The sequence below is a fragment of the Puma concolor genome, chromosome A1 (genome assembly GCF_028749965.1).
Source record: "Puma concolor isolate L17-30 chromosome A1, mPumCon1.1.hap2, whole genome shotgun sequence".
Lineage (NCBI taxonomy): Eukaryota > Metazoa > Chordata > Mammalia > Carnivora > Felidae > Puma > Puma concolor.
The window spans coordinates 214,145,966-214,217,816 of NC_141667.1; the positions used below are offsets into that span (position 1 = coordinate 214,145,966).

At 43.1% G+C, this 71,851-nt stretch overlaps 1 protein-coding gene and 1 long non-coding RNA gene across 2 annotated transcripts; one reads left to right on the top strand and one right to left on the bottom strand.

Annotated features, from left to right (window-relative positions):
• The first annotated feature begins 16,273 nt into the window (after positions 1 to 16,273).
• Positions 16,274 to 54,690, top strand: TNFSF11 (TNF superfamily member 11). The gene is made up of 5 exons (XM_086711499.1): positions 16,274 to 16,695; positions 23,569 to 23,736; positions 48,982 to 49,027; positions 49,108 to 49,206; positions 53,153 to 54,690. The coding sequence occupies exons 1-5, from the start codon at positions 16,465 to 16,467 to the stop codon at positions 53,572 to 53,574; spliced, it is 966 nt and encodes a 321-aa protein (XP_086567625.1). The 5' UTR covers positions 16,274 to 16,464; the 3' UTR covers positions 53,575 to 54,690.
• Positions 54,691 to 55,492: 802 nt separating this feature from the next.
• LOC147584749 (uncharacterized) lies at positions 55,493 to 59,787 on the bottom strand. The gene is made up of 3 exons (XR_015255955.1): positions 59,415 to 59,787; positions 57,540 to 57,609; positions 55,493 to 56,466 (listed from the first exon to the last, which is right to left on the bottom strand). It is a non-coding gene; the product is annotated as an uncharacterized LOC147584749 (long non-coding RNA).
• Positions 59,788 to 71,851: the final 12,064 nt, after the last annotated feature.

Genomic DNA, 71,851 nt, shown 5'->3' on the forward strand with positions numbered 1-71,851 from the left:
CAGTTGCTCTGCAGATAAAACCTGCCCTAGACACACAGCAAGGAGGCTTTATTTGCATAGGAAACCTGCCAGTCTGGCCTTGCAGATAGTAGGTCAGGGTGGTAATGAGTTTTCCTGTTTACCTCTACCTTCATGGAAGCATTGAATGCAGGGCTGAAAGGGGCTGGGGAGGGCCATCTCCTCTCCAATTCCCAGATTGGGTGTCTCAGTTAAATCTAGGGCTTTGCCTAGATTTAGGGCTTTGCCTAGAGGCTTTGCCTCTCTTATTACTCTCTGTAGCAAGCAAAGCATAGAGACGTAAGATAAACTTACAAGGACTTCTGAGTGTGTGGGAGGGCTTGAGAGTGAGGCTGGTTGGGCCGGCAATAGAAACATCAGGTTGCGTTGTGTTATCCACAGGCTTCCCCATCTGGCTTCATTATGGTGCGTCCTACACATACTTATCCACATCAACTAAACTCCACGTGGTTAGAAGCCGTGTCTATGATGTTTGCCATTGTATGCCCAACATCTACCGCAGTGCCTGGCACATAGCAGACTCTCAGTGCGTACTTGTGGAATAATAAATAAATGTCTATTAATAGATGTAAATACGTATGAGTTGGTATGGTCTGGTTTTAAAATATTCAGTCCCACTGTCTTCATACGTATATTTGTGTACAATCATGCCAGTATTTTGTTCAGTCTACTTTTCTTCCTTCCTTCCTCCCTCCCTCCCTTCCTTCCTTCCTTCCTTTCCTCCCTCCCTCCTTCCTTTCTTCCTTCCCTTCCCTTCCCTTCCCTTCCCTTCCCTTCCCTTCCTTTCCCTGCCCTTTCCTTTCCTTTCCTTTCCTTTCTTATTGAAATAGGGACAGCAGCCTTCCAAGGTCTCAAATACATTTGAGAACAGCCTCTAAAGTCTGTGTGTGTTTCCTTGGAGAATAGACTCCAAAGGCTCTTCCATTGTATTTGAAGAGACTTGTAGTATGCAAGCCTCTCCATCAAGACAGATTATACATTCCTTGAGTGTCTAGGATTTTATCACTCTTTTGAGAGAAGCTCAAAGAAACTGAAGTTACTGAATTTGGTTAGGAGGAAGTTGAATGGCACACTTTAAGATTATGAAAGGTTATGCTCTTTGAAGATGGTGTTGGCTGAAGGATTATAAATTATAGCTTAATATATGAATCAAGAGCCTTAAAAATCTACCTTTTCATCTGGTAGTTCTTCTAGGAATATAGCTGAATGATATAACACGGAAATCAGCAAAAGTTCCATAGCCAGTAAAGTTCATCATATTATTGTATATGAGAGCCAAAAGTTGGAAACAATTTTAATGTCTAGCAATGGGTACTGGCTAAGTAAATTATGGGGTACATCCATTAAAGTGGAAAGTAGGACACTTTGTTGTGGCTTTTTTGAGACCATGCTATTCTATGTCCCTAAAGAACAAACCACTAAATTCATAAGTTAAAGAAAAAATTGATATATTTAACACAGGCTTCATCTCTGGAACCCTACTTCTTTCTACCTTTGAACTTCACCCCAGGAACTTTAGCAACTGGGTGGGTTTTAAGGATAGGACAAAGCTATCTGAGGCACAAATAATTTGTAATTTAAAATCAAAGCTTAATGATTTATTTTCAGTGTTACCAAATAACTGTGCATGTTAAAATAAACATGATAACTAAAAAAATAGTCAAACCTTTACTTGTAAGGTTGATGAGGAGGAATATTAGAACAATATCAAGTAGAAAAAAAGGACAAAATGTGCATGTACAGTGCAATATAAATAATATAAACATGTTTACATAAATATATACAGGGAGTCATATGCTATTGTTTACAGTGATTTTCATCATATTGTAATATTTTAATATATAAAATTTAATCTTTATTTAATATTCATTTTAATATTTTATGTTTTAATACATTTTATATAGACACACATTGATTGTATATTAAATTAAAATATAATTAAAAATATTGAAAATTAATTAAAGTTACAGTGGACGGATTGGGTTAATTATAAAAAATAACTTTTTATGGCAAATAGACTTTATTTTTAGAACAGTTTTAAATTTACAGAAAAATTGAGGCGTGCTTAGGTGGCTCAGCCAGTTAAGCATCCGACTCTTGATTTCAGCTCAGGTCATGATCTCACTGTTCATGAGTTTGAGCCCCATATCAGACTCTGTGTTGACAGTGGGGAGCCTGCTTGGGATTCTCTTTTGTCCTCTCTTCTGTCTGCCCCTCCCCCACTCCTGCTCACTTTCTCTCTCTCTCTCTCTCTCTCAAAATAAATAAATTAATTAATTAATTAAATTTACAGAAAAATTGAGAAGATAGTAGGGAGTTCCCACAAGCCTCTTGGCTCAATTTCCCCTATTATTAACATCTTATATTAGTCTGATACATCTGTTATAATTAATGAATCAACATCGGTACAATATTATTCATCAGAGTCCACAGTTTATTCAGCTTTCCTTAGTTTTAACTAAGTTAAATGGCTCCAACCAGGGGCAGAGAAGTGCCATTATGTTTCTTTCCACTCTATGTTCTAGATGGTAAAAGAAGACACCAGGCAAAGACATCATACTCTTTCTAAGAAGTCTGGCCCTACAGAGAAGGAGCTGGAAGAAACCTATATTAGTTTGCCAAGGCTGCGATAGCAAAGTACCATAGACTGGGTGGCTTAAAAGGCAGGCATTTGTTTTCTCACATCTGGAGGCTGGAAGTCCAAGATCAAGATATTGGGAGGGTTGGTTCCTTCTGGAGGCCCTGGGGGAAGACTTCTTTCCAGGCTTCTTTCCTTCTCTTGTAGGTGGTAGTCTTCCCCTTGTGTCTTCACATTGTCTTCTCTTTGTATGTGTTTGGGTCCACATTTCCTCTTGTAAGAACCCTAGTAATATCAGATTAGGGTCCATGTGAATGACCTTGTTCTAACTTAATTACCTCTGTAAAGACCCTAACTCCAAATACAGTCAGATTCTGAGATTCTGGGGGTTGAGACTTCAAAAAATATGAGTTTTGGGGGGTACACAATTCAACTATAACAAAGTCTACTTATTTCTGACTGTGGCAGATTCTGGCACAGGCGTATTCTCTAATCTTTATGTCTGCAGCTCTGGGGTCCTCACTCTTTACACCAGTGAGAGAGGGTGGAAATAATCGATGAGCAAACATTGCATGCAAGTCTCTGCTCCTACAGAAGGCACTGAAGGAGCCATGTCCTCAATCCCAACCCAGATCGGACCTTGTTCTCTTTCTAAACGGAGCAGTTGCCGAAAAAGCAAACTTTTATGGCGAATCCAAAATAGTTTGAAACTATGAAGCTGGGCAGTTTGGCTGTGTGGTGGAACCCATTAATTATAGTATGTCCTGATCATGTTTATTTGTCTAAACTCTTCTTGGTATTGCACAGCGGCCCCCCTTGGACATTAAACAACAACAAAAAAGTGAGAGCCCATACAGCCGTAGTCATCTCCCCTGTGGCTCAGGTCTTGTCTCCCTGGGAGGGGCCCTGCACGACGTGAGCTCACCTGAGTCCCATAGAGAGAGATGTCCCTGAGCATAGTTGTGGGTCTCCAGGACCAGATGCCATCTCACTTATCATCAACCAAATGCTCTGCAGATTAAACTGATGGGTTGGGAATGAGGGGGATGGGTGATGAGGCAAGAGCCACACTCACAAGTCCTCTCCTAAATGTCTTTTGTCCCTGCCCCCAGACTGTGGTAAAATAGAGCAGGGACCAGCTGGCCAGCCTTGTTTGTTTAAGCTGTTGACTAATCTCTGAGTTCATGTGCTGAGCTGGTTCATGAAGTTCTTGAACTTTTATTATCCTCGGACTTCTGGCACAGTGAAGATGAAATAAAAAACTGCCACTATTTTTAAAAGAAGCCTGTGAGATTGAGTGAAGTGAATGACTTCGAATTAAGAGATTCAAGGAATTCAAACAAATTTGCATACTATTTGTTGACAGCTACTCTGGGCCAGGCACTGAGCTAGGCTCTGGGATCGGAGTGAAACTGAAATTTCTTCTCAGCTCTATCAAGAGCTCTACTCACTTAGGCTACCTCTGAAGTCTGCAACACTAGGCAACATTGATCCTGTTTCTGTGAAACAATGTTTTAAATGGAAAACACTAATAAGCAGATATAAATTGGGAATAAAGAAAAGTGCATATAGATGGGTGCTTTCCAGTATGGGAGTCACCAACCTCAGTCACTGATGGACTGAGGAAATTTAGTTCTCTAGCTACATTACCCATACTTTAAGTGTTCCATAGCTGTACGTGCCTAATGGCTACTATATTGCACAACACGAGTATAGGATGTTCCCATCACGGCAGAATGTTCTATCGGACAGTGCCGATGTAGATAATGAACAAACACACATGGTTTCATATGGAATATTTTTCATTCGAAAGCATTTTGCAAACTGCTGCCTATGACATCTGGAAAGGCCAGTTAAGGTTGCTGATTTATATCTCAGGACTGGAAACAACCTTAAAAATTACCTAGATTAACTACCCATCTGATAATTAATCTACTCTACAACATCTCCACTAAGCCTCTATCTATGTTGGGCTTAAAAATTCCGACAACGAATATTTGCCTTTCCAGGCAGTGGATTTTATCAGTGAATTCCCCCTGGTCCAACATGGTTGGTATAATTTAGTACAAGGCTCTTTGAAAATATTAAGGGATTCCATATTCTTACAAATGCCTTTGCAGAGGAGTCACACAATTTCCCCTGCAATTTGTATAGAAGGAGTAAATGTCCCATGTAAATGCAGATGTCAAAAATAAAATGAGGCTATGGTGTCACCTGCCCGCTTGTCCCACAGTATGATAATAAGAACAATTTAAAAATTAAGTTTGGAGGTAATAACACAGCCAAATTACTGACTTCTTTGCCAATGGCGAAACATTTCTCAGTGATTTTCTTTCTCCCAAATATTTGAACTATCGAAAAATGAGCAAATTTTCCAGATGAAGAATTATCTTTACCTTTTGTAACACCGACACCTTGAGAATTATAATCGGTCCTGATAGAAGTACTTTTGCAGGGTATCTCTGCTTGAGTAAGCAGGACATACTGATGCGCTCCAGCTTTTCCTAAAGGTGTCGGCATTGCCAGCAATATGGTGTTTGCAACACCGGGTCATTGCACCACTCAGGTGCACTGGCCGTGCAATGTCACAGCCATGCTGCTGTGTGACCCTCAAGCCACTCTACTGTGTGTTCCTTCCTTGTTTGGTCATTCCTCCGACTGTGCTCCCTGAGTACCTCCAGCTGCAGTCGGATACTCTTTACCGGAGGGGAGATACCGTGGTTTCAATTCTTCTGTCTCTTTTCCGGCACACTGGATTTGTTTAAAGATGAGAATCTGACATGGCTATTCATCTAAGCTTTCTCGTTACTGCCGCTAAGTAAAGTGCGTAGATGTTGCCAGAAATCTGAATGGCTAATAAGAACTAGAAGAACGTAACATGCATAGATTAAGCACCGTTCTAAAAATTTGTATGCAAGGACTCTGATTGTATTCATTACAACCCATAAGGTAGATGCTGCTCTCTTTATTCTTTAACTGACCTAACTAATTCTTTAACTGACCTAATGGGCCACCCAGCCAGTGAGTGGAAAGCTTGGATTTAATCAGAGGATATATGGCCCCAAAGTCCCTGTTTTAAACAGTCCCTAACTGTTTTTAGGACAGATTTCTAAACTTTTCACTCTATAATACAGCATGGGTGCATGCATGTTAAATAATAACTGATTTCTATCCTGTTTTGCATGGGGACCTTAGACAAAACCTATGTACTGTTTTATGAGTGTAACAAAGAACATAAGATCTATAGTCAGAATGGGTGTGACATTTTTTCAGGCATTCAATCCACACTAGTTTGAACAAAGACCCATTTGAGTATCCGTAGTTTTTAGTCTTTTTGTTCTACCTTTCCAAGAAGGCTAATAGTGCCTGTTTGCACATGAGTGTTCCATACATGTTTGTTGTGGTGGTGGTGATGATGATATCTGCCCTACCGGTCATTTCTGAAATGTATTTGCTCAGAAACATCTCATCATACACATTTTTGCATCTGTGTTGCTGTTTCAAAGTTTTAAGATTCCAGAGGGCGCACTTTATTCAATGACACTGATTAAGTGCCTAATGTGTCCCGGGACTTTTGCTGGGTGATGAGGGCACAATAATGAAAAAAATAATGTTCTCAAGTCTCTCATGGTCTCCTGGGAAGACACTCACTTACAAACAGATGAAATCACTGTAATGAAGAAAGGGACAGCTTAAAGGGGAGTGAGGGATAAGAGTAGAGATACTTTTAGAAAAATCTAAGGATTCGGGGGAAAGCCAGGAGGAGATATCACCTGGGTTGAGACTCGAAAGTTGAGTAAGAGTCAACAGAGTAAAGAGAAAAGGCAGAGAAAACATCGCAGGTGCACTCGGGCCTACGGTATGACCTGGAGCGTGTCCAACCTACTCCTTCTCCATTTTAGCAAAGGTCACCCCTCAGCTGCAGAAAATGAACACCTGTGGGGCATCATGGACTCCTTCCCCTTCCTCACCCTCCACAGCCAGTCAGCCACCCCACCCAAAGCACTCCACTTCCTAAATGCTTCTGGGACCATCACTTCTCTCCACCACTTCTGCCCCAACTGTGGTTGTTTCTTGCCTTTTTCTGGCCACGGTCCAGTGGCCAGCTCCCTGCCTCCAGGACAGCTCTGTCCATCTCCTTCCAAACTCATGCTCCACACTGAAAGGGAAACGTCTAAATTGCAAATCAGAATGTGCCATTTCTCTGAGGGGGAAACAACTTTCAAGGACTCTCTCTTGCTCTTAGAATAAAATTCAAATTTTTATCATGACTGGCAAGCTTGGTGATTTAATCTCTGCCTATTGTTCTAGTCTTGTCTTTATCCATTCTTTCCTCACGCTCTGACCAAGCTCTTCTGAACTTCTTGCAGTTCCTTGAATGCATCCTGTTTTGCTTCTGGGCCTTTATATGTGTTTCTTCCCACTAGTTTTTAAAGCTATTACTCAATACCACAAGTCTCATCTTAAATATGGTGTCCTCCAAAAAAGTCCTTCCTTGACTCCCTAGTCTAGGTTAAGAGCTTTTCTTCTGTGCTCCCAGAGCACATTTTACTAATTACACTATATGGTAAGTGGCTGTTTCCTTGAGTAACAGCATGCTAAAATGGGACCAAATACTAGGCGGCAAGGACTCCCATAGTTCACAGAAGATCCTTGCAGAGAAGGAATCTGGAAACCAGATTAAAGATATAAGTGACAGAGGATGAAGTAATCGAGGGATGGCTCGTTGGGAGAATTTATGAGAAAGACTTTGAGAGGGACCAGTTGGAGAGCTTGATATTTGTTCTGAAGTTTGAGATGGCAGAGACGAGGATTTCTCGAATGTCTAAGAAGGACTAAAAGTAAATGCTTGTGGCTGGAACTGCCTGTCTGATGGCAGAGCTCAGAAGAAGCTGTTTTGGGAGCAAAATGTGTTTTCGTTGACAACAAGACAGAAGTGTGTACTGGGGACAAGATGTGGGCAGCCAAGGAGGAGACAGCCTGAGGATAATATTCAAAGAGATTTCATCCAAGAGGGCTCCCAGCCAGAGGCAGACTGTGGCCAGAAGAAAGAAAAAGGGATATACTAATAGCTGCAGAAACTGAGGGGGTAGTTATCTAAAGGAGAGGAACCTTCAGTCAGCTGGTTTTGGTGGGAAGTTTTTCAAGGAAATATGAAAGTGCGCCATGAAATAACCAGCTTTGAATAATCATTCACCAAACCCAAAGAGCACCGGCCCAGGTTTCCTATTCTTTGCCACTCCCAACTCTACCCCACCCACACAACACACCCTTTAGGCCATGGTCAAGTTTCTAGACTGATAGTCCTAATCTGTGGGAGGGAAGATTTAACTTTAAATGGAATCAATTTCTTTATTATTATTATTGAACTAATTCCTTCATTTAATTAGCCAACGAGTGTGTTCTCAGGACCAAAGTGCCCGGGGGAACTTTTTATTATGTAAGTGTTAACGAAGAAATTATGACACTTATCTGAGACTTCCAGGGAAAAGGAAAATAAAAATATGGATTACTGAGTGGTTTTAAGGTTTTTTCTTTGTCTTTCAGTTTCAGCAGTTTGGTTGTGGTGTGCCTAAATGTGGATTTCTTTGTATATATCCTGTTTGGGATGTTCTGACTTTTTCAATCCATGAGTTGATGTCTTTATTCAGTTAGGAAAATTCTCAACATAATCTCCTCATATGTTGTTTTTCCCCTATTCTTTTTTTTCCTGGAACTCCAATTACACATATGTTAGACCATTTGATAATGTTCCATATATTTCTGATGGCATATTGTTTTGTTTTCTAATTATTTTTCCTTTATGTACCTCAGTTTGGAAATTTTCTGTTGAACAGACTTTGAATTCATTGATCCATTTTTTTTCTTTTTTGTATCTAGTCTGCTATTAAGCTCATCCAACAATTTCCTAATTTCATATATCTTATTTTTATTTTCTAGAATATTCATTTTATTATTTTTAAACCATCCATTTCTCTGCCTGAAATTATTTTTATTTATTTTCTTTACCCTCTCCTCTATGTTCTTTACTGTACTTATTATAGTTATTTAAAAATTCTTGCCTATTTTCAGTATTTTGGTCATCTGTTCATCTGCTTCTGTTGAGTGTTTATCCCCCTCTTGATTATGAACCACACATTCCAGCTTCCTATTATGTCAAGTAATTTTTTAAATTGTGTAACAGGCATTATGTATAAAGCAACTAATGTAGATATTACTATGCAGCTAAGCTGAAGAGGACTTCAATCAAAAATTGAGCTGGGATAGGGCACCTGGGTGGCTCAGTTGGTTAAGCGACCGACTTTGGCTCAGGTCAGGATCTTGCAGTTTGTGAGTTCGAGCCTCGCATCAGGCTCTTTGCTGACAGCTCAGAGCCTGGAGCCTACTTCAGATTCTATGTCTCCCCTGCTCTCTACCCTCCCCTGCTCACACTCTGTGTCTCTCTCTCAATAATAAATACATGTTAAAAAAATTTTTTTTTAATTCAGCTGGGTTGAGGCCTTAGTTTCAGTGCAGCTCTTGTTTCAAATATCTTGAAGGCTAAATATTTGCTCTGTGCTTATTGCAAATCTCTCTCTCTAGCAGTATTTTCAAAAATTCTTACCTGCCACTGTGAACCTAACAACTTCCCGATACTAAAAACTATCCTTAAAAGATCAGTGGTGATCATAGTTGAATGTAGGTTTGGAGTATTATATAATGAAATATGGAAACATTGGGGAGATCCGTGGCATTCAGTGAGTGGATATTTTCCAAATGACCATGCCTGATATTACAAAGTCATCCCTGGGGAAGAGATGCCTCCGAACAAAAAGGTATGTCCGATGGATGTTATTGTAATGGAGGAAGAAAACCACCGAAGGGTTTCAATGTCACGGTGCAAATAATGTCTAAAAAAGAGACTACTTATTGAGTTTTGGTGTAGTAGAAAAGGAGAAATCCACAATTATCAGGAAATTCAATTAAAATACTCCTCCCTTGGGGCGCCTGGGTGGCTCAGTTGGTTGGGTGTCCGACTTCTGCTCAGGTCATGATCTCGGTTCGTGAGTTTGAGCCCCACGTTGGGCTCTGTGCTGACAGCTCAGAGCCTGAAGCCTGCTTCCGATTCTGTGTCTCTCTCTCTCTCTCTCTGCCCTTTCCCTACTCGCACCCTGTCTCTCTCTCTTTCAAAAATAAATAAACGTTAAAAAAAATAAAAAAAAAATACTCCTCCCTTTTCTAACTATATGTTTTCATGAGGCTATATTTTCTTTATACACTTCAAGAAAAACAATGTATCACATCAGAGTGAGTACAGAAGCAGGTAGAATACAGTTGTCTTCCATTAAAGAGATTTGTAAACAAAAACAATGCAATCCTATTCACCAATATTTTTATTTTTAAAATGATAGTTACTTTTCATAAAATATGTTACAGATTGGGGCGCCTGGGTGGCTCAGTCGGTTGAGCGTCCGACTTCAGCTCAGGTCACGATCTCACGGTTCGTGAATTTGAGCCCCGCGTCAGGCTCTGGGCTGACGGCTCAAAGCCTGGAGCCTGCTTCCGATTCTGTGTCTCCCTCTCTCTCTGCCCCTCCTCCATTCGTGCTCTGTCTCTCTCTGTCTCTCTCTGTCTCAAAAATAAATAAACATTTAAAAAAAAATTAAAAAAAATATGTTACAGATTGTCACCACAGAGTAAAAAAAAAAGCCTCTGTTTGGATATCTAATATGGTAAATATTAATAGTTATCACTCACATTAAAAAATTCACCCTTTGGGGGAGTTTCTGATTTTTAAGAGTAAAAAGGTCCTGAGATAAAACTTTGAGAACTGCTGCTATATAATTACATAAAATGTGAAAGTTACTCAAGTTCGAGTTGTGTTAAATTTTATAAGTTTGATGTTAAAATTTTACAACATTAGCATTAAAAATACATATGTTTATTCCTCATTATTATGCAGGCATATTATGCCTTTAAGTTTGTTGTATGTTTTCCTAATCTAATTAGGCATTAGGCTACCAATGTATTTAGAGGCTACCAATGTATTTAGGCTACCAATGTATTTAGAGACATTTAGAGAGCGACATTATTTGGGCACTTTCCTCTTTAACACTCAGACTTCTCCCCAGTTCAGCCTTTTGTTATGAGAATACCAGAATCGGTTTGCATATTCTTTTCTTCATTTTAATTAATTTTATTATTTATTATTATTTTTTAGTTTCAGTATAGTTAAAATGCAGTGTATATCCATTTCCGGTGTACAATATAGTAATTCAACAATTCTATACAATACCCGGAGCTCTTCACAAGTGCCCTCCTTGATCCCTGTCACCTATTTCACACATCCTCCCCCCTTCCCTCCCCGATATCCCCTCTGGCAACCACCAGTTAGTTCTCTGTAGTTAAGAGTCTGAGTTTTGTCTCTTTTTCATTCCATTCATTTGTTTTGTTTCTTAAATTCCATACATGAATGAAATCATACAGTATTTGTCTTGCATATTCTTTTCTTTATTTCTTAATTCATTTTAAAAACATTTTTTAAGCACTGTATGAAGGCATACAAAGAATACAAAGATAATAACTTCCCTCAGGAGCTAAGGATCCAGTAGGTTAGACAGAGAAATAAATGAAAGATTATAAAAGAAGTTTAGAGCTATGATAAACATATGCACACGGTGTAACAAAGAATTATGAAGTGGTGCCTGACCTGTGGAAGGTATCATGAAAAGCTTCATAAAGACAAGGGGCCTGGGGCGCCTGGGTGGTGCAGTCGGTTAAGCGTCTGACTTCAGCCAGGTCACGATCTCGCGGTCCGTGAGTTCGAGCCCCGCGTCAGGCTCTGGGCTGATGGCTCAGAGCCTGGAGCCTGTTTCCGATTCTGTGTCTCCCTCTCTCTCTGCCCCTCCGCCGTTCATGCTCTGTCTCTCTCTGTCCCAAAAATAAATAAATGTTGAAAAAAAAAATTAAAAAAAAAAAAAGACAAGGGGCCTGTGCTGAATGTTTGAGACAAGCCAGTAGTCAGATGAGAAGTTCAGAGAAGGTCAATCTTGGAAGAAAAGACTGAATGACCCAAGGTATAGATGTAAGAAATGGCAGGGTACAAGTAATTCTGTGTTGCTGGGGCATAAATTGTGAGGCTGGAAGGCGAAAAGAGGCCATAAAGAAAAGTAGGAACCAGAAGAGGCTATAAACATGATAGTTAACTGATCAGCCAGTTTAAGGGGGCTCCACGAAGCCCTCGCAAGGACTGAAAACCACAAGTCTGTGGGAATGCTTTGTATGGCCAGCACGGTGCTTTAAAATGGATAGGGATGCTTTTCTCCAATTTGCCAGTCACCCACATTCTCCATGGTCTTGTCTCTTGTCTCTCCTTTTCTTGTTCCATCAGTCTCTGTATGTTTCTCTGCCTACTGATGATTTAACTGACACTTAGGCCATTGGTACTGTATTAGTCATTTGCATCCTACAGGTGTCTCTCATCTAGCTTTTACCAGATCTTGTCCTTAAACCCTTGATACGTAAAGCACTCCACCCCATCGCCCCCCCCAAAAAAATTAGAAAATTTGAACATCAGTGAATATCAAATCCCTTTTCTAGAGATTTACAATATACTTTTGTACATTACTGCCACTGATAAGATCTGTATCAAATAAAAACCAACTAATTTTGTGTTCAAACTAACACAACATCTAGTTTTTTTTTTTTTTTAGAGTGCCATTTTTAGAGTGTGGTTAGGGAATGCCTAAGAGTCTCTGAGATTGTCTCAGAGGTTCTGTGAAGTCAGAAGTATTTCCTAGTAACAGTACAGCATTATTGTCCTTTTCCATTTTCGTTCTGCCCAGAGGGTACAGTGGAGTTTTCTAGAGGCTGTCTGGTGTTCAGTATTAAGACAAATTAAATACTGAAATGGATACGAGGATATATGAAGCCAAATAGCAATGTCATTTGAAAAAATGTAAAACAGGGGCGCCTGGGTGGCGCAGTCGGTTAGGCGTCCGACTTCAGCTAGGTCACGATCTCGCGGTCCCTGAGTTCAAGCCCCGCGTCGGGCTCTGGGCTGATGGCTCCGAGCCTGGAGCCTGCTTCCGATTCTGTGTCTCCCTCTCTCTCTGCCCCTCCCCCATTCATGCTTTGTCTCTCTCTGTCTCAAAAATAAACATTAAAAAAAAATTTAAAAAAAAAAAAGAAAAAATATAAAACAGTGTCACTTTTCTCCCTACTTAAAAAAATATAATTTTTTTTAAGTTTAGTTCTTTATTTTGAAAGATTGAGAGCAGGGGAGGGGCAGAAAGAGAGGGAGAGAGAGAACCCCAAACAGACTCTAGTTGTCAGCGTGGAGCCTGACTTGGGGCTCCATCCCATGAACCGTGAGACCATGACCTGAGCCGAAATCAAGAGTCAGACACTCAACCAACTGAGCCACCTAGGTGCCCCTAAATGGTTATTTTTTAAAAATAAAACTCTAGTGTGTTAACATGCCAATAGGTTAAAAAAAAACCTCTCAGTTTAGTTTTCTAATATGCCAAATATTCACAAACATAATTCAAATGAACAAAAGCCCTTTGGTGTCCTCATTAACTTTAAAGCTAGAAAGGAGTCCTGAGACCAAAGAGTTTGAACACTGCTGACCTAGCAGCATCACGGGCAGTGAGTCACTCTTTTTTTCCTGCCCAGCAACACAGTATCAATTCCTTGTCTTTGATATTTGCACTTTAGTTTTCTTTTGGGGGGTTATTTCTTCCCTGTTCTCAGCCCATAGGTCATGTTGGGGTAACTTGATCCCCTGGCCTCAAGGGAAAGACACTGGATTCAGGTGTGTGTCCAATCACGCCTGGATCTAAACCTAACGTTACATTTTTCAACTACGCGCACCAATAAATTGCCCCTTGACTCCAAAAGATTTTCATCGTAATACACCGGGGTACCAGGAAATGCAGTTTGAGAAATGCTGATCTAATCATCATGCTCTTTCAGCTGAGTACTGACCTACACTTGCATCTTCAGTAGTGTTTTTGTCTTGCCATCTCCTAATACCTTGGTTTACTTGGGCTTTGACTTAATTATTTTGCAATTTGGGTAACAGATTAATTGGTTAATCGATACATTAAAGTAATAATAAATATATTTATGAATTCACAGTAAGACAGACATGATCAATTGGGAAGATGTATTAAACAAATAATTTTGGTAACATAATCATCCTCTGTCTCAGATAGCCCCCTGACCACTCTCTCCCTGGGTAGCTATTATTCAGGGATTAGTTTTAATCATTATCTTTGCCTAGGAAGTCCGCTCGGACTCTCCAGAATAGGTTAGCCGCCCCTCCCTGCCCCATCTACAAAAATCTTCTCATTATTCTTGCGCTTCGCCTTCAGAGCGCTCATCGGGGTTTTAGTTAATTATTTGATGATTTGTTTCTTTCCCACCACACTGTAAGCTCCATATTTATCTTGATCACTCTGTCACTGGGATCCAGCTTAGTGTGTGGTATATGGTGGGCTCCCACTAAGGTATCTGTGGAGTGAGTGAATAAGTGCACGAGTGTCATGACAGGAGAGGTTAAGGGTGCTGTGGGGGCATAAAACAAAGGGAGCCGACCCCGCTTAGGGGAAGGAACAGACGACTAGTAGAGAGATGACACTGTGGAAAAGGAAGGATGAGTAAGAGAGGCATCCAGCTATGGGGAGAAAAGAGAGACGTACACTACAGCTAAGGGTAGTATTTGAAACTGATGTAGAGGGGCGCCTGGGTGGCTCAGTCGGTTAAGGGTCCGACTTCAGCTCAGGTCACGATCTCGTGGACTGTGAGTTCCAGCCCTGTGTCGGGCTCTGGGCTGATGGCTCAGAGCCTGGAGCCTGCCTTCGGTTCTGTGTTTCCCTCTCTCTCTGCCCCTCCCCCGTTCATGCTCTGTCTCTCTCTGTCTCAAAAATAATTAAACATTAAAAAAAACATTAAAAAAAAAAGAAACTGATGTAGAAAAGGAGTCTTGAGCCAGACGGTGAAGGACCATGTAAGGTTTTTTTTAATCTCAAGAGTTTAGACTTTATACCAACGACACTTAGAAGCCATTAGAGGATTGGAAGTAGGGAAATGACAGATCTTTTTGCTTTAAAAGGAAATCCTGATCAGTGGGTACAGAAGTGTTCAGGGGCCAGCAAGTCTGGAGGTAGTGGGACCTGTTAGGTGACATGATCAATCAGGTAAGCCAGTGTGGCTTGGACCTGGGACACATTTACTGCACACCTACTATATGCTAGGCCACGTTCTAAGAAATGGGGATATAGAGGTAAATAATACAAAGTTCTTGAACATACGGGGTTTAAATTTTTTTTTTAATGTTTATTTTTGAGAGAGAGAGAGAGGCAGAATGTGAGCAGGGGAGGGGCAGAGAGAGAGGGAGACACAGAATCCGAAGCAGGCTCCAGGCTCCGAGCTGTCTGCACAGAATCCTCGTGGGGCTCGAACTCAGAATGACAAGATCAGGACCTGGGCCAAAGTCGGATGCTTAACCGACTGACCCACCTAGGCACCTCAACATGTGCTGAGTTCTAAGTGTTCACCTGAGATCACAAGCTTTAATAACTTAGAGATGTGTCATTTGTGATAAATCTTGCCTATAGGAGTGCCCGTTGCAGAACGGTAAAGAGGACACAAAACTAAAAAGTATTAATGAGCTGTAGAACATCCACAAATGTGGAATTTTTGTAGGTGTCTAAATTGTCCAGCACCTCCTTCTCTTACCTTCTGCTGAAGATGCCTCAGAATCTGTGAGTCTAGTCCATATTTTCATTTTCTCACCAAGGCACCCAATTCTAAATAGGGGCTTTTACAAAAACCCTGGGAAGTTTTCTTTAGCAATGAAACTAACATTTAACGACACCTTCAACCTTGTGTAACATTCATCTTTCCTGAGGCACAGGTGGATTAGCTCTCCCGGGGTTCCTTACACCTTGGTGTCTGCCTCTCCTATCTTCAGGATCCTGAAGGGAAATAACCACCGCGCGGTAGGAATGGCACGTGCCGAACCCTGTGGAAATGTAATACATGGTCCTGTATACGAGGCGCACTGGATCCTACCCTTCTCTCCATACCGGTTCCCTTTTGTAGGCCAGGCTCCGTGCCTGTAGGCTCTCTGCTCCCACATTCAAAACGTGCCTTACTCAAAACCACTTTTTGAGGGTGCAGAAGCAGGGATCTGGGACGGGAGCTCTGGTTTTCTAAGGCTGCCAAAATAATTCGGAACCTATATTTGGAAGCATGATAGAGGCTCTACCCTCAGGATCCTCAAGGGTATTCCTTGGTGAATTTCTTTTGGGGTGAGCGGAGGGGGAAGGGACTTCAGAGATCACCAAGTCCAACTTTCTACATCCTCTAGCAGAAACTGAAGCTCAGGGATGCTAACTGCCAGAGCAATGTGTGTGATGTCACCTTATCCTCTATCCTTAACTGAGGCACTATCTGCGTCTGGCCCGGCCCTGAGGGGCAGCTGAGGATGGGCGAGGGGCGTCCGGCACCGCCGGAGCAACCCACAGCCTTATGCTCTCAGTGTGTGATGGGGAGGAGGCCATTCAGTGCGAGTAAGAAAGCGAGGGAGGGAGAGAGGAAGGAAGGGGAGCCAGAGGTGGGAGTGGAAGAGGCAGCCTCGCCCGGGGCTGATTGGCTCCCGGGGCCAGCCCTCGCCAGCGGTTTATAAGAGTTGGGGTAGCCGGGCGCCCAGCCCGCTCGCCCGCGCGCCCCCCGAGCAGCGCCCGGCTCTGAGCGCCGCACGTCGAGGCCCGCCTGGCCCCGCGCCGGCTCCGCGCCGTCTTTAGGCTCGGTCGCGGGCCGAGGAGCCAGGGAGGGAGCCAGCGAGGGAGGCGAGCGCCGCAGCCAGCGGGCCGAGCGCCATGCGCCGCGCCAGCCGAGACTACACCAAGTACCTGCGCGGCTCGGAGGAGATGGGCGGCGGCGGCCCCGGCGCCCCGCACGAGGGCCCCCTGCACGCCCCGCCGCCGCCCGCGCCGCCCGCGCCGCACCCGCCCGCCGCCGCCTCGCGCTCCATGTTCGTGGCCTTCCTGGGACTGGGGCTGGGCCAGGTGGTCTGCAGCGTCGCCCTGTTCCTCTACTTCAGAGCGCAGGTGAGTGCCCGCCTCCCCGGGGGCCCGCCCACCTCGTCCGTTCCGCGCAGGTGGGAAACTGAGGCTGGCCGTCGGCTCGGCTCCCCAGACCTTGCAAGTTCCGGCGGGGAAAGGGACTCTAAAGAGGGTGCGCCCCGCTCGGGGCCAGCCTGGCGCGGGGCCGGGCGCGCGGGCCTCGGGTCTCCGCGCCCGCCTGGGCCCCGCAGGGAGCGGAGCGTGGGCTCGCTCGTCCCGACCTGGTGCGTTTGAATTTCCCCCGCGACGCAGCATTGGCTGCTAACCTCTAATGGATGATTGCACACTCCCCACCCACCCCAACCCCAAATCCTTGCATTTCTCACTAGGAGCTAAGGATTGACTTACGTCCACTTGGGGCGGGGGCCGGGGGGGGGCGGTATGAGCGCAACCCTATCCCTTCCCGCCCACCACCTGGAGGGGTTGGTTCCCGGCGCTGGCTGCTTTGCAGGTGTGCTCCGGACCGCTCGGCTGGAAGGGAGCGCAGAGCGGAAGGTCGCGGTGCTTGCACCGCAGGCAGCCTCTGGAGCACCCCGGGGGGGATGCCCAAGGCGCCAGATGGGCGGAGAAGCCTGGTGGCGGGACCCGGGCTCCGCTCGCGCCTGAGGGCACGAAGAGGGGAGCGTCACGTGCCTTCCCGTTAAGGTGGGCGGCAGAAGGAAGCCAGGGGTGCGTTATGGTGGTGAGGTTCTCACCCCTGATACGGCCTCGCTACAGTCCAGCAGACAACTAAACTTCTAAAAGATGAGAAAGACGGCTGGGAACTGCAGTGAAAGATAGTAGAAAGGAAGGGGTAAATCTGTAATATTATGCTTTCTGGTGGTTTATGCTCTTGTGTTTTCTTGGAAATTGCAGTGCAGTTGGTTGGATTCATTCAAATGTTCTTGTCTGGTGCTGTGAACTCTTTCTCAGAGGAAGTGGAGGGCTGACTGTGCATTTTTTTTTTTTTTTTTTTTTATGGGAAAAGAGAGTTGGGTTTGGACTTCATTGGTTTTCAGATTCAAAGGTGATTACCAAACCAAATGGGACGCATCAAAACATGGCATTGCTTGGAGTGTATGGGTTTTGACATGTGCCAGAGTCTTGAACTCCATTATTTGTAATCCTGGGATTTTTGTTTAATATTCATTATCCACTGTTTTGTGTTTTATAGAGCTAGTTTGATTTACCTACTAAAACAAAGGTGGAGATACGATGAGCCATACTTGAGGACACTTGTATTTGTATATTAATACAAGTAATCTTTACCTATTATTTGTTTCTTAAAAAAAAAAAAAAAAGCCCACAACTTTTGCTATAAAGATTACACCCACCTATAGGGAAGTGATGGAAAATGCTTTTTCTTTCATCAGAGTATGCTACAGTGGAGAATGACCCATTTTCCCATCCAGTTTTCTCCCCCCACCCCCACATGTAAAATCTGTATATATTGAGTACCTACACTGCAGATGAGACTATTAAATGCTGTGGAGTGTGTGTTAAGAATCCTTAATTCAGCATACAATCTCCACCTACTGTGTGCATCACGTGGTGCCAGGCATTAGAGAGACCTATTGACAAAAGACTTAAAATTCTTAGTCAAACACGACAGCACGATTCAGAAAAAGGATGGGACTGCACAAGTTGTCTACTACGTTTTATCTTCTCTATCACCTTAGGGACATGGCATTTTCGTAGCAGTAATGGTGAAGTGAGTGTTAAGCATTGAGAGACCAGTAGGCAATGAATGAGCTCAGGGACCAGCAACAGCTCAGATTGGCGGGAGCCATGGATGGGTGTGGCCATGTACAAAAGAGTGACCTGCTTCTGTAAGAATGGCAATGGTCTGGACAGGCCAAAGGGTCTGTCTGATGGTCGCTCATTATAACTTAGCAGTCTTGATATTACATGGGTGATAGTGAAATTCTCAACCCCATTTTTCCCAAAACAAAACAAAAACAACAAAACCATGCAAATTAGTAAGCCCAGCTAGAAAATTTTCATTTTGGAGATTTAATGTCATCAGATTTCATAAGTACAGTTTTCCTAAATGCCATAAAGATTGGGGTTTTTTAAAGACTTATGCAAAATATATTAACCATTACTCTGGACCCCATTTTGTACTGCATTTTAAAAAATGTTTATTTATTTTTGAGAGAGAGAGAGAACACGAGTGGGGGAGGATCAAGGAGAGAGGGGACAGAGGATCTGAAGCAGTCTCTGTGCTGACAGCAGTGAGCCTGATGCAGGGCTTGAACTCAGGAACTGTGAGATCATGACCTGAACCAAAGTCTAACTCTCAACTGACTGAGCCACCCAGTCACCCCTGTACTGCATTTTTAAAGGGGCATCTTCTTTAGGAAAGAAGTTACTGAGTTATAGTATCTACCTCTGATACCTAAAGGAGTTCTGATTATTTAGAGATACATTCTGAAATAGTTACAAGTGAAGTGCTAAGATGTCTGGAATGTGCTTCAAAATAATAAGTGGGGAGCTTTAGGGGTAGAGAAGTGGTTTCCTACAGATGAGAAAAGATTGGCCATGGGTTGATAATTGTTGAAGCTGGGTGATGGGTTTGTGGAGTCCATTCTACAATTCGTCCTACTTTTATGTGTGCCTGAGGCCTTCTTTCAAAGTTCTAGCTAAGAGAATAGACTCCGTTTGACCCGTCACTGATTTAACGTGTTTACTCATATCAGCTCCTTTAGGTTAGAACTTGGTACCAAATAAGAGATTTTTTTTTATTTCCACTAAAGTTGGGGGTGTCAACGACTTGGGGTTTCTGAATACCTCTGAATTAGAATGAAATCATTTGTATCAAGTAACATGTTTGCAGTTTACAGTAAAAAATGAGAAGGAGCCAGTTTTATTGTTTTTGTTTAAAGTGGGGACAGGGTAGCTATGCAATTCCTCAAGAAGCAAAAAGTAGAATTTAGTTTTAAATGCATTTATTTTTATTTTTATTTTTTATGTATTTATTTTATTTTGAGAGAGAAAGTGAGAGTTTGCGCACGTGTGTGTGTGTGGGGGGCGGGGGGTTGCGGGGAGGAGCAGAGGGAGAGAGAGAGAGAGAGAGAGAGAATCTTAAGCAGGTTCCATGCCGGCACTGAGCCTGATGAGGGGCTCAGTCTTACAACCACGAGATCATGACCTGAACTGAAATCAAGAGTAGGACGCTCAACCGACTGAGCCACCCAGGTGCCCTTAAATGCATTTGAGAAGAATGCCCAGAAGAGTGTAAAAATTACAGTGAGTTTAAAAAGTTTTTTCCATTCTCAACTCATGATTGAATAGTTAAAAATGAATCAGCCTCCTGGATGTTTGCAGATTGCCTGTGCCCAGATTGAAAAGGAAAAAAAAAAACACTAGATCTAGACTAGATTGGCTTTTCCTCTACCAACGTTGCCAAAGAAAAAAATAGCATGTGGTTTGTGCTATATATTTACCACATAGTATTCATACTTTGGTTTGCGAAGAAGGAGAAGAAGGAGAAGAAGGAGAAGAAGAAGAAGGAGAAGGAGAAAAAGGAGAAGAAGAAAACCTTGCAAAAAGTTGCTTATAAAATTTATGTGCGTTTTGTTTCTCTTCTTTTAATCCACATAACCATATTCAAAGTTTGGAGGTTAGCTACAAGATAAGCTTTTCAGAAAACACAATCTCTGTTGCCCTTTTAACTCCTTCCCCCAAACCCCAGTGTGCACACCGACCTCCCTGGCTGTTTGTTACCCAAACAAGGGAGCAATCCCTACCGCAACTCTGATGTAGAGGTGTGCAGGCGCCTGTTTGAAAAAACAGATAACAAAGTAGCACAAATGTCAAGCATCCTGCCTCATTTAACCCTACAAATGATTACATTTCTAGGAAGTTTTTTTTTTTAAAGAGTCTCACTTCATATGAACTACATTATCTGGTAAATGCATTTATAAGTCTCTTAAATCAGATATTCAAGATTTATATAATGTGTTCAGACATTTCTAGGTATAATGAATTCATTTGTAACCCAGTTCACTGTGATTTTTTTTTTTTTTTTTGGATGAGCTTCTGTGTTCCTTTGTTGAGTGTAGTTAAGTTCAAGAAGGTAAAGACTGCCTGTTGTGCTCACTACATTATCAGCAGCATCTAGCCGAGTGCCTGGCATGTTTCGTTTGCTGAAGAAGCTTTTCAAATGATTCAGGATGCTAGAAATTTGCAAATATGTAAGTCAGCTAAGGAGTAGCTAAACTAGGCTAAAAAGTAGCACTTTTTATGTAGTCGTGCAAATTCTCTATCCAGACCATGGTGTCTGGAGACAGGGTGTGGGGTAAGAGAGTGGTTGCTGGAGCCACTGGATGAGCCCTGGGGTGTCCAGCTCTGGGCACCAATCCCGCCCCTTGCTAGCAGTCTTTACAGCACAGAGACTCCAGACCAGAGACCCTCACTGGTGTGTGTGGTCAGCCCACCCCCACGCCTCAACTCCTCTCTTTTCTCCTGGTCTCCATTTCTGGGAAGGGAGGGCTACAAGACCCTGGAACAAGACATTCCTAATATACACTCTAAACTGAAGTAAACAAAATAAATGACTCTATCAAAATGAACGATGCCATGCTTTCGTCACTTCTTTTGGGAAAACAATTGATCGCTTTGATCTATGTCTTAGCTCTTGTGTTACCTTCTGAACCGTGGTTCTCAGCTGAACATTCGAAGCCCTTGCAGAGAGAGCCAGTTGGCTCTTACCCTGAGGGATGTGGGTTCCATTGGCTGAGGGTGGCACCTGGGTGTGGAGACTTGCTCAGAGAGAGGGAACAAAATCTTTGTGTTACATTTCTTTGCACCGAATCATTAACCATTATTACTGTCACAATATTTTTGTACCAGCCGGCATGACTTGTGAAAAAAAAAAAAAAAAATTCGTGTCCGAGAAATTTTGGGACATTTTAATAGCAGAACATCTGTATTTGCACGTTTGGTATTTGAAAGCATTTCTGGTCAAACGTTCACGTACGTCGAGAGGGCCTGGGGTCTAGTTAGGACGCAGATCCCCAGGCAGCGTGCCAGGGACCTGAGATTCTGCATTTCTAACGAGCTCCAGGGGAGCCCGTGAAGCTACAGGTGTTTGGACTGGACTTGAAGTGGAGGCAGCATCCGTCACTGCGGCTTCTGTGTGATGGCACTTAGTTGGTCAGCAGGTCTGGAGCTCAACCAGTTTTAGGCTCCCCAGGCGTTTCCCCGCTAACACCGCCCTGTTCCTGTAGCTCAGCGACTTTCTGGTGGCGAGCCAACTAGGTCTTGGCATCATTCTTCTTTCTTGAGGTCTCAACTGAGTGACCCTTCACATCAGCTGCCCAGGCGTCTCTGATTTTGTGGGAAACTGATCGGCATGAGTGAGCTTTTTAAAAAAAGTGCGATTGAAAAGCTTTCCTTATATAAAAACTCACATATTCTGATCTGTACTTATTATTTTAGTTGTTTTTAATGCTTACTTTGGAGACAGACAAAGTGTGAGCAGGGGACGGGCAGAGAGAGAGGGAGAGACACAGAATCCGAAGCAGGCTCCAGGCTCCGAGCTGTCAGCACAGAGCCCCACGCGGGGCTCAAACTCACAAACTGCGAGATTGTGACCTGAGCCGAAGTCGGACGCCTAACTGGCTGAGCCACCCCGGCACCTCTAAAGAAAATACGAAAAATAAATATGGATTGCAAATAGTTTTGCTTCGTGAATGACACCTCTCCCAGGATTATAGATAATCCTTATTATATATGCAAGACTGAAATAATAAAATTTGTATTGGTGGCTGCACATTTGTTGAAGGCTTATTATTTCATTTGAGAATCTCAGATATGGAGAGAGTACTTTCTAGTTTATGTCTGATGGTTGGTTAGTAAACCTGCACATCTTTTTGATTACTTTAAAAAAGGTAAATCAGGCAATGAGAGACCTGGTATTAATTGATGGAGCTCATATTATAAACTTCTATAATTCTTCCTTTTTTCATCCAGTCTATACCTATTAATAAGCAAATGCTCATGAGGTACCTTGAATTTTTGAAAGAAGAGGACAATAAATTAAGCAAGTGTTATTTAAACAACTGATGGCTAATTCTCTCTACCCTTTACCTGGCAGCTGAAACCGCTACAAAGGCTCGTCAGAGCCCCAGGAGGAGACAATTTCAAGAGGAGAGTAATACTTGAAGAACTGTTTAGACAGAAAACCAGCTAACAATTCAAGGGGGATGGATATTTTGGGAGGGACAGTCCCTCACGTTATAGAAATTTTAGCATGTCCCCTCCCCAGCATCTGTCCATACAGCCCGTTCGCCCCAAGCAGCCCTCCTTATCCCATGGGACACACCCCCTGACAAACGCACCACTCCAGGTGAAGAAATATCGATGAGAGTTTCAACAAAAAGGGAAATTTGCTTCTGGCTTTAGGTTTTGGGCAATGGATCTCTCCCTCCTTCCTTGGCATGGTGGCTAAAGATGGTGTTAATTTTGCCCGGTTTCGTAAGCTTCGTGCTTTGAATATCCTAGTGGGTTTCATCATCCCATCTAGCGACGCTGTGTATGACTTTCAGACCAAAGCTTCTCTACCTGCACTGACCACGTGTGATTTTCCTTGATGCTCCTTCCTTCTATGAGGACTTTCATTGCCAGACAATTTTAATAATTTCCCCATGAATCACACGTGTGTACTTGTGCTGTGAATCATAGCTACTCATAAAAATGAATTAGAAGTCAATGTTTCACCAACACCGAGGGTGATTGTATTAATTATTAATTGTTGGGGACATAAAGACTCTTGCAAGAGTGAATTTTGTGTCCTGAAGTCAGCCACACTTTATTGAATGGCAGAATGATCGAAGATAATTTCTCTGTATCCTGTCTTTTTTCTTCTCCCCTCAGATGGATCCTAATAGAATATCGGAAGATGACACTCACTGCATTAATAGAATTTTCAAACTCCACGAAAACGCAGATTTGCAAGACACAACTCTGGAGAGCCAAGACACAAAATTAATACCTGATTCGTGTAAGAGCATTAAACAGGCCTTCCGGGCAGCTGTACAAAAGGTGAGTCCATATGAGGATCTGAGTCAAGGGCCTGCACTGACCCTGCTATTGCTGAAAATTAATACTGGCTAAGTGCTGTTGACTTTGTTCTTTTTCATTTTCATCATTTGTAAAAGAGCTAAAGAGAATGGTTTTTAAGAGACGAGCAGAGGGGCGCCTGGGTGGCGCAGTCGGTTAAGCGTCCGACTTCAACCAGGTCACGATCTCGCGGTCCGTGAGTTCGAGCCCCGCATCAGGCTCTGGGCTGATGGCTCGGAGCCTGGATCCTGTTTCCGATTCTGTGTCTCCCTCTCTCTCTGCCCCTCCCCTCTTCATGCTCTGTCTCTCTCTGTCCCAAAAATAAATAAACGTTAAAAAAAAAAAAAAAATTAAAAAAAAAAAAGAGACGAGCAGAATTCTTTTGAAGCTGTTAGTGGCTTGTTATAGTGACCAGAGACTTTCATGCACAGACTCGTCCCTTTCCTATCCTTTCTTTCCTTCCCTTTTCTTTTCTAAGAGGAGGCATTTAAATTCATACATTGAAGGACAGCAAAGATAGCTTGTGGTGGTCCATGGGTCAGTTTGCTAGTGTGAATTCCCCGCCCTGGAAACCTTTCCCTCAGCGTATAGGACTTGCTGCTGTTGCCTTTACATTTGGTTTTGTATTGGCAGACTCTCCTGGTCCACATCTGTTGATCCAGGACTCTGTTAAAAATGCTTGTAACTGGTCCATTGTTGTCATCTGGGGTGAGGAGGTAAAGCGAGCAGAGCAGGAGCTGATGTGGCGCCCAAGATGGAAACTGCGTCCATTTTCTGTTTTTCTGGGAGAGCTGGGTGAGAAGGGAGGAGATGGGGTCGGGGAAGACCAGTGACTTCTCTTACATTGACAGCTCTAAGTGAGAAACACTGTCATAACTGTGCGTCCTACTTTTCTGAATAGAGTCACTCAAGAATTTTGCAGCCTTGGAAGTATTTTACGGACTGACTCCACCAAAAACTGGGGAGAACCCAGTGACTCCAGTGAATTCTAGCATGCACATCTGTGTGGATTCTTACATGTACCCATATATCCCAGTCTCTAGTTTGCAGCTCTCTGGTCTATTTCTGATCATCTTCGAGTAAATCCTAAAGGTCTCAAACTCCTTAAATCTAAATTGAATTTTAATTTAGTTTATTTTTTAAAAACTCCAATAGAATAATAGCATTTTTTTAATGTTTATTTATTTATTTTGAGAGAGAGAGAGAGAAAGTGTGTGCACACGTGTGTGCAAGCTGGGGAGGGGCAAAGAGAGAGGGAGAGAGAGAATTCCAAGCAGCCTCCATGCTGTCAGCGCAGAGCCTGAGATCCTGACGCAGGTCTTGATCCCAAGACCCTGGGATCATGACCTGAGATGAAATCAAGAGTCGGGTGCTCAAATGACTGAGCCACCCACACGCCCCTAGTAATAGCATTTTTAGAAAAAAGTGTATCGGAGCTAGAAGTAGGGAGATGAAGCTGTTTTGTGTGACCCATAAAGCTGATATTTGCTGTATTTTGTCAAATCTAAGATACCACCAGTTTCCAACTTACATCATTATTTCATGCATCAGAAAGAAAAGAAAAAGAAAGAAAGGAAGAACAAAAATTAAACATGATCTTTATAGATTCTGTTTGCATCTTACTTTCAGAGTTAGTCTGTTCATATTTTTGTTTCATTTTATGTTTTATTTTCATTGGCTTGCTTTTTATCCTATCTCCCCAATGTTGAGCAAACTATCTATAAACAATGATTTACATGTACGAGGGGGTAATCTATTAGTTAAAAACCAAACCCTAATTAAGGTAATTCTGCTTAGGTAAGTGGTTGTCTCCTTATTTTGTGTGTGAACTGACTTATATTGTAACTCCTTACAATGAAGAGATAAGCTTTTAATTTCACAGGTGTCCTCGTTCTTAAAAATTATCCTTAGGTTGTTTTGTTTTGTTTTGTTTTGTTTTGTTTTGTTTTGTTTTCCTGGAAGAATGAGATCAGCCATGATAATTTTGAAAATAAAAAATATTAGGAAGAGCAGATAAGGGCACCTGGGTGGCTCAGTCAGTTAAGCGTCCGACTTTGGGTCATGATCTCATGGTTTGTGAGTTCGAGCCCTGCATCGGGCTCTGTGCTGACAGCTCAGAGCCTGGAACCTGTTTCAGATTCTGTGTCTCCCTCTCTCTCTGCCCCTCTCCCGCTTGCACTCTGTCTCTTTCTGTCTCTCAAAAATAAAGAAACATTTAAAAAACAATTAAAAAGAACAGATAGCATTAACATTTATTTAGGAGAATGCAAGTGTAGTTCATCTTAACCAGTCAAAAGAGAAAAACATTAGCATCTCGTAGATACTAAGAAGTGATTGACAAAATTTCGCATTTATTTCTGATGCTTAAAATCCATTAGAAAACAGAACCAGATGGATTCTTGATGTTTTTCTAAATACCTCAAACTAAAAGGTAGCTAATGATGAAAAACAGAAACATTTTCTTAAAGTCAGGGACACAACAAAGATGCCTAGTGTCCCTGCATTATTTAACATTGTTCAGAATACTAGCTAATGTAATTATACAAGAGAATGAAATCAGAAAGCATATGTGAATATACACACACAGATACGGAAAAGGCAAAATTTGCATATGCTGATTGTATACTTGGGAAAATTCAAAAGGACCAAAAGGCTGCAAGCCAAATAAATCAGTTTGTAAAAATTAATAAGTAATAATCACTAGCTGTTCCTATTTCAAACAAGAATTAGAAAATATAAAAGTGCCTGGCTGGCTCAGTCAGTGGAGCGTGTGATTCTTGATCTTGGGGTTGCAGGTTCAAGCCCCACATTGGGTGTGGAGATTGCTCAAAAATAAAATCTTTAAAAAAAAAAAAAAAAGGAAAGACAAAGAAAACACAAAAGAAAGATTCCGTTTTTAATTTTTAAAGAGCCCTAAAAATAAACTTAGCAAGGCATGGACAAAGCTTATGGAGATTAAAGTAGAAAACTCTACGTGGGTATTTACAAGGTAAAGACGTAACTATGCAAAGTCCTGACCTGAGAAAGAGACCAAACACCTTAAAGTAGACCTTACTGGAGGTGTGAATGTGTGTATTCAATTTAGTATAATATAACATTGTTTTAAATAAGTGGGCATCGCTTGAATTATTCAAAACTAGTACTGGGAGGATTTGTTTACTATTTTTGAAAAGTGATAGCCTTACTTCATGTCCAAGGTGAAAACAAATCCCAGCTGGAGAGAGTACTGGGTGGCCAATGGCTACTCTCTACTCTCTGGCAGTCCCATGCCTTCCACAGCTCCGGTGGACTTTTCTGCCCCCAGCTGCCCCCTCAGAACTTACCTGCTCACTGTCCCATTTCCTTTGAGCTTTCCAAGTGACTGCCTAGATAGTAGGACAAGCCAGTCTGTACTTAAAATGAGCAACAATGGCAGAATTTTCACTATTTTAGGAGCCTGTTGGAGACATGGTGCCTCGTTCCAAATAAGTAAAACTCATCTTAGCGCTTCAGTAGCTGGCAAGCCAAAGGAGAAAGATTTGTGGGCAGACAAGAATGATCAACTCTTCTTATGAAAGGCGCACAGTTTGCATTGTATTTACAGATTAGTATGACTCAGAGGATGAGTAGAACTTTGTTGTTAATAGCGCATTTTTTGTTGCTGTGCTATAAGGTTTTACCCATTATTCATGGGTAATAACACTACACACAGACAATCCTTTTTAAAGAGTAAGGAGCCGTCATAACATACCAATGTGTGTTTGGAGGTGGAAAATGCCATTTCTTCCCCCAGACAAGAGACTGTTTAGGAAGGAGATGGGTGTTCTCCATACCGTATGATTAGAATCAAGCCATGTTTGGGGCGCCCGGGTGGCTCCGTCGGTTGAGCATCCGACTTCGGCTCAGGTCGTGATCTCACAGTCTGTGGGTTCGAGCCCCGCGTCGGGCTCTGTGCTGACCGCTCAGAGCCGGGAGCCTGCTTTGGATTCTGTGTCTCCCTTTCTCTCTGCCCCTCCCCCGCTCACGCTCTGTCTCAAAAATAAATTAAAAAAATTTTTTTTTTAATTAAAAAAAAAAAAAGAATCAAGCCACGTTTATTAAGTGCACATACCGTGCTAGGCACTTTGCCATAACTTCTCTGGTACCCCAAGACTTAGCCTTCTCTTACTTTCGCCAAATAGTGATTTGCCGGCTGTGTTATCCTTTGATGAAGATTATTGGTTAATATGACATTCTCCACATCCTGCCAAAATAATCAGACTTCTCATTTCTCTTGCCAACGCTGAAAATAGAATGGAGGCATCAGGCGTCCATAAGTAGGTCTGTATCTCAGTTTTAGTTCTAACATAGATATTGAGTGAACCCGTAAAAGAAAATTACATGTGAGGCTGCAATCATTATTGAAAGATCAACCCATCCAGTGGTAACAAATGCTAGACATAAGCACAATATTACATTATATGTGTGCAAAAGCGGTGTTTACCTAGCCTGTCTTTGGTCAGACAAGTAATGCTGTTTTTCTCCCTTTTTTTTTGTTTGTGGCTGGGCTTTCTTGGCTTTTTTTCCCCTTTAGCACAGAACTCTGAAAGCCTCTTAGCGATCCAGCCCTACCAACCACAATTTACAAAGTCTATCATAACAGTCTATGACAATAAAGAAAACACTAGTACAAATATGGTGTCCAATTTATAAAGCAATTCTTGTTTCCAGCTTTGGCAGCCTTTCTGGCCTCTGCCAGCCTGAGGAGTGGAGTGGTGAGCTCGGGCCTGAGCGGGGGGCCCTTGGTCCTTAGGTCTCCTGGTCGGTCCCCGTGGAAAACCATGTGTGTATGCACTAAATGTACATTCTGAGCACTCAGGGCTGTGACTTGACTTTCGATTTTAGTGTGTCCAGTTGTTGATTTCCCATTGAGTACCTGTTTGTGAAAAACCATCCCGAAACTTACTTTGAAAAGTATTTGAAAGAATGATATGGAGGAGAGAGATTAATGTGGGGTGTTCAGTGCATTCAAGATAACCCCTCTCCCCCCCACCCCCCGATGTGGAAAGGCAGCATGAAGATTTACACATATATGACTTTATTTTTTTATTTATTTATTTTAAGGTTTCTTTTTAAATATTTATTTATTTATTTTGAGAGAGAGAGAGAGAGAGAGTGCGTGTGCATGAGTGGGGGAGAGGTTCAGAGAGAGAGGGAGAGAGAATCTTAAGTAGACGCCTTGCTCAGCGTGGAGCCCAGTGTGGGGCTTGATCCGAGACGAGATCACGAGTGGAGAGCGAAATCAAGAGTTGGACGCTTAACTGACTGAGCCACCCGGGCGCCCCCTACATGTATATGGATTTTTTAATACTAACTTTTTTTTTTAAATTTTTTTTTTCAACGTTTATTTATTTTTGGGACAGAGAGAGACAGAGCATGAACGGGGGAGGGGCAGAGAGAGAGGGAGACACAGAATCGGAAACAGGCTCCAGGCTCTGAGCCATCAGCCCAGAGCCCGACGCGGGGCTCGAACTCACGGACCGCGAGATCGTGACCTGGCTGAAGTTGGACGCTTAACCGACTGCACCACCCAGGCGCCCCCTTAATACTAGCTCTTAAAACATTTTTGTGACTATTCTATAATGTACCTAATATACAGGACTATTTTATTTAATACTTACATTAATAAATATCCGTGTTTGGGAGCATTAAGACATTTTCCCCCAAAAAGCCATATAATCAGAAGTGTTTAGAGGTCGTGGAACGAAGGTGCAGGCTCCATCAGGACAAGAAGTGCAGCTCTTTTGCTCACCTTTGACTACGTCACACATAATGTAGTCTCAAGAATGAAGGAAAAGAACAAATAAATGATAAATGACTTCTGGAACTCTGAGCTAAGATTTTTAAATAAACATGGGTCATCGACCAACTCATAAAGCCACAGTGTTAGTAGCCTGGTTCTCATTTATCTGATGTCTTAACCAATGTTATAATGGATAATTATTAATATTATAGCCAGAGGCTATAAGGCTCCAACACAGATACAGTAATACAGATAATTTTTGTTGAAACTTATCTCCATCCGGGCTTCTTCCTTTAGACATGCTTTCCTCAGGTTTCTGCCTTTCCATAGCTTATAAACTACCTAGAGGCAGGCCTGTAATGTGAACTGAAAACACGGCTCTGGCTTATTTAAGTATCATTTTATAAAACTCTCTAATTTCATTGCAGAAAAGCCAAAGATGGTAATGACTACCAATAAACTATCTTGTTGGCATATTCTTTTTTTTAATGTTTATTTATTTTTGAGAGAGAGAGACAGAGAGAGAGAGAGACAGAGTATGAGCAGGGGAAGGGCAGAGAGAGGGAGACACAGAATCAGAAGCACGCTCCAGGCTCTGAGCTGTCAGCACAGAGCCCAACATGGGGCTCGAACTCACAAGCTCTGAGATCATGACCTGAACTGGAGTGGGACGCTCAACTGACTGAGCCACTTTGAGCTTCCAAAAGCTTAGTGGAAAATGGGGAGTAAAACCAGAACCACCATTATTGAACAATTAATTCTTACCTGGAATTCTTACTTTATTCCCTGAGTATCAGTGCATATTTGGTCTCATCTCCTGTAAGATTCACAGTGTAAATAAAACTGTCTCCTCATATGAAGAACAGTGTACCCTCGGAGTGCCTGAGTGGTTCAGTTGGTTGAGCGTGCGACTCTTGGTTTTAGCTCAGGCCATGATCTCATGGTTTGTGAGACTGAGCCCTGGGTCGGGCTCTGTGCTGAACAGTGCGAAGCCTGCTTGTGATTCTCTCTCTCCCTGTCTCTCTGGCCCTCCCCTGCTCATGCTCTCTCTCTCTCTCTCTCGCTCTCAAAATAAATAAATCAACCTAAAAAAAAAAAGAATGGTGTACCCACGGATTTTCAGTGCTTTGATCCCTAAGGAAATATTCATTGTTATGTAGCACAGTCTACATTGTTGTAACAAAGAGAACCCTCACTCCATAACTCAGTAAGACAGAAGTTTGTGCAATAATCCGGGGTGAGCAGTCCAGGGCTAGCAGGGAGGCTCCCCCATCCTCAGCTGGTACCTTCCATACCTGCCATCTCTTGGTCCAGGTTGGCTTTTCCATTTGTTGATATTTCCAGGGAGAGAGAGAAGGCAAATGTGGTCCCTGGGAGCTTATATGCCGTCACTTCTAGCAGCATCCTGTTGGCTGGGACTTACTCATACGACCACATCTTGCTGCAAGGGAGGCTGCACCGTATCGTCTCTAGCTGAGTTGCCATTTGCACCCAGGCTTGAGGAAGGGGGTTTCCCATAACTGGGAAGAGGAGAGGCTTCATTCTAAGGGACAGTGACCAGCCTCCGATACTCACTAAACCCTGTTTAGGCAGGAGTGGGTTCACTCTATGAGCAGAGTTGACTTTGTTACATAAATCTATGAAAAATTTGAATGACTAAGATTTCCTTTTCTAAAAGTTAAAGTACTTTAGGATTATCTGGATTCCAGGAGAGAGAGAAATTTAAAAGTAGATTTAACAGCATGCATCTTATGGAGGAACTTTCAAAGGTTTGTTTAGGCATATACAGCTCCACATCTGTGATCTTTGAATGAACCTTGACTGTCATCTGCACAGTTTTTAGTGGATTTTATGGATTCAAGAACATTAAAGCCAAAAAGTTTATCAGATTAAATGGTTGTTTTCTCCAAATAGAGAGGTGATCCTTTAGAATTCCTATGTCAATTATTATAAGAAGACTATTTGCACTTTTAAAATTAAAGTACATAAGAAATCAATTAAAATTTGAGTAGATCTTAAATATTTATGAAGTTGTAATCATGACGGTTGTTATATAGCCATTATATCTCAATTGGTTTTTTCGTGAAATACACACATAACAAACGCAAGGGGAAAAATTAAACCCCATTCATTATCGCTTTGCCTTTGTATATGAGTATGTATGTATCCCAAGAAAATTTCTTGTAAACCCACAAGGAAACTTGGGGTTTGGGGGCACTGGTGTTCCCAAATCAAGATGTTAGTCATGTAGTGGTTTTCCAATGGGATTTCATCTACACCATAACAGTTTTGGGAACTGCAATTCCATCGACCCCAATCATATCTAGCATTTATGAAAGCTGTTGTTATGGGAAAGCTGAAGTAAGACCCACAGAATTTTCCTACAAAACCAAGGCCATCTACTGCCTTGTAGCCAGCAATAGGCTATTGGCTATGGTGTGCTCAATCTCAGGGAGACCCAGGGCAAAAGGTAGAAGAGTTTGCAAGAGGAAAAAACAGTGACTGGCACCAGCAGAGGTGGGCCTATCTTTGTGCTAGAAGTACCCTAGGATGGAAGAAAAGATATTTGGACTTGGTAAGGAAAGACATGCCTGGAAGACAGCATCTCATTTTGTGGCTTGGGATCTTGAGCTACAGTTTTAGAAATGAATAAAAACTGAGGGTCCTTGGCTGGAAGGGGAAGTGGCAAAGGGTAGATTGGGTTGCTCCCCCAAAGTGGCTCATCCTGGGGGAAATATAACCTGTGGAAGTGGAGAGAATGTTGTTCCCTAGAACAGTCTCCCAAACCTGCCTGATCTTAAGAATCACTTGGGGACCTCGTTTAAAAAAATAAATGAGAAGCCTTGGTAGTTCGGGAGTAGACTTTGTGATTTCAGAAATCCCCCCTGAAAAGGGCTGGCCTGTCTTTAAAAGAAGGCTTCAGGGCGGGAATGGAGATAGCACCTGGGACCAGGATAGCATCCTAAGAAGAGGTGAGAGCCACTGGGGTACAGGGAAGCCTTTGGTGAATTTAAGTGACTATATTTGAGAAGTAGGAGCAAGTCTGTGTGGTGGAAAAGGTGGGTTTTGAAAGTTGCAGAGAGCAGTCTGTAGCCAAAATGATGACACAGGTTTGCTTGAACTTTTTGAGATTTCGGGTCTGAGAGAGTTTTGTTTGCACCTAGCTTCCTCATCACTAGGGTACTTCCCTCGCCCCTAATCTTTACCTTTTGAGAACCTTGGGTGGTGATGGTGGTGGTGGTGATAGGAGTAAAAATGATAATAACTCTAAAGCAGGAGGCTCATATTCATCAGAAAGTTTTGGAGGACTCTGGAACTCTTCCTCTCAGTGTCTGTACCTGCTTCTTATCTCATCGAACCCTTTCACGGTGAAGGACCAGGCCATCATCTCCATCACCCCAACCACAAGCCAGAAGATGGTCTTACACTCTCCATTACCAACTCTTCGTCTCGCCCCCGTCCTGTGGGTTCTGCCTCCTTACAAAACCTTCAGTGACTTCTCTCCACCCAGTCACTGTTGTTGTCACCTTAACCCCTGTGTTGCTGTCATTGTTTCTTGCCTGGGTCACTGCAAGTGGCCATCCCATCCTGTAGTCCTACAGGACCCCTGAAACCAACAGGATAAAGTCTAAGCTGCTGGACACATAATACAAACTCTTTTATGTTCTGGAAACCTCATTCTCACCCCTGCCTCTCCAGCCTCATTATCTTGTATGCCGTCCCATCACTCTGTGCTCAGCCTGTGCTCAGAGGCCCCGCCACAGTAAAATGCTAGAAGCTCCCTAACCTAGCTGTGCCCTTCCCCACTCTACTTCCCTGCTGTGATCCAAGGCAAGTGAGGGCACAGATGGTATCTCTCCCAGAAACACAGCATCCTCAGCACCGCACGGGATGCCTGGCCCCTAGCGGCCATCAATAAACTTTGTGGAACGGATGGATGGATGAATGAAAGATGGGTGTTTGCGCCTAGTCTTTCACATGCTATTCCAGGCCTTTCTTGTGTAGTTAGTTCTCTGATTGTCTTTCAAATTTCAGCACAGTCCTTACTTGCTAAAGCAGGCCCCTACTGATGCCCGCCTGCCCACCTTTGGGTTAGGAGCTTCTCCTGTGCTCGCCCAGGGCCTCGTTATTCACCCCTGTCATTCAGTACATCCATTGCAGGAGCATGGCGTGAACTTTCCAAGGATGGGGCTGTGTGATGTTTAGTTTCCCTCCCCAGTGACAGGCACACAGTAGGTGCCCAGTGGAAGGAAGAACCAGTGTAATGAACAAGTGAGCGAGCTCTGCTCATCCCTGCTCTTAGTGTCATCACATGGCTAGTTGTTTGATATTGCCAGAAGCTGGCCACATTACGCATGCTCAGGAAGACTCGCAAAGGGCCGGGAGTCACTCCTGAGCCTGATGTTTATCCTGCATCTTGCAGAGAGGAGTTTCGACCTTTGGGGCGTGAACACGTTAAAGGACCTTGAGGCTGGAGGACCTTGACTGGCCACCCCGCCCCTTCCTCCCTGGCCTTATTTGTCCACAGTGGCTGGCCTGGGACCTCTGTGCCCCTCGGAGTCACATTCCTAGCCGTCCGATACTTTGGGGAGGGTCTGTGTGGGTTCGCCTTCTTCCGAGGACACGAGGCTCAGTGAATGTCAAAGCTCTGCCAGTGTTAAGGTGGCATTATTGTTTCAAGTGGCAGAGGAAAGCGGAGACATAGTAAATAGCAGGGTTGGCCCAAGACGCTACACAGCAGTTCCTCTGCCAGGCCCTTCGATTAAACTTTGTAAACGAGTACCATAGTGCAAGACATTTTGAAATTGGGCTCTTTATGAAGACTAATATTGCTGTCATAAGGCAACTTTATGAAAACCCTAGGGGACCTTTAACTGTAGCAGAAGCTTCCTCATTTAAGCCATGAAGGTTAAACAATAAAAACTAATTTTCTATTCCCAGCATAGCCAGTGCGCTGCCAGGAAAGCATCACTCTCTTTTAGGAAAACAAGGGCACGCTCTTCGCCAGCCCTTTGGTGGGGAGAGAGCATTATCTGTGTGCAAAGATGTGTCTTTTCCAATCAGCAGATTTCTTTCGGGAGAAGCAAGCCCCCGCTGACTGTCCTCGGTGGGAGGAGGAGACCAGCCCACATCTTGGTAAAGTTCTTCGCTGAGGATTTCCAGAGGTGGTCACGGGGACGGCGGTGGCTGATTTAGTTAGGAGGCAAACAAATGAGGCGGTTAAGAGGTGGGGTGCCGGGGCTGTGGGCTGTGGATAGAATCCGTGTTGAGTAAACTTTGGCCCTGGGTGAATTTTGTAAATCAGTAGTTTATATTAAGAAATAAGTAATCTGGGGGATCAAAATGTAGAATTACAAATACATCAGAGAAGGCCTTTCCTTTCAGGATTGGTGACCCCAACGCCCCGTGTACCTGCCCCCCTCACCGGTCCTCCTCCCCCTGTCCCCAGTGGGGATGGTCAAGAGCTGCCCTTCCCCCTCCCCCGTGCTCCTCTCCCATTGTCCTGGGACCTGAAGGGTGAGGAACGCGGGCTGTGCCGTACCTTTCATAACGTGTATTTAGGCAACACTCAAGGGATCCTGCTCTTAAAGCTCTTTGCTTCGAGGCTATCTTTGGACTGTTGTTACCACTGACAGCTCAAAGGAACTAAGGGGCCCCCCGCTCCATCCAGGTGCATATAACGTGTTCCCCCATATCCTGTGGATTAGAAGTTCGGTGTGAGCTTTGGGGGGGGCGGGGAAGCAAGAGGCTGAGACACCCGTACTAATTCTGTCTCTTTAGCTGGTGCACAACAGCTGGGTATTCTTTCTGTACCTTGTAAACCAAGAATACATGGACGATAAAACCCTTACAGATAAAGAGCTATTGATAAGACCGTGAGCCGTGTCTCTCTGGGAGAGCCCTTGGAGACAAGGTCTGTATGGAAGGGAGGGCAGGATGCTCGCGGTGGAGACGGATTGGAAGTAGTTCTGCATGGCTGGCACCGGTGGTGTCCCGAGTGGCCTCAGAGGTGGGGTCTGGGGGCCCCGGGGAGGAGTAGCAAGAGAGCGCAGAGTGGTCACCAGGACATCGTACGGGACCTTGTAAGCCCAGGTGAGGCCTGTGGGCCTGCCCCCGACGTCCTTGCGCAGCACCCGGGGGGATGTTCAGAGAGGGAACATACTCCTCCGTGTACTTTAGGATTGCTCCAGCAGCAGAGATCAGTTGGAGGAAAGCAAGAGCCTGGCAGAGAGGTAGGAGGCTGTTCTAATCCTGATGAGAAAGGAGGAAAGCTTGAAGGAAGGCAGTTGTACTTGGTGGCACCAAGGGGATGGATCTCTGAGCGCTTCACCAGGCGAGGCGGAAGTCTGCAGGACTTCTCGGCAGGAATAGGAAACCTATTCGTTTTCAGAAACAACCCATGTGTGGTATTCATGTGCTAACTCGGCTGATGAATACACCATTCTTGTAACTAGGTTGGAGAAGAATTACATGAAGGGTATCATTAAGATGTTAAAACGAACGCATTACATATGTTAACAAGTGTATGAACCCTGTATTATATCTGGCAAACGGGGTGTTAAATCCTTGTTCAACCAGCCAGATGTCCCTGCAGCTGCTGCTGGTACTGCAGAGGGAGGCAGCCACCTGAGACCCCAGCTTCGAGCTGGGCCGTACAAATTGCTTCTTCTGTGCTCTGACTGACAGGCACCACACGGATCACACAATTCACAGCACAATGCACAGGTGGGATTTTTCAGTCCGAGAAGCCCAGCCTCCAGCAACTTGACCTTTTCGGGGAATCGTTAAAGCTAGGAATGTCCTCCGGTGGGAGCTGAAATCTACTTGTATCATTTTGTAAGATAATAAAACACTGCAATCAAGCAAATAAGACCAACTTGATAACATTCACTGTCGGATTGGAATGTTCTCAAAGTCTTGTTTGGGGCAGTCGTCCGAGTTTTCAAAGGCGTGCTGAACATTTGCTGTAAATGTTTAAATTACCTGGAGCAAAATCCTCCTAACTACCCAAAGGAGTTGAAAATACTCATAGGTATTTGTATTTATTCTTATGGAGTGTAATCTCTCCTAAGTGGCTTTGACTGTCAAGATCGAGCCAGTTCTGGGATGTCTCCCACCTCCCCAGGTTTGGGGACGTATTCTAAAATACGTTAGAAGATGTCTGAAAGAGCCTGTTGCATCAGATTGAAGACACGGTCCGTACTCTTCAAATTTACCCTGCCACACTCTGGGTTGGGTGCTTCTTGGCTCTTGAGCTGGGGAGAAGCTGAAAAGAAGCAATCCCAGAGACCACAGTTACACAATCACATCAATCCTTTGTGCGCTTTCTTTCCTGGAGGAGAAATTGTGAAATCACAACATTTCTCTATGAGTGAAATAAAAGTCGAAATTAAAAAAAAAAATTTTTTTTTATCGGTTGTTTTCCTGTCTGTTCAGACGTACTCCGACAGCAAAGATGAAACTGAGTTTTGCAGTCTAAATAGGAAAATACCACAATGAGAAGATTAAAACATGTTGTGAAATCTCCTCATCTCTATTGTTTTTAGACTTTGGAGCGGGGGCGACAGCAATTTCAAATCTGCAGAGCCTGGCTGCGGCATCCCAGGCTTGTCAATGAGGGACGGCGGCCGCTAGGTGGCAGTATGTCAGAGGCTTTCTTTAGTCCCTGACTTGGCTGCAATTTCTTTGGCTGCCTACCAGCAGTCCTGCTTTCCTTCTTGTCCTGTTTTGAAGGGTTAAATGAAGCTATCATAATTTAGGTCCAAATTACGCTTATCTAAAAATGCATAATTTTGCTGGAAAGCCTACTTGTTACAGCGTGACCTTAAAATAAATTCATTCATTCATGTGAGTTTTCTTGGTAGCTTATAGGTAATGATCCTAGTTGTCATGGATGGTTGATAGAAACCACGGGGCCATTCTTTCTGTCCCTGGCACGTAATAGATGCTAAACACGCTGTCTTCTGAGAAGGCAGATCGCTGGTCTTCCTGGGGGAGCAGACGGTGGCTTCTCTCTTGTGGCTCTTAGCAAAGACCTGAGACCTTAGGAGGACCCTCTGCCTGACTTCCTCACCTTGGAAACTTCCTGCTTCCTGCTGGGAGGTATGTCAACTACCTGTACTTCTTTATGGTCCACTATGCACTGGATGTTTATCCAGAGAGTGCGTTTTGTTTTTTTTTTTTTTAACTTACAGCTGGCTTTAAAGTAGGATAAATCACACACAACTTTCTAAAAAAGATCTCTTTCATCTGAATAATTTGTTCAGAGGGAAGGAGATGGGATATCCTTTGTACTGTTTTCCCCGGATTAAATGATCAGAACTTTTTGAATTCAAAGAAACCAGAAGCGATGTCTGAGTGATAAGGTTTGGGAATAAAGAACTGCACGTTTTAAGATACTCTAGTGCAACAGCAGTAGAGGACGAAAGTGGGTGAAAATAAATGTAAATGCACTGCTTAGACAACAAATGGAATTGTCAGTTGGGCTGGAGTACCAGTGCTCCTTTAGAAGGTTTCCTGTAATCTTGAAAATTAAAAATATCAGGGGGCATTCAAGAAAGGTCCGTGGTCGGTATATACGTAGCAAAGTATCCGATCCTTGAGAAAACTGACAAAGCCGAGTGGCTCCTGCTGTGTGGAGTGGGCTTGACAGTGTTCCATCCGGAGACACGGTGCCCCTCATGCCCAAGGTCTGCAGGCTGTAGTTTGGGCGGTTGACCAGCCAAGCCCTGAACATGGCTCAGCCCGGTCTGAGACAGTGATTTTCTGAAGACCCTGGGAATTCCAAGACCATATTTCCTGATGTCAAGACTCCTTTTTGGGGACGCCTGGGTGGCTCAGTCGGTTATAAGCCTCTGACTCTTGATTTCAGCTCAGGTCATGATCTGGTTCGTGAGTTCGAGCCCCATGTCAGGCTCAGCACTGTGTGGGATTCTCTCTCTCCATCTCTCTCTCTCTCTCTCTCAACAATAAATAAATAAAAACTTGAAAACAAAGGCAGCTTTCTGTCAGGTTTTCCAGGTTGCTGGCAGGTACTAGGCACCAGATCCCCAGGGAAGGGAAACCTCCTTTTAGAATTTCTACTTCAGGGAGGAAAACACCCTCTAAGGATTTCTTGACAGGTGTAGTCAGTCCCTCTATCCACTTAGGTTCTCCAGTTGGGACTTCATAAATTAGACTGATGAAAGAAAGATTAATAAGAGAAGAGCATACACATTTATTGAATATAGACTTCATAAAGAAATGGAGACCTGAAGAAATGGTTAACCTGATTTTTAAAAATTTTTTTTAATGTATATTTATTTTTGAGAGAGAGAGACAGCGCATAAGCAGGGGAGGGGCAGAAAGAGAGGGAGACACAGAATCAGAAGCACGCTCCAGGTTCTGAGCTGTCAGCATAGACCCTGACACGGGGCTCGAACTCACAGAGGGCAAGATCATGACCTGAGCCGAAGTCGGACGCTCAACCGACTGAGCTACCCAGGCGCCCCTAACCTGATTGGTTTTTATACCAGGTTTGGTGAAGTGGGAAAATGTGATAGGGCAAAGGGTCTGAGCTAAGTAAACTGAGGAGGCCCATTCCCTCAGATTCTTCTTGGCGTCCTTCCATCTTGGAGATAAGGATGCTCCTTTCCGCCAGTTATGAGGACAGCACTCTCTCATGACGGTCTTATGACCTGCTTCAGAGAAGAAGGACAAGGTCAGGGAGTCCTTACTGCACCTGCCATTTCTCAAATTCCTTCAGCTAAAAATATTCACTATGCCAAGACATTATATCTTGGGGTAGCAGGTTCTGAACCTCATCACGAGCCCACGAAACTTTTCTGCCAGCTTTCAGGTGTGTATTTGAGGATTCCATCTTGTAAAAGGAGGTGGGCATAGAGCTCTAAAAGAGAAGTCAGAAGGCAGAGGTTCTAGTCCCAGCCTTAATTAGGGCAGTCCTTATTCTCTTTCAGCCTCCATTTCCCAGTCTGAAAAATCAGGTTAGTGATAATTACCCAGCCTCTGATTCTAATAAGAATCAAATACGACAATACAAGGGAAACTACTTTGTTGGCTACAAATGTAAGGGGTAATTTAATTTTCTTTTTTTTTTTTTTTTTTTTTTTTTTTTTTTTAATTTTTATTTTTTTTTTATTTTTTATTTATTTATTTTTTTTTTATATATGAAATTTATTGTCAAATTGGTTTCCATACAACACCCAGTGCTCATCCCAAAAGGTGCCCTCCTCAGTACCCATCACCCACCCTCTCCTCCCTCCCACCCCCCATCAACCCTTAGTTTGTTCTCAGTTCTCAACAGTCTCTTATGCTTTGGCTCTCTCCCACTCTAACCTCTTTTTTTTTTTTTTTTTCCCCTCCCCCATGGGTTTCTCTTGAGTTTCTCAGGATCCACATAAGAGTGAAACCATATGGTATCTGTCTTTCTCTGTATGGCTTATTTCACTTAGCATCACACTCTCCAGTTCCATCCACGTTGCTACAAAAGGCCATATTTCATTTTTTCTCATTGCCACGTAGTACTCCATTGTGTATATAAACCACAATTTCTTTATCCATTCATCAGTTGATGGACATTTAGGCTCTTTCCATAATTTGGCTATTGTTGAGAGTGCTGCTATGAACATTGGGGTACAAGTGCCCCTATGCATCAGTACTCCTGTGTCCCTTGGATAAATTCCTAGCAGTGCTATTGCTGGGTCATAGGGTAGGTCTATTTTTAATTTTCTGAGGAACCTCCACACTGCTTTCCAGAGCGGCTGCACCAATTTGCATTCCCACCAACAGTGCAAGAGGGTTCCCGTTTCTCCACATCCTCTCCAGCATCTATAGTCTCCTGATTTGTTCATTTTGGCCACTCTGACTGGCGTGAGGTGATACCTGAGTGTGGTTTTGATTTGTATTTCCCTGATAAGGAGCGACGCTGAACATCTTTTCATGTGCCTGTTGGCCATCCGGATGTCTTCTTTAGAGAAGTGTCTATTCATGTTTTCTGCCCATTTCTTCACTGGGTTATTTGCTTTTCGGGTGTGGAGTTTGGTGAGCTCTTTATAGATTTTGGATACTAGCCCTTTGTCCGATATGTCATTTGCAAATATCTTTTCCCATTCCGTTGGTTGCCTTTTAGTTTTGTTGGTTGTTTCCTTTGCTGTGCAGAAGCTTTTTATCTTCATAAGGTCCCAGCAATTCACTTTTGCTTTTAATTCCCTTGCCTTTGGGGATGTGTCGAGTAAGAGATTGCTACGGCTGAGGTCAGAGAGGTCTTTTCCTGCTTTCTCCTCTAAGGTTTTGATGGTTTCCTGTCTCACATTCAGGTCCTTTATCCATTTTGAGTTTATTTTTGTGAATGGTGTGAGAAAGTGGTCTAGTTTCAACCTTCTGCATGTTGCTGTCCAGTTCTCCCAGCACCATTTGTTAAAGAGACTGTCTTTTTTTCCATTGGATGTTCTTTCCTGCTTTGTCAAAGATGAGTTGGCCATACGTTTGTGGGTCTAGTTCTGGGGTTTCTATTCTATTCCATTGGTCTATGTGTCTGTTTTTCTGCCAATACCATGCTGTCTTGATGATGACAGCTTTGTAGTAGAGGCTAAAGTCTGGGATTGTGATGCCTCCTGCTTTGGTCTTCTTCTTCAAAATTACTTTGGCTATTCGGGGCCTTTTGTGGTTCCATATGAATTTTAGGATTGCTTGTTCTAGTTTCGAGAAGAATGCTGGTGCAATTTTGATTGGGATTGCATTGAATGTGTAGATAGCTTTGGGTAGTATTGACATTTTGATAATATTTATTCTTCCAATCCATGAGCAGGGAATGTCTTTCCATTTCTTTAAATCTTCTTCAATTACCTTCATAAGCTTTCTATAGTTTTCAGCATACAGATCCTTTACATCTTTGGTTAGATTTATTCCTAGGTATTTTATGCTTCTTGGTGCAATTGTGAATGGGATCAGTTTCTTTATTTGTCTTTCTGTTGCTTCATTGTTAGTGTATAAGAATGCAACTGATTTCTGTACATTGATTTTGTATCCTGCAACTTTGCTGAATTCATGTATCAGTTCTAGCAGACTTTTGGTGGAGTCTATCGGATTTTCCATGTATAATATCATGTCATCTGCAAAGAGCGAAAGCTTGACTTCATCTTTGCCAATTTTGACGCCTTTGATTTCCTTTTGTTGTCTGATTGCTGTTGCTAGAACTTCCAGCACTATGTTAAATAACAGCGGTGAGAGTGGGCATCCCTGTCGTGTTCCTGATCTCAGGGAAAAAGCTCTCAGTTTTTCCCCGTTGAGGATGATGTTAGCTGTGGGCTTTTCATAAATGGCTTTTATGATCTTTAAGTATGTTCCTTCTATCCCGACTTTCTCAAGAGTTTTTATTAAGAAAGGGTGCTGGATTTTGTCGAAGGCCTTTTCTGCATCGATTGACAGGATCATATGGTTTTTCTCCTTTTTTTTGTTAATGTGATGTATCACGTTGATTGATTTGCGAATGTTGAACCAGCCCTGCATCCCAGGAATGAATCCCACTTGATCATGGTGAATAATTCTTTTTATATGCCGTTGAATTCGATTTGCTAGTATCTTATTGAGAATTTTTGCATCCATATTCATCAGGGATATTGGCCTGTAGTTCTCTTTTTTTACTGGGTCTCTGTCTGGTTTAGGAATCAAAGTAATACTGGCTTCATAGAATGAGTCTGGAAGTTTTCCTTCCCTTTCTATTTCTTGGAATAGCTTGAGAAGGATAGGTATTATCTCTGCTTTAAACGTCTGGTAGAACTCCCCTGGGAAGCCATCTGGTCCTGGACTCTTATTTGTTGGGAGATTTTTGATAACCGATTCAATTTCTTCGCTGGTGATGGGTCTGTTCAAGCTTTCTATTTCCTCCTGATTGAGTTTTGGAAGAGTGTGGGTGTTCAGGAATTTGTCCATTTCTTCCAGGTTGTCCAATTTGTTGGCATATAATTTTTCATAGTATTCCCTGATAATTGTTTGTATCTCTGAGGGATTGGTTGTAATAATTCCATTTTCATTCATGATTTTATCTATTTGGGTCATCTCCCTTTTCTTTTTGAGAAGCCTGGCTAGAGGTTTGTCAATTTTGTTGATTTTTTCAAAAAACCAACTCTTGGTTTCGTTGATCTGCTCTACAGTTTTTTTAGATTCTATATTGTTTATTTCTGCTCTGATCTTTATTATTTCTCTTCTTCTGCTGGGTTTAGGCTGCCTTTGCTGTTCTGCTTCTATTTCCTTTAGGTGTGCTGTTAGATTTTGTATTTGGGATTTTTCTTGTTTCTTGAGATAGGCCTGGATTGCAATGTATTTTCCTCTCAGGACTGCCTTCGCTGCATCCCAAAGCGTTTGGATTGTTGTATTTTCATTTTCATTTGTTTCCATATATTTTTTAATTTCTTCTCTAATTGCCTGGTTGACCCACTCATTCGTGAGTAGGGTGTTCTTTAACCTCCATGCTTTTGGAGGTTTTCCAGACTTTTTTCTGTGGTTGATTTCAAGCTTCATAGCATTGTGGTCTGAAAGTATGCATGGTATGATTTCAATTCTTGTAAACTTATGAAGGGCTGTTTTGTGACCCAGTATATGATCTATCTTGGAGAATGTTCCATGTGCACTCGAGAAGAAAGTATATTCTGTTGCTTTGGGATGCAGAGTTCTAAATATATCTGTCAAGTCCATCTGATCCAATGTCTCATTCAGGGCCCTTGTTTCTTTATTGACCGTGTGTCTAGTTGATCTATCCATTTCTGTAAGTGGGGTGTTAAAGTCCCCTGCAATTACCACATTCTTATCAATAAGGTTGCTTCTGTTTATGAGTAATTGTTTTATATATTTGGGCGCTCCGGTATTCGGTGCATAGACATTTATAATTGTTAGCTCTTCCTGATGGATAGACCCTGTCACTATTATATAATGTCCTTCTTCATCTCTTGTTACAGCCTTTAATTTAAAGTCTAGTTTGTCTGATATAAGGATGGCTACTCCAGCTTTCTTTTGGCTTCCAGTAGCATGATAAATAGATCTCCATCCCCTCACTCTCAATCTAAAGGTGTCCTCAGGTCTAAAATGAGTCTCTTGTAGACAGCAAATAGATGGGTCTTGTTTTTTTATCCATTCTGATACCCTAAGTCTTTTGGTTGGCGCATTTAATCCATTTACATTCAGTGTTATTATAGAAAGATATGGGTTTAGAGTCATTGTGATGTCTGTATGTTTTTTATGCTTGTAGTGATGTCTCTGGTACTTTGTCTCACAGGGTCCCCCTTAGGATCTCTTGTAGGGCTGGTTTAGTGGTGACAAATTCCTTCAGTTTTTGTTTGTTTGGGAAGACCTTTATCTCTCCTTCGATTCTAAATGACAGACTTGCTGGATAAAGGATTCTCGGCTGCATATTTTTTCTGTCTAGCACACTGAAAATCTCGTGCCAATTCTTTCTGGCCTGCCAAGTTTCAAAAGAGAGATCAGTCACGAGTCTTATAGGTCTCCCTTTATATGTGAGGGCACGTTTACCCCTTGCTGCTTTCAAAATTTTCTCTTTATCCTTGTATTTTGCCAGTTTCACTATGATATGTCGTGCAGAAGATCGATTCAAGTTACGTCTGAAGGGAGTTCTCTGTGCCTCTTGGATTTCAATGCCTTTTTCCTTCCCCAGTTCAGGGAAGTTCTCAGCTATTATTTCTTCAAGTACCCCTTCAGCACCTTTCCCTCTCTCTTCCTCCTCTGGGATACCAATAATGCGTATATTATTTCTTTTTAGTGTATCACTTAGTTCTCTAATTTTCCCCTCGTACTCCTGGATTTTTTTATCTCTCTTTTTCTCAGCTTCCTCTTTTTCCATAACTTTATCTTCTAGTTCACCTATTCTCTCCTCTGCCTCTTCAATCCGAGCTGTGGTGGTTTCCATTTTGTTATGCATTTCGTTTAAAGCGTTTTTCAGCTCCTCGTGACTGTTCCTTAGTCCCTTGATCTCTGTAGCAAGAGATTCTCTGCTGTCAGCTATACTGTTTTCAAGCCCAGCGATTAATTTTATGACTATTATTCTAAATTCACTTTCTGTTATATTATTTAAATCCTTTTTGATCAGCTCATTAGCTGTTGTTATTTCCTGGAGATTCTTCTGAGGGGAATTCTTCCGCTTGGTCATTTTGGATAGTCCCTGGCGTGGTGAGGACCTGCAGGGCACTTCCCCTGTGCTGTGGTGTATAACTGGAGTTGGTGGGCGGAGCCGCAGTCAGACCTGATGTCTGCCCGGAGCCCACCGCTGGGGCCACAGTCAGACTGGTGCGTGCCTTCTCTTCCCCTCTCCTAGGGGCGGGATTCACTGTGGGGTGGGGTGGCCTGTCTGGGCTACTTGCAGACTGCCAGGCTTGTGATGCTGGGGATCTGGCGTCTTAGCTGGGGTGGGTAGGCAAGGTGCACAGGGGCAGGAGGGGCAGGCTTAGCTTGCTTCTCCTTAGGTGATCCTCTTCAGGAGGGGCCCTGTGGCAGCAGGAGGGAGTCAGATCCGCTGCCGGAGGTTTGGCTCCGCAGAAGCGCAGAGTTGGGTGTTTGCGCGGAGCGAGCAAGTTCCCTGGCAGGAACTGGTTCTCTTTGGGATTTTGGCTGGGGGATGGGCGGGGAAGATGGCGCTGGCGAGCGCCTTTGTTCCCCACCAAACTGAGCTCTGTCGTCCGGGGGCTCAGCAGCTCTCCTTCCCTTTGTCCTCCAGCCTTCCCGCTTTCTGAGCAGAGCTGTTAACTTATGACCTCCCAGACGCTAAGTCGCGCTTGCTGTCGGAACACAGTCCGTCAGGCCCCTCCGCTTTTTGCAAGCCAGACTCGGGGGCTCTGCTTGGCCGGTGAGCCGCCCCTCCGCCCCGGCTCCCTCCCGCCAGTCCGTGGAGCGCGCACCGCCTCGCCGCCCTTCCTACCCTCTTCCGTGGGCCTCTCGTCTGCGCTTGGCTCCGGCGACTCCGTTCTGCTAATCCTCTGGTGGTTTTCTGGGTTATTTAGGCAGGTGTAGGTGGAATCTAAGTGATCAGCAGGACGCGCGGTGAGCCCAGCGTCCTCCTACGCCGCCATCTTCCCTCTCCAGGGGTAATTTAATTTTCAGTATGAATATGCAGGATATATGTAAGTTGTGAGAATATAATTAATCTGTGACCAGAGAAGATGTCACCAAACAACCATTCACGGGAGCACTTAATTAGTAATAATGTTTGTCAGTGCCTGCCCTATGTTAGAATCACCTGGAGGGGCCCCTGGGTGGCTCAGTTGGTTTAGTGTCGGACTTCAGCTCAGGTCATGATCTTGCGGTTGGTGAGTTCGAGCCCCCGTCAGCTCAGAGCCTGCTTTGGATCTTCCGTCCCCCTCTGTTTGCCCCTCCCCTGCTTGCACTCGCTCAAAAATAAATAAACATGAAAAAACTCACTTAGATTCTTTTAAAAAATACCAAGTCAGTATCAGACTAGTTACATTAGACTGGCTGGAGTTGGGGCCTGGGTACCCTAAAGGAGTAGTCTGAGAAGAATGTTCTTCATGGTTGACATCCATGCACATAAATAACACTCATGTTAGAGTCCAAAAAATCGGGAGTGAGGTAAAGATACATAAATATATATATATATATATATATATATATATATATATATATAAAATACACATGAATATATATATATAAAGCTATAAAGATATATGCTTGTATAAAGATATACTGTGTGTACAAATGTATAAGCTTTAGCTTTTACACACATCATGTACTCCCTTTTCACATGGAAACTTCCCTTGTAGGGTTTCTGAGAGGAACTACAAGTCTTGAGTACCTAAAAACAAATATAACATGAAAGCAGCATTGCCTAATGGGTCTCTAGCTAGAGTTTTAATTCGTCCTGGGTCATGACACGTTAGGGTTTTTTTTTTATTTTTTGTTTTGGCTTTTTTGGTATTTGACTTTTTTTTTTTTTTTTAAGCAGTCATTGAAAGTGCTTCTGACTGGTGCTGGTTATTGAATTTTCTTGTAATGAAAAGTTTCTGTCACGGTTCTGACCTAGAAGTCACTGATTGAATGGGCAGTTTTTTCCCAGGTGGGAGAGAACAACCTTTGCCTGCCCATTTCATCACTGGCTTTAGTCTGCTGCTTCTTTGCCTGGGTCTGAAGCTTCAAACGTATTTCAGATTTGCCCATCTCTGAAATCTTTTGGGATGTCAGAGGGAATGTTGTTCTCAAAGTGAGGCCTTAGGCCTGGAGCACCAGTGCACCTGTTAGAAATGCAAATTCTCAGGTCCCACCCAAGACCTTACTGGGTCAGACACTGTGTTTCAACACACCCTCTGGGAGACTGTGATGCACGCTCAAGCCCAAGAACTACTGAGCTGGCATATAGGTAATCTCCATGCTTTTCTCCATAAGATGTGTGTTTTTCTCCATAGAAAAGCACGAACCAGACATTTGTGGACACACTTAATTTTGCTTCCTTTCTCCCTCCTCCCTCTCCTCTCTGAGGATGAGGCAGGTCAGGGCTAGAGGGAAAATGAAGGTAGCTTTAAATTTCTGTTGCTCTGTCATCAAGGTTCCTATTCCAATCTTTTAAGAGACAGTAATCAGGTAAAGACACATTGCATATACATATGTATAAAGATATTCACAATCTATAAAGACATATTATACTATAAATGTATAAATATATGGGATGAGCACTGGGTGTGGTATGGAAACCAATTTGACAATAAATTTAATATTTAAGAATAAAATAAAATATAAAAAATATATATATACAATGTACAAGTATATATATCTCCATTATAAATGTGTGAATATGTAAAATGTATAAAGATGCATTGTGTGTATATGTATATGTATATATATATGCATATATATGCATAAAAATATACACAATGTATAAAGGTACATTTTGTATATATAAATCTCTGTTGTAAATACAGGGGAGACTAAATACAGGAAATTCCAGAAATCAGAGTACCATTGCGAATCAAAAGGTCACAAGAAGAGACTTGGGTGATTGGAGGTCAGCAGGGGAGAAAAATAAATCTTGGATGGAGTGGGAAGAAGGTCTGGTAAGGGCCATTGCACAGCTCAAAAGGGGCTGCCACAATTTGCTTAGTACTTCCCGCAAACCATGCTCCCAGAGCTTTGTAGTGCATGTTCTGGGTCAAGGCACGGGGAGAATGTAGCCCTGGATGAGCAACCATGGTTCCTTGTAAAAGTCAGACTGACTTCTTTAGGTAACAGAAAACAGGTGTGCTATTTTCTCCAAGGGTCTTTAAAAGTATAGATTCTTATCTCTCTTGGGAGTCCTGAGGGCAGAGAGACAATTCAGTGTTATCTTATCTCTAGAACCCTTCCAACTGTTAACAGTTGAAGTTATAGTTTGCCTTTGTCTGTCTATCTATCTATCATCTATCACCTATCTCAAAGCCCTTCTCTCCAGACACTCAAAGAACTTAAGCTATATGGCTAATGTTTTAAACATCATGGGATGGGGCAGGGGGCTGAGGAGAAGGCTACCATGGATGGTCATCCCAGTAACAGAGGAATTAGGCATCTCTCCAGAGTGTTTCTAGTATCTAGGTATTTGAATTACCAGAGACACTCTGCTACATGCATTATGTCATTTAATCTTAACACCCACCTTATGATAGAGGAGGTGCTATGAATGTCCTTAGTATAAGTAGGTGGCTGATAAGGGATTTGAATTGAAGTTAAACCTGAGGTTTTACCTACTCCACCTTACTATTTAACGGTAGCTGAGGTCTTGATTCAGGTGGGCATGTAGTTGGATGCTTCATTCTCAGGGCTCAAATTGAGTTAGGCCATTACCTACGCTCGTTATATACTTGTGCTCTTTCTTTCTCTGGTTTGTTTCTCAACCTCTTTGTGGCAGTATTTAAACTTAACTATTGATCCTCCAAAAGCTCTTAGACTTCCATATAGTACTTTAAATGCACCGTGATATTTTTAAATAAAAAATTAATCATTGGGAGCTGGGCATTATTCTCTTTGCTGTGGGCCGAGCTTCAGTGTCATAACAGGAATTCACTGATGAAATAGATACAAAAAGAGCCTCCCTAAAGATTTAAGAGGGTTATTTATTCTGTGGTAATTGTTTTTTTCCTGGGTAACTTCATCTTCATTTGTGTACCTGCTACAAATTCTTAATTATGTTTAATTATTCCAGGTTTTATAATTTACATTGTCTTTTATTTCCTCTTATCGTCCAAAGTATTTTATTAGATGGCATGTGTGTGGTCTATTTTTTAAGCATATAGACATAATTCTTAGGGATGAAATTCTCTTGATAGCTACCTAGAACACCAAAGAATTTCACTGCCTATATATGTCTGGCATAGTTTGAAGGAAAGAAAATTAATTTATTGTATTTCCAACAGTCCTGAATTCTTACTGATTGATTGAAAGAGTGAATATACAAGTAAGATTTTTTTTTCTTTTTATTTCAGGAATTACAACATCTAGTTAGATCACAACACATCAGAGCAGAGAAAGGTAAACACGGATCTACATGAATATTTGAAATCATATAGGGCCAGAACTCTTTGGGCTAACGTGGTTTCTCTCATCTCCAGCTATGATGGAAGGTTCATGGCTAGAACTGGCCAGGAGGGGCAAGCCTGATACCCAGCCTTTTGCTCATCTCACTATTAATGCCACTGACATCCCATCAGGTAAGTTCCGTTAGCATCCAGCCTGAAAACGATTTCAAAAGTCCTTTATCAGCCCATTTGAATACTCAAAAGTATTATTGTCCTGTTACTAAAATTTTGAGAGCCCTTAACTTCTAGATCAGAAGAAAGATCATTTGGCGTTCAGTTGATAATCTCTATTGTAGAAATAGTTATTCTCAACTCTGCCAGAATGGATGTCCTCGCTTCAATTTTAGATCATCAGAATGGGTGCTTATTTTTAATGACTGCCAGTTGAGGTTGCACAACTGGGAAGGACAGTCTCTTGTTACGTTCATCTGTATTTACCCAAACCAAAGTTGATACATCCCCATTGCCAACCCATGAAGTTCATGGATGTATCTCTTGCAGAGTTCCAGGTAGGGGCTTGACAGTGTAATATTTAAGAGGCAGTAGCCCCCTAGAAAAGGAAACATATTCCTCCTTCTCCAAGGGCTTATCGCTTTCTCTGGGCAAGAATTTAGCTCAATGCACTGGAAAGCTGATTATCTTTTAGAAATGAAGAAACTCAGAGCTCTGTGCCTCTATCTACTTTAATGCCCCTGCTGTTCCATCATGTAATCCCCACTGGCCACTCTACTTGGGATAGATGAACATCAAAAAGGTTACAAAGAGGATTATGATAGGGCGTCAGTTGACATTACCATCATCATCATCATGACCTTTGTCCAACGTACTCTATGTACCAGGCATCTCACTGAATTCATTATCTCCAATCCTTGCTACAAGCACGCAAGGTGAGTGATTGTCATTCATTTCGCAGACAAGGAAACTGAGGTCCGTGTGGTACATCTGCCCAGGTCACGGTGGTGACAAGACTGGAAGTTGAACTCCACTCTAGTTCGTTCCCAAGTCCACGGTTTTTACACTACAGTCTATCATATTAGGACCCTGTGGCCAGTTGGCTTTGTCAGAGAGAAGTAAATTCAGAGCTCTTATGTTCTTATTTTCCTGTAAGAAATAGATGAATGTGGTTTTAATAGCAGGGGCTCTGAAGTCTGACAGCCGGGGTGTGAGGCCCACTGTACCTCATTGGCTGTATGACCTCATGCAAATTATTGGAATAATTTGTGTATCAGCTTCTTCAGGGGATGGTGATCACATCCACCTCGTGGGGTGGCTGTGGAGACTAAATGAGGCAATGTCGGAGCATGCTCTTACAGAAGCTGGCATACAGTAAGCACTCCATGAAAGCAAGTTGTTATTATTATTTGAATTTAATTAAATAATTATCCATATTCCACTTTGTTCTAAAAAATCATTTAAGGCTCATTTTTCTTGGAGTTAAAAAAAATATCCAAGTTTTGGTAATGATTTTGCAGCCACTATCATAGCATGGGCCGCAGAGAGATGTTTCCCGACTGTAGACGTAGAAGCTGAGAAGCCAACTCTTTGGTTTGTAGCACATTTTCCTAAACTATCCGTCCTGTCCCAGGTACCTGCTTCATAAACAAATGTTCTCTCTGTGCATGTGTGTGTGCCTCACACTGACGCTACACGAATTTTCTGAGTGAAAACTATTTTGCATATTAGCAAATGCAATCAAATTAATACTGACATCTCAGCTGTGTGTGCTATGAATGTACTCTGCATTTATCTTTCCGGTTCATTTTAAACGGCATATGATAAATATTGCATTGCTCTGTGTGCCAAAGTCTGTTTGGCAATAGCAAGCGTGTTTTCGTTCTCTTCAGGCACCTAGCATCAAATCATTGCCAAAAAACAAGGCAAAACTCCTAGTTATTTTCCGACGGTTATTGAGTTTGTGACTGAGTGAAATGCAGTAGTGTATGCTTCTGTTTAAGAAAATAGCATTTGCTTCTCTGGCTGAGCCAACAACTCCTTGAGTCCATTTATCTCCTGGTTTGGGCCAGTACTGGTCTTCAGAGAAAGGGGGCTTTAACTTGGCATGCTCATTTTTGGCCTCTGTTTTCTGTTTATTTAAACATAAGAAAAAACCGAGAATCTGCCTTATATTGATTGCTAGCTTATGGGTTTTTTCAAAGCTGCTTGAATAAATGCACTGGGAAGTATTTTGGGAGGCCAGACGACATGGCTTTCTTAAGGGGGCTGCTCAGGCTAAATATTTGGAGAAGCCTCTTGTCCCGCACGTACTGGCACTGACCACGGGGGATGAGGGGCTGGGGTGAAAGGTCGTCAGCATGCCTCATCAGTCATGGAAACCCAGGCTTGTCACGCGAGGTCCCTCAACCTGATCACAGGATAGTTTTCTCTTCCTGTCTCCTGCCCTTCTCTGTTCTTGAGTCCTCCTTTGCCTTCATGCTGACGGCTGTCCTCCCTTTCTTCTCTGCATGCTGTGTGCATTCCATTCTTTGCACCAACAGTTTTCCTTGCTGACCGCAAGCCCATCCACATCTGATTGGATTCTCCCTGTCCGCTGGTGCCCTCGTCCCCTCGGTGGGCCGAGTGCTTCTGATCACCGTTAATTTCTGCAGCTTTCACTTGGCAGTTAGATGCTTTAACTGAACTTCAACCAAGTGTCACGCGATATGCAGCAATGAAACTACTCTATTTTCTATTTTATTTTACTTGCTTATTTCTCATTTTCTCCACTAGTAGTGCTAAATGCCGTGAGGTCATAGTGCTTGATAAAGTTCTTTATTATGGGCAGAGTGTCTCCATAGAAGACCCCACACAGATATTTATTGAATGACTGATCAACTAATGGATTGGTGAATGGATGAGTGGATGAATAAAAAGAGAGGTGGTTAGTGGGGAATATGGACATTCCTTCCAATGGACTGGCTAACAGTGGGAGTGATATGTGGTCAAGGCTCCTGTCTTTTCTCCCCTCTGTTTCATATTCCTTTCTTGTCTTTCCAGGCTATATGTCTGAGCCCTTGGTCTAATACTAGCTAATTCTCCCACTGAGAGAGTAGACTTTACCTTTCTGCTTCTCTCTGTTAAGAGTCATCATAGGAGATAAACTATAAGACAAGTCATTAATTGAGAAAAAGACTGAACACAGAGTAGAGTAAGAAGAGGGAAACATGGGATAATTTCAGATGGGAAACTTCTTGAATTTTGTTTACTTTGTCGATGGTTTAGGTGGCTGTTTACCAGCCTGGAGGAATTATTTTACTACTGTTTGTGAGTCTTGCAGTCTTGTCTTGATTCACTGGCGGCCATGGGATGATACTGACATTTGAAATGATAGTTACATTTGGGGTGATATTTACATTCCGGATGCTATAATCTGGGATGACCTGAGGCGGGACCTCCAATGAAAAAGAAAAAAGTGCTACTGTGGGTCCTAGAGGCCGCAGTGCCTCTAATGGCTTCTCAGGCTCACTCTAGCACCCTCCTGTGGATAAGGTATGGAGTTCAGGAAATATACTATTCTTGGACAGGGATTGGAACCATTGGAGTCAAGCAGAGTCTGGAAATTCTCTTCCTATACTTGTCTCTTGCTTTCCTGTATCAACTGCCTTTGGCTTATTCTCTGTCTTCAGCCTTAAATGATCTTTCTGATTCTGTTGGCTGACTCCTGTACCTTTTTTAAGTTCTCAGACTCAGTTGCAATTCAACAAAGTCATTCTTGATTCTTCTGGGAGGAACCAAACTCTCTTTCTTTTGAATTCCCATGGCAATTATCTGTCTGCACCTTGGCTCTCAGGGCATATGCCTTGCTTCTTATCTGAATACACCACACCTATCGGTCATGTCCTGTAGTCCCCTTCAGGGAAGGAAAACTGGGTTTTTGTCTTTGTACTCTCTCAGATGTCTAGCAGAGAGTGCTAAGCACATCTTAATGTTTCTCTGCCCTTTTAGAAAATAAATTCTGATGAGGTATTCTCTGATTGGAACCATGACTATTATGCTGTTTTTCTCCAACCTCATAGAATCGTGAGGATGTCCTTCTCCTCAGAGGGACAGATTTTAAATCATGTGCCTTTCCTCCCCTCAGGTTCCCACAAAGTGAGCCTGTCCTCCTGGTACCATGACCGAGGTTGGGCCAAGATCTCCAACATGACTTTCAGCAATGGAAAACTAATAGTTAACCAAGATGGCTTTTATTTCCTGTATGCCAACATTTGCTTTCGACATCATGAAACTTCAGGAGACCTCGCCACAGAGTATCTTCAGCTGATGGTGTATGTCACTAAAACCAGCATCAAAATCCCGAGCTCTCATACCCTGATGAAAGGAGGTAGCACCAAATACTGGTCAGGGAATTCTGAATTCCATTTTTATTCCATAAATGTTGGAGGATTTTTTAAGCTACGGTCTGGTGAGGAAATAAGCATCGAGGTATCCAACCCTTCACTACTGGATCCAGATCAAGATGCAACATACTTTGGGGCTTTTAAAGTTCTAGATATAGATTGAGCCCCATTTTTTGGAGCGTTATTATGTATTTCCTAGGAGGTATGGAAAATTTTTTGTAAACAAGCCAAGAAGGATGTATATAGATGTGAGACTACTAAGGGGTATGACCCATAATGGTACAAGAAGACTCTTTCCATGCTTTTGACTATAGAGAGCACATGTATTTACAGCCAATGGGAGATGTTGGCTTAGGTTGTTACAGTCCGAGGGCTTTCTGACATAAAGGTTTTTAAATTTTGTAACGAATTCCTAGAATTAGGCCATAGGAGCAATTATGGTTGCCTTCATGCGGACTACGGGAGGGGTTAATTCTCTGGATCTGGCCTGTGGTTATGCGCCACGGTGCCACTCAAGTGGAGAGGGTGTCCTCTCATTGCAAATGGATGATCACCAGAAGGGTTAAGTTCTTTTGAATTGTTACATCATGCTGGAACCTGCAGATAAATACTTTTTCTAATGAGGAGAGAAAATATATGTATTTTTATATGATATCTAAAGTTATATTTCAGATGTAATGTTTTCTGTGCAAAGTATTGTAAATTATATTTGTGCCATAGTATTTGATTCAAAATATTTAAAAAATGTCTTGCTGTTGACATATTTAATGTTTTAAATGTACAGACATATTTAACTGGTGCACTTTGTAAATCCCCTGGGGAGAACTTGTAGCTAAGGGGGAAAAAAAATGTGGGTTTTTTTGCTACTATCAACTGTATCATATTTCTTTATTCTTTTTAACTTAGTAGATTTTTCAGGCTTGTCAAGTCTGCGCAAAAAAATTAAAATGGATGCCTTGAATAATAAGCAGGATGTTGGCCACCAGGTGCCTTTCAAATTTAGAAGCTAATTGACTTTAGAAAGCTGACATTGCCAAAAAGTATACATAATGGGCTACTGGAATCTGTCAGGAGTATTTATATAATTATTGAACAGGTGTTTTTTTCTACAAGTGCTGCAAATTGTAAATTTTGTGGGGTTTTTTTAATGGAAAAGTTATCAGTGGCTTATCAGCAAAAAATCCCTTTTTAATATAGGAGATGATATTTTATATTGTACAGTAAAAACATTGCCTTTGAATGTTCATTTTTTTGGTACAAAAATAAATTTATAAGAGGACCTGCCTTGTGATACTGTGCCTCTCTTCCGTCTGTCTTGCTCTGTGATTCCATTCTCTCCAATATGGTATTGTGGCTTCCATCTTTCCAAAGGTTACCAGGAGAAATGCAGATTTAATTAAAAATTAAGAATGGATTTAATTGAATTAGTGAACCTCAGAATTTGAAAAATAATTTATAAGGGATTTGTATGCAAGAACGTAGCCAGATCGAAAATAGAGGCTTCGTCGCTCAAAAAAGAACAGTTTGTGTCATGCTATGTCATGAGAAGAAAATGATATTGTGCACAAGTTCCTAATGCCCTGCAGGACAACCATTTGACCTGGAGGGGCCCCTGAACATTTTATGGCTTACCATGGTGAGGGAACATTAGCGATGGACTAGATCCTCGACCTCATGGAAATTTATGTGGGGAGCTGTCCCAACTCTGCTCCCCAACAGTAAGAGCTGTCCCAACTCTTACTCACTTGAAAGAGATGTAAGAAAACAAGCAACTTAGGAAGGCACAGGAAACCATAATATAAGGCACTTGACATTCGCGGATAAATGTTTCTTGATGGTTGTGAAGAATGGAAAGAGGAAAGAAATAGCAGATGCTAAAGAAGAAATTGTACATTGAAAACAGCAAAGCTATGATTGTAGCACTCAATCATTGTCCAAAATACACCTATTGTTTTAAACCTATCAGTAAATCTGAAGTAGATTGGCACAAAATATGATTTCAGTGATGCATATCCCAATCGCTGAGCCTTGCTTTAAGGAAAAATGATGTGCAATCGGAATTTCTCCACTCTCCACGGACACAAAATGTTGTTATATAAAGAACCTAATTAGCTGCCCTGGCTCCTATGATGTGATTCTGTCATTTGCACAGGTGAATAACGTTCATTTGTTCCACATTATTTACGGAGCACTAACTATGTGCTAGGCACTGTCTCAGGCACTGAGGATTCTACAGCATTCTTCCCGCCCTTGAGAAGTTTCCCTTCTAGTGGGGAGGAGCCTCATAAGAGTGTGGGAGGTGAGCTCCAGGGCATGGACCTGTAGAGCACGCTGTGGTATCAGAGAAATGGCCATTGAACCCAATCCTGGGAATCACAGAAGTTACAGAAATTAAATTGGGCTGGATAGTATGTGGGCTGAAAGCTTCCGAAAGTGAATATAGAGTAGGATATCGATTACTATTTTTAATTTAGAGGCAACTGACGTGCAATCTCTCAAAGATGAGCTAAAACCCAAAGTCTAGGGTTGGAAAGAACCCAGGATCTTGTGCGACAATACATGGTGGCACCAGCCAGACTGGGGAACTAACATGGCGGATGGTCTGCAATACTAAGGGAGATCCTTTATAGAAAACCTCGAAAATTCAGCCTGACTGTAACGTTGAACTTGCATATGTTAACAACCTGGTAGGGATTGTTAGAGCTCTGCTGGAATGAACCTATGACTTAATGAAATGTTGGTGTAGACTGGCCTGTGCCTTGAAGGAGTAAGCTGTAACAAGGGGCTGTGCCAAGGGTGTGGAGGTTTAGAAAAGGCTTTTCCTCTTTTCTAGTGATGCTCCAGGCTTTCTGGGATCTGAAATGCAGGACTCAATACCCGACTTCCCCTCACACACTATTTTACTGCTGTACTGTCTTCTCACTCACCCCTTTTCCCATTTCCATCCTTCTTACGTGTTTTCATCTTTTTCTTTTCGCCTCGAATCCCCGGCCCTTGCCTCAGAGAAACGTTCCGTTTCTCTAGTGGCCCTCGAGGAATAAGGAGGCTGCCGCATCTGACCGAGATGGAAGCAGAGCCTGTCAACACTCAGCAGCGACGAAGTGAATGCGCTGAGGACTGACAAAATCATGTCAGGAAACCAACACACACACCGGACGCTCTGGCAAGTGGGATTGTGTGCTCGTTGCAAATATCCCACGTCAATCATCTTTCTAACACATGCCAAATCTGAAGGAAGGAACGCATGCGAATTTTAAAGGCGTCTGTCTTTGTGAGTCGGCTTCTCCAAACCCACTAGACTCACGCACACTTGCGTCTTTCCAAAACACTACGTGTGAGGCAGCTCCTGTTCCGTGAAGCTGCTTTCCTCACTCCCCTCCTGCTTCCTTTTGGCTCCTGCATTTCCATTAGGCCCGCCTAGAAAAGTATCCAGGGAAGACGGCCCATTCCCAGTGACTCAGGGGGAAACCTGAGCACCTCAAGCCTCATCCTGTCTCTCTGGGTCTACTTGTTGATTTGGGGTTACACTGGTACACTGTGGGGGGACACAGCTCTGACTCAACCTGCCGTTCCACATTTAGTCTGTAGGGTCATTCGGGGCAGGCCAAGCATGTGTCAGCCTCACTTTTGGCTTCGCTAATCGATGCTCTGGCTTCTCTGCTATGAAACTGAAATACGTTTCCCAGAAGCTGCATTTATAAATGCTAATTAGTTATTGATTCACATTATGATGATTTAGGCTTGTGTCACTTCTTACAATAAAAAATTTGTACACAGCGAGTGCTAGACTTTAGCTATGAAACAGAAATCTATCCTTCTGATTAGTAACACTTTGATGATACTTCTACTCTCGTAATTTAAAAATTCTATTTCCTAATCATTTACCCGCCTCCCCTCCCCTCTCCTTTGCTGACAGATTTTCTTTACAGGAGCCGGTCAGCGTCTTGACCAGTACTCCAGCTATTAGTAGCGACAGCCTCTGTGATCTTATCAGATGAGGACCAGTTATAATGTTATTCATATTGCAACTGGCTTTCAGTGTTTATAGAGAAATCCTGTAGAATCTTCTGTTTTGAAAACTGAAAGAGGTGTCCTTTCCTTTGGGCAAAGGAATGAGCTAGTAGTTACTTACTCCATTAGTAGCATCCAGAACTAAGAACCTGAGGATCAGGGCCGGCTTCAGAGACAGTAATTTCCCCTGAAAAAATTGATAATTTAAACTCTCTTATGAGGGCCTTAAAATCATGGTATGTCACTCTCTTGGGCAAAGCCTACTTTTTTCCTCTTTCTGTGGATTCTGCAGAAGCTTCGTTTTCTCAAAGGCCTGAACTTAATAATCTTATGTTGGTGGAATGGAAGTTCCTCATGAAATTTACACATCTTTTGGAAGAAAGATTGCAAATTGGGTGTCGGCCGGACCCAGGATTGGAATCTACCCTCTGCTGCTTGATAACCTCGGGCAGGTGGCCACCATTTGGATTTCAGTTTTTTACCTTGTGAAGTAGGAGTCAACCTACCTGTGTTGACAAGTTGTGAGGATTGGCACATGCGAGGGGCTCAACAAATAGGGGCCACCAGTATTGTCTTCCCACCCCATTTGCTACACACTTAGTCCCCAGAGTCAAGCACATTGAAAAAAAATTTTTTTAACGTTAACTTATTTTTGAGAGAGAGAGAGACAGAGACAGAGCATGAGTTGGGGAGGGGCAGAGAGAGAGAGGGAGACACAGAATCTGAAGCAAGTTCCAGGTTCTGAGCTGTCAGCACATAGCCCCACGTGGGGCCTGAACCCACGAACCGGGAGATCATGACCTTAGTTGAAGTCAGACACTTAACCAACTGAGCCACCGTGGCACCCCCCAAGCACATATGTTATCTTTTTTGTCTAGCTGCCATGCATGGCCATATGGAGGAAAGCCCTGGACAATGCATTATAAGCGACACTAGGATAGATATGAAATTAATTTTCTAGGGCTGCAATAGGTAACAACTGCACAACCCGAGTGGCTTAAAACAACAGAAATTTGTTCTCTCACAGTTCTGGAGGCTGGATATCTGCAATCAAGGTGTTGGTAAGGCCATGCTCACTTGGAAGGTTTTAGGGAAGAATCCTTCCTTAGGATTCTGATGGGTTCGGCAGTCCCGTTCCTTGACTTGTAGATGCATTGCTTCAATCTCTGCTTCTATTGTCACATGGATCTTCTTCTTGTGTATCTCTCAACCATCCTTTCTTCATTAGGACACCAGTCATTGGATTTAGTTCCTACCCTAACACAGCATGACCTCATCTCACCTTGATTACTTTGCAAATACCATATTTCCAGATAAGGTCACATTCACAGATTCTGGGTGGATGTGAATTTTTAGGTAAAACTATTCAACCCAATACAGCTATACACAGAGTTCAGGAAGGAATAAACATCTAAAAACCAAACCATAACTAAACTAGAATTAATTAATGCCACAATAGAAGCATGAGCAATGGTGCTGTTGAATAAACCTAACACAGTGAGGGCTTGTTTCACTGAAATATGAATGAATTCATATTTGAATCCAATTAAGAATGCTGTGTTTGTGTTGGCTGTTTACTTTCATGAGACTATACTGGGATTAGGACAGGCTGTTATGCGCCCTCTTATAACTTCCCTCCTTGTGAGGTCTCTCCCTCTCTGCTCCCCACCCCACCCCAGAGCATTGTGGCTCTGCTGATGGCCACCACCAGGATTTGTATGTGCTGCTTCTTTCTAACGGCAAATGTGATTTTGCTCAAGGATGAGGAGTTAAAAGGAACCAATTTGAAAGAATTCATCTCCATAATAGACAGGGAACCAGATGGAGAAAATGTTACTTACCCAAAGTTCCAGAGCTCAGAGGAAGGCAGCCAAGCTTGATGGAGCTTTGCCCGTGGAGGTGTTCAAGGCTGGCATTTAGCAAGAGCTCTGCCTGCACGCCAGGGGGTGGGTGATGGCAGGAAGGGCAGGGGTTGAGAGATCAGTACCATACCTGTGATGTTGGAATCTTGGGTAAAGTAACCAGCATCTTCATAAGTTTGTTTTTATTGTAGGGTGCCTGGGTGGTTCAGTTGGTTAATCATCTGATTCTTGATCACAGCTCAGGTCTTGATGTCAGGGTTCTGAGTTCAAGCCCTGTGTTGGGCTCCATGTGTGGAGCCTACAAAATTAAAGTTTTTATTGCATTTTTGGTGGGAGTTGTGGACATCTGTCATTGGATTTAGGGCCCCCCTGGATAATAGAAAAAGATTTCCTCTCAGGGTCCCTAGGTGGCTCAGCTGGTTGAGCATCTGACTTTGGCTCAGGTCATGATCTCGTGGTTCATGGGTTCGAGCCCCGCCTCTGGCTCTGTCCTGACAGCTCAGAGCCTGGATCCTGCTTCGGATTCTGTGTCTCCCTCTCTTTCTGCACCTCCCCTGCTCACACTCGGTCTCTTTCTCTCTCTCTTTCTCTCTCTCTCTCTCTCTCAAAAATGAATACATATTAAAAAAATTTTTTTTAAAGAGGAAGATTTCCTCTCAAGATCCTTAATTGTACCTGCAATGAGCCATTTCCTAAATAAAGTATTATCCACAGGTACTAGGTTTAGAATGTAGACATATCTTTTTGAGGCCACCATTCAACCTACTATGCTTTCCAAATCACAATTATTAATGGGGCCAGTCACCCTGATATCCTTCTCCTTGTGGTTATGGCTTTCACGGAGGGACAAGGAAACCATCAGAAGAGGCTGGGGCCGGGAAAACAACTCATAAGTAAAATACTGAATGATACAAAAATCCCCAGATCTGCAAAATTCTGAAAATGTGAATGCATGAGACAGATCCCAGAGGGGATAGACGTGTATGAGAATGTTATTGTGTTAGGGAAATGGGATTATAGATGTTTTCTTCTTTCCAAAATCTCCCTGACTATTGTTACGCTGCCATTGAATTCAATAATAAAGAGCATTAAAACTAATGTTTTCAACAAAGAAACGATATGGCAGCTTTTGGTGCTAAATCAATCTAGGGCCCCACAATGTGAGACCTGCTTGTTTTTTAAATAGGATGCCCTGGAGGCCTGGGGAGACTGCATCAGCTGGAAAGGCTGGCGTTTTAGAACAGGAAGAAGTAACTTCACCCCCAGGTGTTGCCTTTCACCCTTCCCAGCCTTGAACTTAGACGGTCAGAATTAGGGGCTACAACCTTGCAGAAAGCAGATTTCACATCCAATACTCCCTCCTTCCCTCCTAATACTTGGCTTCTTCACCACTCTCCCTGATTCTAGAAGGACAAGATGAGGAAGCAGGACAGTTTCAAAGGAGCATGTTTTCCTGAACGCCTTAAACCCAAGAGGTTCCAAGTTAATTTTTTAAAGATAACTTGACAACTTGTTCACTTTGTTTTCTGCCCTCAATGGGGGAGTAAACTTGACAGACAGAGACAAGTTAATTGAAATGTTCCCTTGGCGTGCAAACTGCTTGGGTAAAGATGATATCCTTTGTGGCATGGCTGTTTAATAAGGTTTTTGTTTGTTTTTTGTTTTTCATCTGAATTGTCAAAAGGAACTCAAAGCTGAACATTTTTGTTTCTGATATAAGGGTTGGTGATAAAGCTTTTCCTTTAGAATAGAAACTTTATTGTTTCAAAACCTAGTAAATTCCTTTTTGTCGTTGTTGTTAATGCTTATTTATTTATTTTTGAGAGAGAGAGGGATGGACAGAGAGAGGGTGACAGAGAATCCCCAGTGGGCTCCACGCGGATGATGCAGGGCTTGAACTCATGAATTATGAGGTCATTACCTGAGCAGAAATCCAGAGTCAGATCGAGCCATCCAGGTGCCCCCAAAGCTAGGAATTCCTATTTAATCCTCAGATATTGGCCCATAGAAGTTCAACTATGCAGGTTACAATGTCAAAAGCATCTCCTCGACTAAAAAGTGGGGTAGGCTTCTGGCTAAAGGGAGGAACACAAACCTTTTTTTAAAGCCATATATGACATAATCTTGTTTTTATAGGGAACCTACAGAGATCTGTGGCATCACTGATGTGCCTGGAAGGAATGAGTCATTGAATACTCTGGGTCTAGAATGTAGGCCCCAAACCACAAGGCATAGGCCAATTTACCCCACTTTAAATGAATATTTAAAAATATGTGTTCACAATTTGTTTAGGAGAGGAGATTGATGTATGTGAATGGGCAGAGGAGACTGCTTGTGGCAGCATTAAGCCTCCTTTGGACTGCCCTGAACAGTAATGATCTGGTCCAAACTTGCATATCACACTCAGTAAAATGATTCTTCAAGTTCATCAGAACCCCACCCCCACCCCCAAATAGTTGATCACCTCCCTTTTTTTGGAAGAATATGCTTCTTGGGAGCCTGACCCCTATGGATGGCCCCAGGGGCCAAAATGAGTTCCTTCCTGGCATATAGAAAAGTAAATATATTACCTCCATCTCTGTTTTCTTATATTTCAACTGTCCCAGGCACCTGCTCCTCCAGCCCAACCAGTTTGGCTCTGCAAAACACAGCAATGTATGTAGTCTTTAGTCTTTCCATGAAAAATAATGATGGACTGTATTACATCATCAAATTGTCAAAGGTTATCAATAGTCTGTTAATGCGTTTTCATGCATTTTTCTTTGCCTGAAGCAATGATTCAGAAATATCCAGATTTGTTTCTTCTCTTTTAGGAAATCTCTCTAGGGCTGTTCTCACACATAATCTCTTTAACCCTCATTACAATTCTAGGTAGTGACTGTTATTATCCCATTTTATAGATTCATAAATAGTAAGTGACACCTGGAGCATGTGTGTGTGTGTGTGTGTGTGTGTGTGTGTGTGTGTGTGTGTGTATGTGTGTGTGTGTGTCTGTGTGTTTGGGATTAGAATGTAAGACTACTAGAATGTCTTCTGCCCTCCTGATGCTGCAGACAATGTGACAGACCATAGCCCACTCTTTGCTGTGTGGCTCTTAATTTTTTGCTCCTTGAATTTTTGCCCTCATTTCTTGCTAGGGCTACACAGAATTGGGTGTGGGATGGAAGGGGAATGGAGCTAAAGAAACCACTTTTGCCTCATGAGCTTTTTCAGGTGTGGTGCCTTCTTACATAGAATCCCAAGAAGGGAAGGATGACAGAGTGGAAAGATGAACAAATTTGATGTTGGGAGAAGAGAGATCTAGGTGTGCCTTTTCAACAATTGTTTCATATCTTAACCTTTCTGTAGCTCCACTTCTTTATTCACAAAATTAAGATGATCACAGCGACATCACCTGTTTTGCGCTCTTGAGAACTCAAGTAAAAGAAATGTGCAAACATGGCAGAAAGAATACATTGTAATATGGATTGGGTAGGGTGAATGTTTTTGAAGTCACTCACGACAGTTACAGTTTGACCTGATGGGCATCTAGTATCTTCCCTGAAGCTGCTTTCCTCCTCCAGTTCATTCATACCCTCTCTGGTGCCATCTCCCAAACCAGCAAGCATTTATGGGAAAGATTTTAGTGGTCCATGAGCTCAATGCATGTCCTGCTTTCAATAGTGATGCAAGCCTTCAAATTAATTCTACTAGGATTTGACATTTTATTTATTTATTTTAATGTTTATTCATTTTTGAGAGGCAGAGAGAGACAGAGCATGAGTGGGGAAGGGGCAGAGAGAGGAAGACACAGAATTCGAAGCAGGCTCCAGGCTCTGAGCTGTCAGCACAGAGCCCGACACGGGGCTCAAACTGACGAACTGGGAGATCATGACCTGAGCCGCAGTTGGACCCTCAACTGACTGAGCCACCCAGACGCCCCTAGGATTTGACATTTTGAAGTTTTCTTTTTCTCCTGTTGAACTCTGGTTTCACATTCTAGAGAGTGAGTTTATCTCTTCCAACCTTTCCCTTTACTAAAGTGGAAGAGAAAGGGGAAAGGCAAAAAAAGTACACTTTAATCACAGTGGCAATGGATCACTTTCTCTTTCCTGCAGGCAAGTAGCAATGAATTAGAATCTCAGGGCCAAACCCACTTTGCTCTCCCTCTCCACTGGGCACTTCTGGCTTTCCTCCCTTTGCCTGGTGGAGCCGATCAGCCTGTGCTGAGCCCTACTGCTGAAAGTGAAGGGAGTCCAAGAAGATAGCGGCTTAGACAATTCTCCTTCATTTTTTGTAAGCAACTCTTTAAAGACCACTCCCATCCCTTAACCGAAAATCCTCACAGCCTCCAAGGTCTAGCATTTGGTAAGGAGTCGATAAAATATTAAACAACACTTAAAACAATTTTTAGAAAAATGAAAAGATTTAAAGAGGATCTTCCAGAGAATGTGTGTTGTTCATTTAGTTTTGAGAAAGAGAGAGAGAGAGAAAGAGAGAGAGAGAGAGAGAGAGAGAGAGAGAGAGAGAGAACAAGCAGGGGAGGGGCAGAGAGAGACAGGGGACAGAAGATGTGAAACAGGCTCCATGCTGACAGCAGAGAGCCTGATGTGTGGCTCGAACTTGCAAACTGTGAGATCATCACCTGAGCCGAAGCCGGCCGCTGCTTAACCAACTGAGCCACCCGGACACCCTGAGATATGTGTATTATAGTAGAAAGAAAATTCCCCAGTGAAAAGAATGGTTCACTAAGGAGAAACATTTCAGATGGCAAGGACTGGTTAGAGAAGAGATATTTCGTGTGTGCGCGCCCATGTGTATTTGGTAGGTATAACTTTGCATGTTTTATCTGTAAATAACAGACAACCTAAACTCAAGTGGCTTGAACAATCAGGAAGTTAGGAAATCTGTTTCCTTGTATAACAAGAAATCCAGTGGCGAATCAGGCTACAGGTGTAGTACATCAGAGCTCCAGATCTACTTCTATTGTTCTCTTTGATTGGTTCTCCATCGTGTGTTGACTTCACCCTCTCGGTGTTAGCAGTCCCAGACATCAAATTCCAGTACAATGTTCAGAGGAAGAAATAAAAGCATAACTGGCCCAGGCTTGGCCAGTGCCCCTGCGGGGGGTGGGGCGGGGGCTCCCCGTGGCACACAGAGTAAGTTTGACAAATCTCACTAACCGGCTTCTAGACAGAATTCAGATGAGAGCAGAGGGAGCTGTATGTTTAGCTTATGGAAGACCATATTGTTACGGATTTTTATGCCACTTTTGTGTGCAGAACTCAAACCGGAAGATTTCTCTGCAGCAAACTCCACTGGGCACTATCCGCTCACAGCTGTGTGACCTTCACCTGAACCTTTGCTACTGTGCTTACTTGGCTTACAAGTACCACATTGGGGCTGGATTTCTAACATTGCACACATGTTATCTGAAATCCTCCTTAAATTTGCTGCTCTAGTCAATACACCGAGGATCCACTATAGAAACGTTCTGTTGCTTTAACGTCAGCCCTACTCAGGGCTTGTTCTTGCAAACTTGTTTGCCCACTGAAAACATGAGATCGGTAGCCCTTTTGCGTTCCCAGATGACTTAACAGCTGCTTTGGATCAGCTGCACGACTGGCCCGAATGACTGCAAACATTGGTCATCAAGATGGCTAAGAGACAAGTTTCAACAGCGCAACAATTTCAGGGCAGCAAGTTGATGTGTCCAAGCCCTAGTCCGCTCTTCCTATGTATTCCCAGCTGTGCTGCTTCTAATCCTCATCCTCGGCGCTGGGCAGGACAATTTTGTAAAACACAGTTACAGTCCCGTCATTCACTTGTCCCCAAGCCTTACATCCTTTCTCCGCACAAACAGATGAAGTACAAAAGAGCTGCTGGCATCAACCTCTTTTTGCAAGTTTTTCTCCTGAAATCTCTACACGATGACCTGTGGCCTCTCCACACGATGCCCCAGTCACCCCAAAGAACCAGCTGTTGCCTCTTTGAGCACCCGTGTGCTTCCTCACCTCTGTGAGTGTGTATGAGGTTCTGGGCGGACCTACCCCCTTCCCTGTCTCATATCTGCTTCTCATTCCTTTTTTTTTTTTAAACGTTTATTCATTTTTGAGAGACAGAGAGAGACACAGCATGAGGTGGGGGGGGAGGGGCAGAGAGAGAGGGAGACACAGAATCGGAAGCAGGATCCAGGCTCTGAGCCGTCAGCACAGAGCCCAAAGCCAGGCTTGAACCCGTGAACCGTGAGATCATGACCTGAGCCGAAGTTGGATGCTCAACCAACTGAGCCGCCCAGGCGCCCCTCTGCTCCTCATTCTTGAGGCTACAGCTCAAACATCACCCTTAACCAGAGGCTTTCTCTATTCTCATGGCTGTCAATCAGGTAGTCCCTTCTCTGGGCCCCTGTGGCACTTTGGTCCAGGGCTCAACGGTTGAATTGTAGTTATTTATGTACCTGTTTGTTCCCCCCACTACTACAATGACTGGCTCTTTTTCATTTTTGTGGGTATGGGTAGCACAGTGACCAGGAACTAGGAGCTGTCCGAAGAATATTTAACAGGGGAAGGAAACAAGGAAAGAAAGAAGGAAAGGGAGGAGGGGAGGGAGGCAAGGGAAAGGAGGAAGGGAAGAAGAGAGGGAGGGAGGGAGGGAAAGAGGGAGGATGGAGGAATCTGGTCAACATATTCTCCTAGATCCTAGGGACTCTTTATCTCCTTTTCAAGTCTTATCTCTGGCCAGGGGTAAAAATGATGACTAAAGGTAAGGAGAGGACCCGAAAGGTAGCGTCTGGAGGGTGTCTAGCTCTCCCAGGCTTCAATAGCCAGCCTAAAGACAAGCAACCGCCCTCTCTTCTCTGTAGAACAGAGTAAATGTTTTACTGAGAATCTCTTCTGTGCCAGATATGTGCCAAATGACCCTGGTATTTTTAAAAAGATGAATTAGACACAGTCCTTGGTAGTCTACACGTTAGTTATCCCAATGCTCTCCGGATAGCTCAGAGGCCATACTCTTTTCTCATATCAAAAAACTCCCCTTCTTCGTTAGTCTGGTTGTTTCCGAACTCTGGATGTCAAGGTCTGGAGAAGGCCCCAGTTTTCACATCACACTGAACCTGAATGTGGAAGTCAGGTGATCAGTCCCTTATTATTGTTCTTTGGTTTTTTTCTCCCCAAATCTGTTTCTTTTTTAAAAATTATGTCTATTTATTTATTTTGAGGTGGGGAGGGGCAGAGAGAGAGAGGGAGAGAGAGAGGATCCCAAGCAGGCTCTGTGCTGTCAGAGCCCAGACCTGAGCCCAGATCAAGAGTCTGACTCTTAACCTTAACCGAGTGAGCCGCTCCAAGATACTAATACTTGAAATGAATGACTTCTCTGCAGGGCTGTAGGGTTGGAGGAATAGAGAACGAGTGAACAGACAGCCCCATCACTGCTGGGACAGACAGGGAGAGGTGGCAGCCACCAGTCGGAGGACAGCATTCAGACGAGACCCCTCTGACCACTGAAGATACTACATTAGGAATAACGTAGTAAGGAAGACAAGACGGTGGTTGAGTCCCGGGAACCTCCCACACAGGGGCCAAAGACAAAATGACAATGGGGCAAGTCAACCTCCTCTTCCCCCTCCCTGTGCTTGCTCCGTGTGGAGGCCAAGGGCCAAAAGGGGGCTTCTCTTCCCTCCAAATCCACCCCCCTCCACGACCTGGTCACCACGGTGGGGGCTGCAGCAGTCACCCCTGCAGAGGGAGAAGAAGAGGCTGGAAGAAGGGACCGGAGAGGAGAGGCAGTGGCAGGTGGAACCTTAGGTAAGCTGACACTCCAAGCCCCCAGTGCGTGCTCCAAGGTCCCATCAGCCTTCAGCTGTAAAACAAATTAATTAAAACACAATTACTTCCAAGTCGGCACGGTCAAAGCCTTAATCCCCAAGCGCTGGCGGTTTGGTGATTAGGGGCCCGGTGAGACCGCGCTGCTCTCTGGCGCCCCGCGCCTGGCAGTGGCGGAGCCTCAGGCAAGGCAGCAAGGCGAGGCCCGCTAGGCTGATGGGCTGGGCTTGGTTCAGTCCCCCCCCCCGCCATTCCAAAGGCGACATTTGAGCTGGAGTTTCTAGTCCCAGTGTCAAAGAACGTCCATTAGGTTCCCTGCCTCTGATCTTCTGGTTCAGCCTCCTCCACCCTCCCTTTGTAGGGAGACCTGGATAGTCTATCTTTGCCTTGCTTTTTAGCTGACCACCCCCCGTTGGGAGGAAGGGTTTGCCACTGATGTTCTAGGGCTAAAGTCATTAGGCTAAGTGAAAATAAACAGTAATAAATCCTGCCTCAGGCGCTGGGGTCACATGCTGGCATTAGGGAGCCATTTACATCTATCTATATTTTTTACCGAGAGTTACAGTGGCAGAGGAACATTATTCACATGCCTTTGTTTGACACACATTTTATTAGACACAGGATCACTGAAAAGCATTAGCCTCTAGTCCGCTTTAACCCCTCTGTTGCCATCCAGCTGGTGCTAACTTCACCTTCAGGGAGTGCCTCATTTAGACTGTTTTTTTGCTTTTTGCTTTTTGTTTTTAATTTTAGTTCTGATTCACTGTTAAAAATGGCTCCTCAAAATAAATTTCCACTGAAGAGGGTTGCATTTTTCCAGTTATAAGAAGAAACTTATATCTGACTTCAAAGGTGCAACAAGTGATACATAATATAATTTAGATTCACAGATATATTGCATTTTGCATGAAATTGCATGGTTCCCTTTAATAGAACTGTAAACTTTTAACTTTTACAAATATTGTCTAAGTAATTTCTTATGATTGTATATTTTGTCTAAAATTACAATATTAGCTATGATGTATTATTTAAATTCTTAATAGAATTGAGGCGGTTCATTTTACTTTTTTTCCAGCTTTATTGAGATATTATTGACATAGAACATATGTAAGCTTAAGGTATACAAATGTGATGATTTCATACATGTATATATTGATTTGATTACTAAGATCTTTTAAAATTAATAGAGTTACTTGGATGATTCAAATATGTTTTAAAAATTACAGTCAGCAGGGCGCCTGGGTGGCGCAGTCGGTTAAGCGTCCGACTTCAGCCAGGTCACGATCTCGCGGTCCAGGAGTTCGAGCCCCGCATCAGGCTCTGGGCTGATGGCTCAGAGCCTGGAGCCTGTTTCCGATTCTGTGTCTCCCTCTCTCTCTGCCCCTCCCCCGTTCATGCTCTGTCTCTCTCTGTCCCAAAAATAAATAAACGTTGGAAAAAAAAATTAAAAAAAAAAATTACACAGTCAAACCGCATCAAGTTCCTTAAAAAGTCCATATCCTGGGGCACCTGGGTGGCTCAGTCGGTTGAGCATCCAGCTCTTGATTGCTGCTTAGGTCATGATCTTGCAGTTTGTGGGATCGAGCCCCATATTGGGCTCTGTGCTGACAGAGTGGAGCCTGCTTGGGATTTTCTCTCTCTCTCTGCCCCTCCCCTGCTCACGCGTGTGTGTGCACGCACATATGCTCTCTCTCACAATAAATAAATAAGTAAACATTAAGAAAAAGTTGCTAAAAAAAAATCCATATCCTTTGACAGAGAAATTGTATCCCAGAGAAATCACAATGGAAGGTAAAAAAGATGGTCACCAAAAAGTTGTTATTTACAATCGCAAAACACTGAAAGTAACTTAGTTATCCAACAGAAGAATCATTACATAAATGATGGTATTTTAAAAAAAAAATTTTTTTTTTTTTGGGGCGCCTGGGTGGCGCAGTCGGTTAAGCGTCCGACTTCAGCCAGGTCACGATCTCGCGGTCCGTGAGTTCGAGCCCCGTGTCAGGCTCTGGGCTGATGGCTCAGAGCCTGGAGCCTGTTTCCGATTCTGTGTCTTCCTCTCTCTCTGCCCCTCCCCCGTTCATGCTCTGTCTCTCTCTGCCCCCAAAATAAATAAACGTTGAAAAAAAAAAAATAAAAAAAAAAAAATTTTTTTTTTTAACATTTATTCACTTTTGAGAGTGACACAGACAGGGCATGAGTGGGGGAAAGGCAGAGAGAGTGGGAGATACAGAATCAAAAAAAGGGTCCAGGCTCTTTACCTTCCTTCCCTCCCTCTTTCCTTATCAACTTATTACTGGTATGGACACACGAGTTTTTCAATGGTTTGTAATTCATTGATGCACTCACTTAGCTGTTACACAATTCAAACTCAACATGTCCACAATGGAACTCTCAGTTTCCCACTACAAACAAATGAACCCCCCCCCCAACTTCATCTTAGTCTTCCTGTCCTAGGAAATGTCACCATCAGCCCCCCAGCTACTCAAGCCAGAAACTGAGATGTCATCCTCAATTCTTGCCTTTCTCTCAGCCTCTACACCTAATTCATATGCAAGTTCTGTTGGGTCGACCTTCAAAATACATCTTGAGCTGTCAGCACAGAGCCCGACACGGGGCTCGAACTCACAGACCACGAGATCATGACCTGAGCTGAAGTCGGACGCTTAACTGGCTAAGCCACCCAGGCGCCCCTACATAAATGACTGTATTACAAAAACAATACAGCGTCAAGTGAGGTATAGGCTTTAACAGTCAACTAGATCTGAAATGTAGCTCTTTGCTTGCTAATTCTGTGACCTGGGGCAATTAGGTTTTTCATCTAATGTATTATTTAACTATTGCTACATAAAAAACTGCCCCCAAACTCAGTGGCTTAAACCATCACTCATTAATTTTCATAGCTCCCATGTGTGTTGGCTGGAGTTGGCCCCATGGAGACAGGGCTGGCCTGGGTTCCTCTACACCTCCTTGCATCTGGCCCTGGTCCTCTGGTCACTCACCCTTCGTGCTTATCCTACTGGCATAGACATGCATGTGCTTCACATGGTGATAGAAAAGGCACAAGAGGGAAACGTGAAAACTCGTAAGGCGAGGTTGCATTGTAATTCTTTTGGGCTAAAGCAGGTCACATTGACCAAACCTGAAGTCAAGGCATTTATTTATTTATTTATTTTTTAATTTTTTTTTTAACCTTTATTTATTTTTGAGACAGAGAGAGACAGAGCATGAATGGGGGAGGGGCAGAGAGAGAGGGAAACACAGAACCGAAGGCAGGCTCCAGGCTCTGAGCCATCAGCCCAGAGCCCGACGCGGGGCTCGAACCCACGGACCGCGAGATCATGACCTGAGCTGAAGTCGGACGCTTAACCGACTGAGCCACCCAGGCGCCCCGAAGTCAAGGCATTTAAAAAAAAAAAAAAAATCACACAGTTAAGGTTTAGACTCCACAGCACGGATTCTCAACCCCTACACTACTGACCTTTTGGAGCTGATAGTTCTTTCACGTAAGGGGCTATCCTATGAATCATTAGATGTTTTCGCAGCCTCCCCAGCCGCTACAACCTAGATGTCAGAAGCACCTCCACAATTGTGATCACCAAAAAATGTCTCCAGACAAATGTCCCCTAGGGGGCAAAATTGGCCCCTGGTTGAGAACTGCTACTCTGTAGGGAGGGATGAAGAGAGGGGAACAGTAATTGAGGCTGCGACGGGGAGGGGTATAACCTTGTTGATGATGGCGAGATTAAATTGTTTTTATATTGTTTTTCAAGTGATTGGATTCAATTGCTGCTCTCTTAGTAAGTACTTAATACATACTGGCTTCTGTAATTTTACTTATTTTTTTTTTCAACGTTTATTTATTTTTGGGACAGAGAGAGACAGAGCATGAACGGGTGAGGGGCACAGAGAGAGGGAGACACAGAATCGGAAACAGGCTCCAGGCTCTGAGCCATCAGCCCAGAGCCCCACGCGGGGCTCGAACTCCCGGACCGCGAGATCGTGACCTGGCTGAAGTCGGACGCTTAACCGACTGCGCCACCCAGGCGCCCCTGGCTTCTGTAATTTTATAACCATATACTGTAGTCACTGAAAGATTTCTGAAGGATGTCTAATATCATGGGAAAATGTATAAATATGTATTTCAGTGAGAAAGGATTTGAAAGGATATATGTATCAAGAAAACAAGTTTGTAAATAATATGAATGTGAATGTGAGTGTGAATCCTTAGGAAGAAGAATAGACAATAAACCATTAAAAGGTGATTTTCTATTGGGGTGTAATTAGGAGTGATTTCTCATTTTCTTCGTATTTTTGTTCGCCCCCCCGCCCCAATTTCTCATGGCGAGACTGCATTTATTTTTTAGGTCAGAAAACAAGTGTCACACACAATCACATACAACATAAAATTTATTTAAGATTCTCCAACCTGACTCTTCTCTCCTCCCCACACTTCCTTCGAATAAGAAGAGCCCTTTAAAAATCACCCTGTTTGCTTTGGTCTTTCAGAGAGAGTACTGTTATAGGCAGTCAGCAATGCAGTTCCTGATTTCATTTCTTGCAGTGAAAATCTCTTCTAGGGGCGCCTGGGTGGCTCAGTCAGTTAAGCGTCTGACTTTGGCTCAAGTCATGATCTCATGGTCCGTGAGTTCAAGCCCCGTGCCAGGTTCTGTGCTGACAGCTCAGAGCCTGGAGCCTGCTTCGGACTCTGTGTCTCCTTCTCTCTCTGCCCCTCCCCTGCTCATTCATTCTCTCTCTCTCTCTCTCT

Excerpts from the sequence above, each read along its gene's own strand:
- TNFSF11 (XM_086711499.1), top strand. The coding sequence starts at position 16,465 with ATGCGCCGCGCCAGCCGAGACTACACCAAGTACCTGCGCGGCTCGGAG. Across the intron at positions 49,028-49,107 it reads ACACATCAGAGCAGAGAAAG|CTATGATGGAAGGTTCATGG; the intron begins GTAAACACGGAT and ends TCTCATCTCCAG. Across the intron at positions 49,207-53,152 it reads TGCCACTGACATCCCATCAG|GTTCCCACAAAGTGAGCCTG; the intron begins GTAAGTTCCGTT and ends TCCTCCCCTCAG.